The sequence below is a fragment of the Lepidochelys olivacea genome (assembly GCF_965140295.1).
Source record: "Lepidochelys olivacea isolate rLepOli2 genome assembly, chromosome: 2".
In the NCBI taxonomy this organism is placed as follows: domain Eukaryota; kingdom Metazoa; phylum Chordata; order Testudines; family Cheloniidae; genus Lepidochelys; species Lepidochelys olivacea.
The window spans coordinates 137298271-137370359 of NC_140412.1; positions in this window are offsets into that span (position 1 = coordinate 137298271).

The following is a 72089-nucleotide window of genomic DNA, read 5'->3' on the forward strand; positions in this document are numbered from 1 at the left end:
ACAAAAATGGCAGATGAAATTCAGTGTTGATAAATGCAAAGTAATGCACTTTAGAAAACATAATCCCAACTATACATATAAAACGATGGGGTCTAAATTAGCTGTTACCACTCAAGAGAGAGATCTTGGAGTCATTGTGGATAGTTCTCTGAAAACATCCACTCAATGTTCAGCGGCAGTCAAAAAAGAGAACAGAATGTTGGGAACCATTAAGAAGTGGCTAGATAATAAGACAGAAAATATCATATTGCCTCTATATAAATCTATGTTACACTCACATCTTGAATACTGCGTGCAGATGTGCACCCCATCTCAAAAAATATATATTGGAATTGGAAAAGGCACAGAAAAGGGCAATAAAAATGATTAAGGGTATGCAAGAGCTTCCATATGAGGAGCAATTAATAAGACTGGGACTTTTCAGCTGTGAAAATAGACGACTAAGGGGGGCTATGATAGAGGTCTATAAAATCATGACTGGTGTGGAGCAAGTAAATAAGGAAGTGTAATTTACTCTTTCTCATAACACGAGAACTAGGGGTCACCGCCTGAAATTAAAAGGCAGCAGGTTTAAAACAAACAAAAGGAAGTATTTCTTCACACCATGCACAGTCAACCTGTGGAACTCTTTGCCAGAGGGAATGTTATGAAGGTCAAGACTATAACAGGGTTCAAAAAAGGACTAGATAAATTCATGGAGGATAGGTCTACCAATGGCCATTAGCCAGGATTGGCAGGGATGGTGTCCTTAGTCTCTGTTTGCCAGAAGTTGGAAATGGGCAACAGAGGATGGATCACTTGATGATTACCTGTTCTGTTCATTCCCTCTGAAGCACTTGGCACTGGCCATTGTCCAAAGATAGGCTACTGGGCTAGATCAACCTTTGGTCTGACCCACTATGGCCGTTGTTATGTTCTTCCACCCACCCCACTGGTTCTCACTCCTCTCTGCTCTCTGGTTGCAAGTCTCCTTGCTCACTCAGGTCTACTCTCCGCCCTCCCCTCAACTCCAAATGCCAGTTTCTTTCACCTCCTGCCAGCTTCCAGCATCCCTTAGGCTTTTTCTCCCAACCTACTCACCCCTGTCCCCTAGTCTCTGCATTTGAATCTAGTACTTCCTCGTCCGGGCCCAGTGGGAGGGGGGAGGTGGGTAATTGAGAGCACAGGAGAGACAGGCTCTCTGCTCTCAGTTCAGGTATCTGGACCCAGCACAGACCGCAGCAGCTGAGAGCTGCAATTGTAGGGAAAGTCCTGCTCAGCCCCAGGCTGGAGCATGCCAGTGCAGACACAATTGCCAGGGGGAATGGAGCTGCTAACCTCAAAGAAGTCTCTATTGGGTCTGTGTGAACTCTGACTTTTCAAAAACTTCTCATTTGGTCAATTTAGGTAGATTTTCGGAGACAGCAAAAGCCGCACCCCTGGCACAAAGGCCACCTCCTTGGGAAATTTCAAAACCCTGCTCCAAAGCCTGGGGGCACTAGAGCTTTTCAAAGGAAATGTCATCAGAAGTGTTTAGCATTGGTAAGCACTGTCTACATAGACTAAGGCCAGAAGGGACCACTGTGGTCATCTCGTTCCCGCCTATAACAGACCCATAACATCTGGCCTAGCCTCATTCTCACTAACAGCTGAATGACTTTGACTGAATGTTTCAGGAAATATTCAGCCTCAAGGCAGACACCCAGCATGGGAAATTTCAGCCCAGCCAGTTACAGTTCGACAATGTTATAAGCAACTGAAAACAAAGGCGTATCGTGGGAAGCACTGGGCAACCTTAATAACAGGCAGGGCTGGCAGCACCCCCTATAATGTGAGGCACTCACAGCTGGGCTGGAGCGATGGGATGTCAGTCAGGGCCAGCAAAGGTGAGGATGTCAGAAATCCTCCTGATTTGAATTCACACACCAGAAATCTTCTTTGCAGCGCCCCTCAGCCCCTCCCCGACTTCAAAAACAACTTTTGACACCTAGCTCCAGGGTCTGACCCCTCCAGGTGCTTGGCTCAAAGGGCTGAGCAAGCCAATCCCCATGGGGTGCAATGGAAGTCGGGGCGCTGAACACCTGCCATGACTCGGCCTTTGGTATGTCATACAGCCAGTCGGTGGAAACCATACCACACTCTGCCAGTTCAGCCTGGCCACAAGCAGGGGTGACCCCTGTTACCTGCTAGTGGATTGGCCACTGCTTACACCTGGGTTGAAGTTGGTCTTTTATGTTAGCTCTGTTTTCTTTGTACCAGCTTGTGCCATCAGATTTTTTGCTGCCTGCCCAAGGTAAATAAGATGCGAGAGCAGAATCATGTCCAGAGTCCAAAAAACAGCAATTAATCCAGAAACAATAAATTAATTATAAAATGGTGTTAATACCTGGAGTGACCCCACCAGGAAGCCAAATAGCCTGAAGACAAACCACGGAGCAGGTACTTTAGGAATGATTCTTTAGAGTTAGTATTCTAAAGGCTGGTGCTGGTGTCAGGAAGGGCAGGGCGAGTCACCTCTCTACCCAACCTGCCGAAACACCCACTGTTACCCCTTTGGGGTTTAGAGAGCATGGCCCCTTTAAATCTTTTCCCGGGGGACGGGGAGTTGATTGTTCTATGAGGAGAAAGTCCTGTTGGGAGGGCAGGGGAGCGGGGAGGGGGGAAGAGCACGACAGGGTATTTAAGCCCTCCTGCTGGTGTCGCAACTTTTTGCTAAAAACGGTCTAATTGTCACGTATTTTCTGTCTCCCCCCAGTCGGTACTGGTGGGTCCCGCTGCTGGCTGGATCCCTGCTTGCCAGCCGCCTGCCCACCAGCGTTGAGTGGGGGGACCCAGTGGCTGACAATGGGGGTGGGTGTGCAAAGCTGGTGGCAGGGTGTTCCCCCTCTCTCTGTCCTCTCCCTGCTTTGCCCCTTCACCTTGCCCCCCAGCCCCGCTGCTCCTCCACATCTGCACCAGCGGGGAGTGTCCCGCTGCCAGCACTGTGCGGAGAACCAGCCCCTCGTCGGAGTGCTCAGCTCACCAACAGCCGGGCCAGCAGGCTACTTCTTTCCCCCACTGCCTCTGGCTGGGCTGGCCCCGCAGGAAAGCTCAAGACCCTCGGCTTGGGGTGTTGGCCAGGAGGAGCCAAGCCCTGCATGTGCCAAAGCCCCAGGCAGCCGTGGCACAGGGAAGCCTTTCTGCCCCTCAGCTAAGCTCTGGAGCGGCGGGGGGGGAGGGGGGGAAGCGATTTCCAGCCTGTTTGCATCCCGACTCTGCAGACTCCACAGCAGTCCCCGGGACAGAGGCCTAGCACCCTCTGCACCCACCCCCACCCCGGAGCACAGGGTTTGGTCCATCCCCTAGGCACCCTCCCCTGCTGAGCCACCTCACTGGCCAGGTTCACTCAAGCCCCTGCAGTCAGGTTCCCTGGGCACAATGCATCCGTAGGGCTTAACCCCTTCCTGCTTGCGCTGTAGCCAGGGGACAGGAGGGAGCTGGGTTTATCGGTGGCCAGCAGCAGCCTGGAGGTGTTAGCTGCCTTTCAACACTGTGTGGGCAGGAAGGAGCAAGGTGCTTCCAGCCACGGGCAGGGGGAGAGGAGGAAGAGATGAGCTCTGCAAAGACATGGGCCAGGTCATCCCTCCCCACCCCCACAGCCCCGCTGTGGCTGGAAGCAGCTCCCATCCCTTCCCTCCTGCACAGTGCGGAAAAGCTGTTGCTGGCCACATTCTGGTGTGAACCCTGGCAGAAATCTGGGGTGGGGGGGGCATATGAACTTGTGTGCCACCCCCCCCACACACACACAGGTTGTCTTTGGAAGATGTGGTACCAGGTACCAGGAGAGGCGGGTCCAGCCCAGGGCCCAGCCAGGCATGGAGAGTGGAGAGCGCCAGGCAGGGAGGGTCAAGCCTCTCGGTCAACCTCTCAAGCCCTGTGTCAGAGAGGTGCACGGGACTGTGTGTGTGTCACCTCTCTCCATGTGAACCCTAAAGTCTAAAAGATAAGAAGGGAAATAAAAGTGATTCTTCTCAGTGTTTCTTTTTAACAGGGGCTCAGTCAACTTGATGTTAATGTTAACATGTGTACTGCATCGTTCTGATTGATTGCAGCTGAACTTGCTTGAATACGAGTAATTTTACCAGGTGTCCCGTATTCAGCATAGGGAAATATGGTCACCCTAATTAAGGGTGAGGCTGTTAGTTTGTGACGTGGGGAGGCTGTCACTCTGTGTGGCTTTGCAGAGAGTGACAGAAGAGGGCACCAGAGAGGTTCGTTGGGGAAACTTTACTGGCGCTGAACACAACCTGGAGCACCCAAGACTCACCACTGGACTGGAACTTTTCTTAAGACTCCTGAACTCTGTGTGTAGACACATTACTCGATGTCAGCCCTTTCAGACTGTGCTACCACTGGGCCTGTGGGGCCTGGTGTTGAATGTAACCCTGTTTTTGACCGTTCCCCCTAGCTTTTCCCCTGTTGTTTTTCTCCTTTCATCCCTCTCTAAATAAATATTTCCCTTTCCTGTATTCATTGTACTCTTCTGGTTCACACTGGGGACAGGTGTCTCTGGGGGGGAAGGGGCTTTCCTGCATGTCCCTTTTCTTGGCCAGAGCTACCTGCAGAGCAGACTCTATGTTGGCCACGAGGGCGCTAAAGTTACACAACAACAAAAACAGGAGAGAAATTTCTCTCTAAAGATCAAAAAATAACAAAGAAGGAAGAACCCAGAACCACTGGAACTACAACCAAAAGGCTAGAAATCCCCTTGAAAAGGAACTAACGATGAGTTTATATAAAGCAGGAGGGGCACGGTAATTGGTGGCTGAAGGCAGGAGGGCACTGTCTGTCCCTTATTTCTCTGATGCTCCCACCTGGGAGCTGTTCTTAAACATTTACAAATATTCCTTTTCTCTCTCTTGGTGCTTCTGAGTGCACGCCAGAAGCACTTCAACTCAGAAATGGGCATCTGGCTGAAACACCTTTTGGGTAGCGGCCATTAGATCAATAAATCAGACATTGTTCTTCAATGGAGGGAAGGGATCTTCTTATTGAGCATGAGAGACTATTACTGGTATTGAAAGGCTGCACATTTGCTTCATTTACTTCAAGGAGCAACATGCCCTATATCTGGCCACTACCCTACATTTAGCTATATGCAGGACTAAGCTCTTATAATGACAAGCACGGTGTGACTGGCCCCTTTAAAAAGAAGCTGTGCCCAGTGCCACTGTGACTGAACCTGCTGCCCAACTGGGCTTAAAGAAAGGCACCTGAGGAAGTGGTGGCAGAGAGTTAGAGGCTCCTACAGATGAGTTTGATACACCAGGGGAACAAAACTTCAGCCAGGTAGGGCTGGAAATGGCCTCCTAAAAAGAACAAGGGGCCAGGAAGAAGAGAAACTTTGGCTTTCTTCCTTGATGGCTGCTAGCCTATGTAGGTTTTTATACCATGCTAATCACCACAGTGTCTGAGCACCTTCCAGTAGTGCATTAAGGACCGTAACCACACGTGTGTCGAGTTGGGGTAGTGCCTTGTTTAAAAACAGAAAATACTTGTAGCTATCCATTTATATGAGAAAAGGTTGCTTTCTTCAGTGTTGATTGGACGATTGTGGGTCTGAAGAAGGAAGGGGAGACTTGCTCTCAGACCCAGCAGGGTTGAAGACTCAGCATATAGGGACAGTTGATATAAGCAGTGCTTGTAGCACAGCCAACAATCCAGAATCTTGCTAAAGTTCTAAGTTCTGCATATTGATCACCCACACAGAGAGAAGCAACACGAAAATCATTCCGGTTGCAAAGTCAAGCACTCAAAAGTTGGGAAATGCCAGACACAAGGCGGCCACTGCAGCAGGTGACTTTAACAGTCCAGTCACGCAAGTCATGCCCCCAGGTTTCAATAATACCAATTCTATCAAATGTAGTTATCAATGAGAACGTTTAGTTCCTCCTGCTTCTTACCCAGTCTCCTAGCAATGGTGCATAAACAATTCAGTTTCTTCTCTTCACATTTCTTTCCCACCTCTAGTCAATATCTTCCCAACACCCTGAGTTAGAACCCCATTGGACAGCTTAGTACCCTCCCTTTGTACTGTTAGAGGAATGTCCTCCCAGCTGCGTCACTAGTCTCCAAACCGTGAGATTATCCCCCACTTCGGAGATGCAGCCTCCCCACTGGTACAGCCCCTCTCTCACTGGAACATGTCACTATAGCCCTGAGGCTGCAGTACAACCCTGGAGCAGCTTAGCCCCACTCCCCGGCTTGTGGTGGAGGAACCCATTCCCTGAGAGTTTCTGTGAGCCAAGCCCTGCGGGGATGGGGGAGGGGAGGTTGGCTCCTCACAGGCTCAATACACTGTGAAAGGGGCCTAAGAGAGCAATGCTCATCAATGATATTTGGCCATCACCCCACAACAGTGCTAACAGCATTCCGAGGTTGAGTGTCATGCATGCTGTGTACAGTACACCATAGCATTTCACTGAGAGCAAGGATGGGTTATCTGTAGCCAGGGAGAAATTCACAGGGTCAGACGCTTCCCTCCATTGGCAGTGTAGGGGGAGAAAGACAACGACTCTGCATCTGCAGTGGCACGGGATTGCTGGCTTTGCAGCATGCTCTGTAATGGGACTCTCCACTCACCGCTCGTCAGGCACCTCGCCCTGGCCGTTCCGGTGAATCATGTTCTGGTGAATTTCCCTCCCACCTACCAGCCATCCAAACTGCAGCTGCTGAGATGATCTTCCTCTCCTGGTGCTGTCTTCCCCACTTTCCCAAGTCTGGCTCTGGCTGCCCTTTTTCCATGTCCAGTTTGGACTTCTCCTTCTTACCTCCAAAGCTCCCTATGCAAACATCTCCCTGTGTAAAAATATCTCCTCCTCAGTCATCTGCTCCTCCCCTCCCACTCCCACCTTACAAACCCTTCTTCCTGCAGCATCCTGCTGCTACTGGGAAGGACCCAGCAACCTCCGCTCAGGCTCCCCTTTCTATTCATTCCATCAGACTCACCCGGTACCTCTCCTACACTCCTAGAGTGATCCCTTTAGCTTGAGTGAGAGGGGCTTGTGCTGATGGACCCTGGTTCAATCCACACCAATGCCTGTGGTCTCTGTATGTGGCCAGGGTTTTACTTACCTATCATTGTAGGTTGTTCAGCCCATTCCCAGCCATCTGTGGTACATCTTTTGCTTCTTGCCATCTCTGTGATGTCGGTCCTTCATCTGTACAAGGACACGGCATATCAAGGCCAATCCAGCAGCTCCCATCTGGTCTTCACCTCCATGATAGACAGCGCATCCCAGCCTGACCACAGAAAGACAGGGTGGTGTTCTTCAGGGGAACCTGCTGGAGCTCCAGTCTCCCCTGATCCACCTCACCCCACACACTAAGGGTTTTCAGAAGATACTGCTAATCTCAGCTAAACAAAGCAGCTAAAATGAGGTCAGTGTGGTTGGATTTACTGAATAGACTGGTTCTAAGAGAAGAGGAGATTCCTTCTCTGCTCTCATGAGATTCCCATAGGAAAAGTATCTGATGACAGAGTGGGGACAATACAAGCCCTCAGCCCCTGGAAAGGCAGGAAATCAGGACTCTGGGAGTTAAGGGTTGTCTCTGTCCTGCTGGAGGGAGCAGAGCTGGAGACCAGAAAGGGCACTGGTGTAATTGTATGAAAGACAGTGACCTCTACCTGTGAAGGTGGCTGAAGCTTCTTGCAAGCAATAGAGTCCAGGATCCTTACGCCCCCTTTGGCGATGCTTTTCCTAGGAATAAAATCAACACAGTACAATGAGAACAACGTCTGAGTCCCAGGGCTGGGATCCAGGGATAAGGGCTGCTCTCAGCCAGGCTGCGTACCAGGAACTGGATCTTTGTCCCAAGAGCTGCAATCACCCAGATGAGTGAGTAGTTCCTATCTCTGTGAGGGGGGTGTGGTTTTCCATCTAAGCATCACTGAGAGCCAGCTCCTGTCAGTTTGACAGGATGCGGTCATTGCTCCCCAAGCTGGGCCAGCTGCAGGCTGCATTGATGTAGGAGGCATGGACAGATCCCAAAGCCTGGAAGACAGAGAAGGGAGGAAGCCCCTGCTCATTTACCGTTCAAGGAAGGGAGAGGAGAATGAAGGGGGAAGTGAAGCTGCCCTGTGGGGAGGGCACGAGAGTAGAACCCAGTCCCGTTCCCAGATCCACCCCATGTTTGTAGGTGTGACCTTAAAGAGGTCCATCACCTTCATTCCCTGTCTGTAAAATAGAGATAATAGTTTCTTCCACAAACACACAGGAGGTAAGGGGAGGACAGTCCCATTATCTGCATGGGGCTCAGGCAGTCTGTGCACAGATTGTGCCAGAGTGAGGGGAGAGACCCAGATTTTGCTCCCTACAAGCAGGAGAGGAGATGGGATCAGAAGACCAAGGAAGGGGGATGGGGTAGGAACTGCTGCCACAGATGGGGCTTATGGATTTGGTCAGTGCCAGACCCTTGGTACCTCCTTTCAGTAAATGGTTTCCCTCCTGAGAAGACTGGCCCCTCCTGTCATCGGCAGTCTGCATACTATTTGAAGACCTTCCTAGTGTCCTCGAATGCCCCCTTAGTTCTTCTTGAATGTGATAGATTCATTGAATCAGATTGCTAGCCAGGAATTTCGGAGAGGCCATTGCTGTGTACCATGAAATCAGGGGGAAATCTATAGTTAGCCAAAAAAAAAAAAATGTGTCATTGGCAAATTTGGAGCTGATCTGTCCTTTCAGCTGAAGATACACAGTCACAGGAGGATGAAGCATGCCATCTTGGTTAGTTGTTCTATGATAGTCAGTTGCACCATGTGGCCATTTGATTCAGGGAGTTCTACAATGAAATCTCTGGCAATGGCTGCCCATGGCTGGGGCAGGGTCTCCAGAGGCATAGGGTGCCAAGAATTTTGGTGTGTGGTGCCTTGGTAAGAGCTCAGAAGTCACTAGTCAACATGTCTGAATTTCAGCCCACATCCAGCAACACCAAATGAAGCAGGAGGTTAGGCAGGAGATTTTGAAGCACCCAAAGTGCCCTGTTGGGAGGTGTCCTGTTTCAGATGTAGGACCTTCAGCGGGGGACATCCTGGCAGAACATACAGGCAGTCCTCAGTAAATGTTATTGGGTCCCACATGGAATGTTGTTTCTCATTCCCTGTGCAGCAGGTCATCCTAGGAAGCTGATTTAATAAGCATGATTGAGGTATGGCAACATTAAGGACGTTGTGGGGCTTGAGGAGGAAGGGCTGTTCCTGACTAGCTTTCTCCCTTCTTGGTTATATTCTCCATTAGGGGATAAGGTCATTCTTAGTTCCAGCTGGGCAGTTAAGTAATCTTGAAATTGAAGCAGGAAAAGAATATGGTCTAGCTGAATTGTCCCTGATTCAGTGCTTTGGCTTTACACAGATACTGGAGGCTTTTGTGTACAACCTTGTGCTGGGTATCGAGGCCCCTTCAGCTACTCACACCAATCTTCAAATAAGGATTTAATCAGAACCTACTAATTATCAAGGGACTCCTATAGTTTTTGTCTGTGGGGTGAGCCTCCAGGAGCGGTATGCACAGGGGTGCAGCAGGTGCTGGGAGCCATGCCCCAGAGAGCATGGCCCCGATGGATATATTAGATGTGTCAACTTCTATGATGAATGCTCCAGTTGGATTGGGGTGCGCCAGAACAGGTGCAGCGGTGAAAGCAATTTTGAGCTGTTTGAGGGCTTGTTGGGCCTTGGGTGACCAAACAAATTGGACAGTCTTGTGGAGGAGAGCTATCATGGGGGTTATTTCTACTGAGAACCCTGGGCCGAAGCAGCAGTAAAATTGGTAAAGACTAGGAAGCACTGCTCTTTTTGAGTACTTCAAGCTTCCTCCCAGTTGTGGATGGCTTTCACCTTATTTGCATCAATCTTAATGCCTTCTGGGGAGAGGATGTACCCCAAAAACTCCATGGAGAGCTGGCTAGAGGTACACTTTTCCAATTTTGTATAGAGACCATGCTGCCGCAACCTCTCTGGGGTCTGTTGTGGGGCACATGCTGCTCTGGGTCTCCAAAAAGAGAAGTATGTCATCTAAATAGATGACAATGTATTGATCCAGAATGTCCCCAAATACATCACTGAAGAAGTGTTGCAAGGTCAATCCAAATGGCATTACCAGACAATTAAAGTGTCTATAAAATGTATTGAAATCTCTCTTCCATTTGTCTACCGCCCAAATGAGTGTTAGATTGTAAGTCCTTGGAAGTCTACTCTGATGAATGCCCATACAGGTTTCATGTGATCCAAAAATTCTGGGATTAAGGATAGGGGATAATGGTTCCAAACTTTCACTTTGTTCAGGGGCTGGTATTCTACAGAGAGGCATAGAGTCCCTCCTTTCTTCTTTCCAAAGAGGGACAGGGCCTCTGTGGGAAATGCTTAATAGTAAATAAACCCTTTGGATCCGTTTTCATGATTTTACACAGGGAGAGCCACTAGTTCTGGTTCGGACATTGCATAAATACAGCCAAAGGCAACTTTCGGGCAAGGTTTAGGTCAATTGGGCAGTCATAGTCTTGGTGCAGAGGTAATGTGTCCTCCTTTCTTTCAAAGATGTCCACATAATCCTGGTATTTATCAGGAATGTCAGGTGTCAGAGTCAAGAATGGTGGAGTAGATCCAGGGGCAGAGGCTGGTTAAGGAAACCCCTACATTTTCAGTCACCTCCATTGAGCCATTCCGGCAGGGGCAGCACAGGGCCAGGCTCAGGTAGCAAGGCCTTGAGTCACATCTGGTATCCCCATTTACGTACAGGCCACTTACTTCTGGAAAGCCTGCTTTTCTGCAAACAGTTGCACCACCTGATGTCACATGTTGCATCTGATAATTAGGTCTAGTGGTTGGAGCTGAGGTCACAGCTAGACATAGGATTGCACCTAGGCTAAGAGTGGTGCTAGAATCAAGATCCAGGAAGACGCCGGAGATGATGATGTGATCAGAGTCTGTAGACAAACCAGAATCAGAACTGGAGCCAGAGTCCAAGTGCTGGCCAAGGGTCGAAGCCGGGTGATCAGAGTCCAAAGTTAAGCCAAGTCGATATCAAGCCAGAGTCCAGATTCAGGCAGAAGGTTGAAGCCGGGTAGTCAGAGTCCGAGGGCTTCGGGAGGATCAAGAGGAGGAGGCAAGGCTGGAGCGGGTCAGTTGTGGGGCTGGAGCAAGGCTAGAATACGGCAAGGATAATGCTGAGCCAGAGTTGGTAGCCAATGTTGAGAGCCATGGGTCATGCCGAAGTCAGCAGCAAGAGACCGGAACCGAGGGTCAAGACAGTCAATAGCTGGGAACCGGAGGGTAGGGCAGGGCGGTGCATGCAGGCAGAAACCAGGAACAACATGGGGACTGTCTCAGCAGCAGGGCAGGGGTCTGCCTTGTTGTCCAGATGACTTGAGGGTACTCCCAGGCACTGCCCACCCAGAGCCCTAGACACCTGGATTCAAGTCCCAAGCATCCTCATCTAGGGACTCTCTTCCGAGGAATAAAAGAAGGACAGCAGGATGACAAAGATGTCTCTGTCCTTGGGCTGGGATCCAGGCCAAGGGGAGCTCCCACCAAGGTGAGGTGTCATGGCCTCCTCACCATGCCTTGCTCCTGTTCATTTCATACTCAGAGACCCCCTAGCAGGAGGGAAGAATAAAGGGCAGAAAGTGAAGCTGCCCCTGGGGGGAAGGCACTAGCCTGGGACCCAGTCCAGTTCCCAGAGCTACACCCAGGATTGTGTGACCAGGCACCACAGCCCTTCCTCTGTGTCTTTGTCCCCACCTGTCAGATGGGGAGGATCCTTCACTTCCCAGGGTGCTTGGGGGGAGTTTCATTCCTGGCTGGGAAGAGTTCATATACAATGTGGGTGGACTGGGCCCCCGGTGCAGGGTGCATCGGACATTCACTAGCTCAAAGGTGACACAGGCCAGGGGAACCTCTGAGCAGTGAGCACAGGGGAGGGGTTCCACATCAGGCCACCACTCCCAGACTGCAGTGGTTATTGATGATAAACCATGGTTCTACCGATGTTCTCATTTGTAGTTGTCCTGGGCGGGGCCAGCCCCATGGTGCTGAAAGCCTGATGCTTCATAAAGGCTTCTGGGCATGGGGCAGGAGAGTCAGGGAGGGCGTGTGGTGAAAGGGAGGTGGCATTCTAGGTTTGGCTCCCTAAGGGCAGATTCCTCCTGTGGCCCCTTGGTATGGAGGAGGGACTGAGGGGCCCTGCCACAGCAGCCCGGGTCAGGAATTGTTTCAGATGTGACACTAGGCCATTCCCCCTGCTCTAATGCAGAGCTTTCAGAGCTCCACTGGGGGACATGGGCCTAACATGCAGGCCCTTCTATATCAGGCTGGGCAGGGAGAGCTTGGCATGGGAAAAGGGGCGATGGCAGAGAGGCCAAGGCCAAGAAAAAAAGGATGGGGAGAACTTCATGCCCCAGACAAAGGGGATTTGGGAGCAGAGGGAAGCCCCCCCGCACCCAGAAGGGAGAGGGTTTCACTCAGTGCTGTCACCTCTATCTCCACTCCCACTCGCCTCTCTCCCCAATGTATAGTGAGACAGAGCAGTACCTGCAGCAGGGAGTGTGAGCTGCTCGATGTGTGAGGTGGGGGCCTTTTAAGGGTGTCCCATGGGATGTCCCATGCGCATGGAGTGCCTTGGGCACCTGGCACAATCACCGGATGTAAAATAGGTGGGCCATCACTTTGTCTGTAATATCCAGTAATATCCTCCTCCTGCAAGGGAACAAGGATTAATCAGAGACTCAGACACTCCCGGCAACGAAGAGTAATAACGGCACCTGGAGCCAGCTACATTTCCACCCAGCCCCTCGCCACATCTGAGGCAGCTTGTCCTGTTGATGTGATGCCTGTTATGAAATAGCCTTGCTGGAGAGCTGGGTCTGAACTGCTTTGATCTGCTCAGGGGACAAGCTGGCGCCTAACAATGGCACCTGCCGTGACTCATTCGTCTCCTTCCTCCCAGGTCAGCAAATGGGGATGGGATGGCAGTGACCTTCTGTGGACTGGAGGTGAAAGGCCCTGGGTCCCTCCCAAAAACTAGATTAATCCTCCTCTGGTTACTTCGTCCCCTATCAGCTGTCCGCCTTCCCCCATGATGGAGAAAGCTAGGACCAGCCCAGCCTGGCTGACATGTAGCCAGGGGTCGTGGATGGCCAGCAGAGCCACCTGCAGGAAGGATCTTCTCTGCCCTTCTGAGAAGATCCCTCCGAAGACCTAAAACCAACAGCACGAGAGCCATTGGCAATTGCCCAGAATCAGGCTCCAAATCCAGCTAGTGGCTCATGCGGAGAGTCGGAGTCCTGCTGCAGCCAAGCCAGCTAATTCCCCACGAGGACCTTTGGGGTCCCATGGCCCAGGGAACCCCCTTCAGTGAGAGGTTGCAGGCACCGAGGCCTCTCATAGCTCTTTCTGGAGCAGGATTCAACGCAGGTGCCATGACATGCTGGGAATGCGTCCATGTGCATGAGCCTGGCGCGCTCTGGAACGTAGCTCACAAAGACCACACAGGACCCTCTACTGCGTCCAGCAACGATATCTCCTGCAGCTCACATGCTAGAGGTACGGGCCTTTCAGAACTGCCTCCGTTCCCCACTCCCCACACCACTGACATTTCCATGAGCCTTACGTATGGTGAAGTAATTCAGCCCAGGGTAGGAGCTCAGTGTCTCTGACCCAAGCCCCAGGGCAGGCGCAGATACTGCTTCCTGACTCATGATGGTGCTAAGCAAACTCCACACCCTTCTTGTTCTTCCACAGGGTGCAGGGATCCAACAAGGATCTGGTCACGCAATAGCTGGGTGTATCCTTCCCAACTCACTGACCCAGTGGCTCCCATCTCGGATACTCAGGTGTCAGCCGGGGAGTCACTGAGCGAAGCCGGATCCCTCGAGATACCATCCGCCATTAACTCAAGGTCCTAGAGGTTTCCTGTTATGCCACCTATCAATGGATCCATGTAACACACACAAACCATGGCCGTTAGCAAAGCTCCAACCCAGGATCCTCAGCCTCTTGCAGCTGAACACCGTCAGCTGGAAATAAGGAGTAGACTCTGGCCCTGTATCCAGGACACAGCCACTGCCGGGAGACACAGCTCCACATTTGAGCTGCTGCAATGCACCAGCTTAGAGTCCTTACCTCCCCCACCTTGGCCATATTCCTGTAACCAAGGCGCTTGGTGTTCTCGAGCCCCTCCCGGCACCACAGCTCCTTGGCATCTCTGATGTTCAGCCCTTGGGGAGAAAGACACACAGGTTTGTGAGGTTTGCCATTCTGGTTTCAGTGTCTGTCTCCTGTTCCCATTGCTGGGTGCTCACTGGCTGGGGCTTCGCAGCATCCATGCCCCCATGAAATCGCAGGGTCCCCACCAGGTGGTTTAGTACCTGGAGGGGGATTTGTCCCATTCGTCACAGAAATCAGGTGACCCTTATGGTCATTGTGTTCTGGGAGTGGGTGCCTGAAAATGACGGCATCTGATGCTGAGAACCCCCCACTCCCACTGTAGTCAAGATCTGGCCCTAGGTAACCAACTGGTGACATCCTACGAGTTTTGGGTGCGTCCCCTGTCGTCCCTGCTCCTGCCCCTGACTTCCCTATGGGCTCTTTCCCTCCATGTGTCCCTATAGCTGCATTCCTGTCCCCTCACCAGCTGGCAGCCCCATGGATGGGCTGATTTCCCTGGGGTGGGGGACAGAGCTGGGCTCGGAGATAAAACAGCCAATTTCCCTGGCACTTTCACGCTCATCTCCCTGATTCAGGGAGCAGGGAGAGGAATAATCAGCATCTACGCTGGGGTCCATCTCAGAGGAGGGGGCTTCTTTCTATAGGCTCGCATTGCCCAGCAAAATGAGTCCCAAATGAGGGACCTTGTTTCTATTGGGGTCCCTCTGCTCAGTTCCGGTTGGTCTACAAGGAGAGGCCTTAGTTCTATAGGAGTCCCAATGTCCATCTGCAGGTAGTCTCTGAGGATTCATTTCTATAAGGTGCCATTGCCCAGTTGGGTTTCTTACCCCTCTTCTGCAGCGGTAGCTGACAGAGCCAGTAAATCCCACCCTTGGTTTGCAGGCTGATGTCATCTGGTGGGTCAGTGATATACAGACCCAGCTGTGCCACAAGGTAGCCCACCTTGGGGAAGTCAGATGAGCTCTGATGGAAGGAGGAGGAGAGGGGAATCCATCAACATTCTACCTTCAGCTCTCCATCTGCCCTGGGCCAGGAGTCTCTCTCCTCCCACTCCATCTGTAGGAGGGGCTGGGGGAGAGGAGCTACAGCTAGAGATCTCATTCTCTCTGCCCCCAGGGGAGCTTGGAATAAAGGGACCAGGGAAAGGGCCCTCTATGAGGATTCGCTCCTCAGCTGCTCCAGAATGACAAGGGCCCTGAGGCCAAGCATGAATCTGCCAGCCAGTGGGCTCTGGAGCACAGTCCCTTACAGACCCAGAGGGAAAAACTTAGCCAGCAGATGAGGGACGTGACTCAAGCATGGTTGAATCTCAGTTCTGACTCTGGCTCCACACAGGAGCCATCAAAATCTCGAACCCCTGCAGCTGCAAATCCCACAGCCTGTCAGAGCCAGCCCTGCCTCTGCAGGATGCCGGTGTCACAGGTCACTTACATGAAATCCAGGGAGGCAAGCAGTGAATTGCCGCAGGGCAGTGCTACTCCGTATGGCCCTGGCTCTCTCTTGCTTCTCTCTGGAGTGCATCCAGAAATTGACATGTTGTGGGAGAAGGAGGCAGGTGAGGGTCAGGAGGCAGGTGCACATGCTCTACAAACGAGTCTCTTCCCCTCCCCATGGGGCTGAGACATTGTGCTCAGGGTGGAAGAGCTGACTGGCTGATCACAGAACTTTAAAAGGGGCTTCTTGCAACCAGGATGCTGCCCAGGTCCTGCTGGGCACAGGCTGTCATTGTCTCTCTAGCTGGGGAAAATGTTAGGCCTGGGGCTGGTCCATCCTCTCTGTACCTGATCCATGAACAGCACATCAGGATCAAGGCACATGCCCTGGCCCCTCCCCAGATGCAAAGGCCTTGGTGGGATGGAGGGAGTGGCCGTGAGGACAATCCCTTTGGGAACTGCAGCGTCCATATCAGAAGAGCTGATTCCCTGAGGATCCTCCTGTACTCAGGGTCTTCCTAGAAAGGAGCCAGTGACTTTTCTTAGAGGCCCATGTCCTGGATCTCACAGGACTTTCAGTCTCTCAGTCCCCAGCCAGGTCTGGTGCCCACTGTTAGTGCTTAACAGAACTATGCAGAGCTCTGGCTTACAGTCCCAGATCTTTCCCTTTATCCCCCGAAAGGTAGAAGAGTCCCAACATTGCACTGCACAGACTGCTCTGGCAAAGTCTGGCCTCCTGGGTCCCAGCTGGGAGGACACAATGGAAATGTGGCTCTTCCAGTCTCTCCTTTGCAGCCCTTCCACGGGGTTAAGGGGAAATTCCCCCCAGACCCTGCCATTGTGCTCACCTCCAAGAGGTGCTCCAGCTTGTCCATGGTGGGGGTTTCTGTCAGCAGGCTGCTCAGCATGACATCCATGCTGTCTGTATAGGCCTTGGGCAGAGCCTGCAAGAAGAGGGAACACCCGTCCGTTATGGGATCTGGGGCTACGCTGGTCAGGGGATGATTAGAAGGGTTCTCTGGGGAGCCCTGGCAAGACCCCAAAGACACATCCTGGCCTCTCCCATTCAAATCACCCCAGGGACACTTAGCAAGAGTTCATGGCAGGATGCCAGCTGGCTCTTCAATCCTTGCCCTTAGCAGTTCTCTGCAGAGGGCCAGGGACCTAGCAGGGTATGGAACAGCCAAACTACAATGGATGGGAGCGAGGAGCCCGGACAGAGTCCAGGCAGCAAAGCACAGAATGAGGAAGGAGGGAGAGGATCTGCCAAGGGCGGGTAACACTATCCCCTCTGGAGGGAACGGGCGCTCTCTGCCATTTTGTTAACCCCCGGGCCTGTTCCTAGCTCTGCTCACCCCTCCCCTATTTTCAGCAGCTCCACCAAACTAAGGGAGTAGGGACCACAGGACCGCTCCTACAACAGAGAAGTAGGATGGTGACCTACCCGGAAGGGAACAGTGTCCTTCCCTGGGCGCATGGTAAAAAAAACTGCACAGGACAGCTCGCAGGAGGCCTGATTCCAGCTCCAGGTCCAGTTTGCTGGCAGGAAAGAGGAGCCTCGATTCGACTTTGCAGCACCAGAGTGGCATCACCATGGACATGAAACGTGAGGGAAATAGGCACCGGCCAGCAAAAACGGAAATGGAGGTGCCAAGGAGACTAGTGACCAGGCTGAAGTCACAGAGCCAGACACTGGCAGGGCTGATACAGGGCCCGTTCCCCTGATCTCACCCTGGACCCTGCTGCCCCTATTATATGTCCCCCGCCCCGATGATCTTCTCCCTAAGGCCACTGTAACGTTACTGGAGTGAAATGAACCACCCAGCCTGGAAAGAGTGAACGTTCCCGCCTCCTCGGCCGGAGGATGTGAACAGCCACAACTGGAGGGGGAGTGGGAGGATCTGTGACTCCTGGGTTAGGGCTGCTGGACAGGAGGGTCCTGGTACCTGAGGTGGCAAACTGCAGCCATAGAGCTCGAGAGGATGGAGCTTCGCTCAGACTCCAGGGGTACGTCTTCAATCAGCTCTTGGGAGACCCAAAGAAGACAAAAGCAGCCAATCCAGCTGGGCCCCCACATTCCTTCCACCTTTCAAACTTACTCCCTCCCTCTCCAGCTGGGACCACCCAATTCTTTCCTCCCCTCAGCCGCCCCTCCGGCCCTACAATTCCCCACTGCCAGCTCTGTGTCTGTGACAGAATTTCCCCTTCCCCTGCTCCCCAATCCTCAGCCCCAAGAATCCCTGTCCTCTGCTGCCCCCTCCAGCCCCACCATCTCCCAGAACTGGCCCAGGGGAGGCCTCTCTTAGTCTCATGTCTAGCTCCCTCCCCATGGGGTCTCATTCACCGCAATGCTCTCCAAAAGGGACGCTTTGGAGCAGTGCGGCTGCAGGGTGTCCTGCCCCTGCTTTTGTGCAGGGAAGCACAGAGTGGGGATAGCGTGCAGGAAGCGGAGCTGCTTGGCCCTTTCCTGCACAGATGAGGAGTGGCATTGGGGGAGAGAGAGAGCCTGTTAGGTAGGGAGCTCCCCACTCCACCCAAACCGGCTCCAGGGCCCAGGTCCTCCTTTGGGTTGGACAGGAAAAGCCCAGAATCACAGTGTCCTCCTGCAAGGCAGGGCTTCTAACTGGTTCAATGGCTGTGGGGAGAGGAGACCCTGGCCTGCATGGGACAAACACCCTCTCTTCGGGGTCACAGATAATGGGGGTTATGGCTTCTCTGGGACAGGGCCCCCCCGGAAGGGCTGGCGGGGGCAGGATAGACTCGATTGTACCTCATCTCTGCCCTGGCGATGCTGCTGGATGACCCTGATAGCAGCTTCCTCTGGGGACACGTCCTCTTCTTCCTCCTCAACCTCCAGCCGGACACTGGGGCTCCCTGCACCAGGCAGAGGAGGACAGAGGGTGACTCCTGCTGCTGCCGAGGGGAAGGACAGGGTGCAGTGGAGAGAGAAAGCTTAATGTGCCCCCCTCCTCTGTAAGGAACCTGTTAGCCGACGGCCAAGGATGTTTGGTGAGGTGCCAGCTATGCCCGTTTATACCATCCGTGACTTTAACCGCTAGGACGCACTGTCCCTTCGCGGCGGGCAGCCCGGGCTAGGCTGACGGATGCCCCAAGGTCCTAACCACCCGTGACTTTAACTGCTAGAGCTCAGAGCTCCTTCGCAGCGGGCAGTCAATACTGACTGACAGGTGCCCCAATGCCAGCACTAAGATCCTCTCCACACCCGTGACTTTAACTGCTAGAGCTCAGAGCTCCTTCGCAGCGGGCAGCCAGGATTGACTGACAGGTGCCCCAAGAGTTTGCCCCGTGGAGGCGGCACAACTCAATGCTAGGCTCTCAGTACTCTCACCTAATGGCCAGGCTTTAGAGCCAAAACGGCTGAGGTTCTTTAATTGTGTCGGCTGCTTTACAGTAAACCAGAGAAAACAAGTCAGGCTTATGCACAAATGGTTACCAAAATTTATTAAGCTAGATTCTAATCATGTGGTTACAAAATTGCTAGTGCCTACTTATTTAAATGTAGAGATGTTACACACACAAACAAGTTACAAAACTGAAGCCACAATCCCAAAGAAAGAAAACAAAGTATAGAGCTCTATTTCAAAATATGTGTACACTAAAGATAGGAGATCAGGTGTGGGTGCTTCTTACCCTCCTTGCATCTCTCGATTCCAGCGGTGCCAAGCCAGGATCGGTCACTCAATTCCGCGGAAAGACGAATAAGGGACAAGGCTGAGGGATCCTCTTAGCTGCAGAAGCCTTGGGAGGCTGTCACTTATCTGACCAGCAGATAGATAGTGAAAAGCACTCAAAAATCATGGTGCTGTAGGTCCCCTACTTATACCTCTGTACTCCTTTATTCTCTTTCTCCTTTCTTATGCCAAATTGAGGCTGGTCTGTCTGGGTGACACCAGCTTTCGCAAGAGTAGTTTACACTTGCAAGGGAGAGAAACAATAAGTGTCGACTACTGGACATTTCTTTTATCAGGGTAAATATTTTCCCACCTAGGATGTTGGTGTGTGTGCATCACGCTATTTAGTAGGGGCTAAGAGCCATGTCTGTCACAGGGCCTCTGCCTGCTGTGAGCTTAATCGTTGTATCTGTTCCCAGAGGCACATTGTAGCAGCACACCTGTGCTTTTCACAGCTTCAAAGGCTGTGCTGGAATATATGTTAAGTGCCCTGTTCTGGCTTCCTCCTGTGTTTCCAGCAATGCTGGTCTGACGGGGATGGGGGGCGGGGTCGGGGGGGGGGGGCTGGCTGTCTGGCTACAGAACCCCAGGGCAGAAAGGGCCTCACCCTGCCCCTCCCAGAGATGCCCTCAGCCCCATCAGCTTCAGGGCCCCATGGCAGTCAGGCCACCCCCGCAAAATCATCAGGGGTCCGGGAGGCTGGAGTGCCCCCGACTCCGCCAAGAATGCCCTGCACCGGGCATGGCTGTGCCACTCCCACTAGTGTCAGCAGGGCTCACGTGGCTGAGACCTGACGCCTTTCTGAACCAATGGGCACACGGTGTTACTAGCCCCCCGGCCCCAGTCACTCTCCCTTTCCCTTGGGTCTCCCCTCACCAGTACTGTGGGAGCCTCCAGCCTCAAGGCTCTCACACTCCTCGGAGGTGCTGCTGGCCCCTTGGGAGAAGGTGGAGCTGCTGGTGCTAGAGCAGGGGTTGCCCCATCTCCTCTCCTAGGCAGGGTGGGGACTCTTTAGTGGCCAGGCAGGGGCATGGCTCCTGCTGGGCCCTGGCGCTGGACTCCTGGCTCCTCTGCTTCCTGGAGAGGAAGCCCCAGAGCTGCCTTGCCTGGCTTCCACCCTGTCCTGGCTCCCTCCTGCAGAGCTGCACCCTGGGCCACCTCCATTTTGGCCCTGAAGGTGCCTCAGGGCCTGCTCTGGGAGCTGGTGTTTTCCTCCTCCAGAACGCCAGGCACGTCCACCACTTGGCCTGGCCACAAGCTGCTTCCCTGACAGCGGGGACAGAGGGGCCGCTCTCCTCTTGGGGAAGCCGGTAGCTGCTTCCCACTGGCTCTGGAGCCTTCTTCCCAGCATCTGCTTCAGCCTCTTCATCCTGGAACCGAGTGGGGAGCAGCCGTGAGTCTGGGGTCAAAGCAGCCTCTCACTAACGGGCCTGTCTGCTCTGCCCCCACCTCTCCTCCACTGAGGCAACTCCCCCTGACTGCACGCCCCACCACGGGGCACAGGGACTGCAATCTACACCCGCTGGCAGCAGCTCACAGCACAGGCTGCTCCCAAAGCTCCCCCTCCCCACTGAGGCACTGTGACACAGCGGGAGTCTCATCCTTTCAGAGCAGTGGGGTTTTCAGACTGTTTGGACAAGCAGCTCCCTCCTCCTGCCCAGGCCACACGCCCTCCCTGGCTAGAGAAAGACCAGAACCCGGGAAGGAGTCTGAGTTTGCCCTGGGAACTCGTCCCCAGTTAAACTTCACAAAGTTTCAATCATATGAGGCATGAGTCCCCCTCAGTTCCTACAGAGTTCAGTGGGAAAGTGGGTGTTCAGCAGCTGGCAGGGTCTGACCCTCCAGAGACTCCTACAAGGGAAGGGCTGGGAGCTCTATTGCTGGGCTATTTCCACCATGCTGGAGATGGCTCTGGAGAACACCCTGAAAGAAACATGCTGCCCAGGCCCAGAGCAAACGGCTGCAGGGGGCTGTGTTAGCAAATCTAGTCTCACTAGGAGGAGATCCCCCCTCCTCCTCCCACCATTTCTGCCTCTCCCCAAGCAGAACAGGGAAGCCTCTGAGGAAATGCTACCTGCCACTCACTAGGTCTAGATGGCGCAGTGCTGGGTGGCAGATGCTCAGCGTTGGTCTGTTCCTGGCCCTCTTCCTTGCTCTCCTGCACCAAGGTGGTCTAAAAAGGGAGCTGCACAATGCCCTGCCAGCAGGGAGACCAACAGTGGCTGTGAAAACAAAATCATGTTTTATTGCCAAGGGATGGTTAAACTCAGGCTAGCAGCCAGGGTCCAGAACTCTGACATACTGCGGGCAGGACGCCTCCCATCTCAAGGTCTCCGAGCACCTCACACACATTCCTGAAGCCTGACAAGCCAAGGGCTGTAGGGGAGGGACTCCAACCCCACTGATAGAAAACTGTGGCCTGGGCAGGGCAAGCCACTGCCTCAGGGTCACACTGGGAGTCAGTGACAGAGCCAGGGATGGAGCCCAGGAGCCCTGTGTCAGGCCCCTACACTAACCACTAGAGGAACGTTCTTTTCCAGAGCTGGCAATTGCAAGCAGGACCCTGTTCCCAGTCTCGCTGGCTCTGAGAGGGAGTGTGACCGGCTGGAGAGACTGAGGCAGAGGATTGGGGGTCAGGACTCCTGGCTTTCAGTGGCCATTTTCCTATTGACTTATGGGACCTCGGGCAAGCAATTCCCCCTCTCTGTGTTTCAGTCCCCAGCAGTAAAATGAGGATCTAATACTTACTCACTATTGTAAAGTGCTGAGATTTACCCAGGAAAAGTCGTTCTGTAAGTGCTATGCAGCACTGGACCCTCATCGGTCAGATCCAAATTCCTAGAGTTTAGATCTGGGCTTTCAGTTCAATCCTGTACGGAGTGAGGAGCCCAGCCCTAGACCTTGGATTGAGGATCAGCCCTTCTTGGGGTGGGAATTGAGCAAGGAGGCTTTTGCGTCCCTCGCCAGGTGGATTAACAATAGAGGGTTTTTAAAATATGAACCGGGTTTTTCAAATTAAACTCACCATGGGTTTTTTCGTTAAAAATAAGCCTGCTTCAAATTCAATTTGAATTTGGCAATCTATGTTAAGGCCTAAATTTGTTATAATCTCTTAAAATAATTTCAAGAGAATAGAAAGAAATCCATCTTAAGTAGTACACGTTTACTGCCAAGTTTTAAGGAGAGTCAAACGACTGAAGCACAAGGAACCAGAGTTCGTGGAAGTGCTAGAACATCTTTAGACAGAAGTAGCCCTTCCTGTGAAAGTGCAGAAGGAATAGTTTCTTCCTTTCAGTTTATTCATCTAGTTCAGTTCAATGACGAGTTAATTGAATTTCAAAAGAACACTGGGAGTTGACAAAGAAGGCAAACTTGTTTCCTTCCTTCAATCTAGGAATAAACACTAGGTGTGAGGGGATGAGATCTACCCATTGAAAAATCTGGAAGAACATGGTGACCAGAATGTATCAATTCAGTTCACTAACTACAGCTAATATTTCCTTTCTTTAAGAAATCGGGTAGTTTTAAATTCAAAACATTTTTGATGAATGTTTTTTTCTTATGCTTCTCTTTCTGGCTCGGCCACAGCATTGCTGTGGAAACACCTCTTGCTCTTTACCTCAGTTTCACCACCTCTGTTTGGGATAGAGACACTTCTCTAACTCCTAGCAGTAGTGCGATTTGAGTAGGTCATGAGAGTTAGACACCTACAGGGGTTTCTTGGTTTTGAAACAACCATTCATTTTAATCACCTTGATTGTAGGAGAACTACCACATTCACGAGAATCAGAAACTGCTCATATTCCATTAAAGAACGGAAGGCAGCAAAATTCATCATATCACCAATTTGTTATGAATTATTTACTCATTCTTAAAAGAGAGTTGAATGCTTTTTTTGTTATGTAGGCCCAGTTCCCACTGCTGAACCAGTACCAATTACACTGGATAATGCTGTAAAACCTATATTTTATTGTCAAATCATGGAAGCCATTCTTCTTCTCCTCTTCTTGTTTTATAAGTTTCAGATCAACAAAATCCTCCCCTTGACAGTCACTGCCCGTGTGGCGCTGCAGGCAGAGTAGCCTGAGCAGGCTGCATTGTGACATCAGGGGTAACTCAGCCACTCATCACTCATTTCACTCCAATAACCCTGAGCATAAACCCTAAACCTGCTACCTGTGTTGGTCATCCCTCCCATTGAAACCTGCGGAATCATTTGCTGACTCCTTTTAACCAATGGGGTTGAATTATGAAAATCACCTGCACAGAATTAGCAGTGACTGGCTCAGTTAAATCTGATGTCACAGTGCACCTCTACCGGCGGCACCAATTAAATGGACACAGTGCAGAAACCAAGCTTTGCTGGTGGTTTCTTTTTCTAGTTGTCACCAGAATCAACAAGGTTCTTCCCACTGATGCCTGCCAAGAAATTTCCTGAAATCTTGGAATCAATTGGACATAGTCTTCAAAAATTATCGCATTACAGACAGACAAAGAAATGCCATCGAATTCAGCATTAGGCCTCACTGCACTCAGCCAACAATGACTTTAACTCCCTTTTAACTCAGTAATAACCCCCAGCTCACCCAATCAGCATGGAGACTCTCAGGGACTGGAGGCTGAGCATTCTCAACAGGTGGCCAAAAGATAGCACTAGTCAGGACAGGAAATCACTCTGGTGGAGATCTCCGTCAGCGCACGATTCCAGCCCCACGTCTTTGTGAGGGCCTCCTACAATGACAGCTGGAGAACAGCCCCACCTGCCTCAGCAAGAAGACCAGCAGAGAGATTGGGTCCCAGGGTCACATTTGCCCTTTTCGCCAAAGTGTCTCAGTGGGAGCTCATGGTCAGTTGATTATCCACCATGACCCCAAGTCTTTTTCAGGGTTACTATTTCCCATGATAGAGTCCCCCCGGGACAGAGTCCCCCTCTTGTACATATAACCTATATTTTTTGTTCCTAAAGGGAAACTTTACATTTGGACAGACTAAAATGTACGTTATTTGCTTGTGCTCAGGTAACTAAGCAATCGAGATGGCTCCATATGATTGACATGTCCTCTTCATTATTTACCACTCCCCCGATCTTTCTGTCATTGGCAGATTTTACAGTGATGATTGTATATTTGTTTCCAAGTCACTGATCAAAATTTTAGGTAGCGTACATCCAAGAACCAAACCCTGCAGGACCCTACTAGAAAGACATCCGCTTGATAATGATTCCTTATTTAAAATTACATTTTGAGACCTATTAGGTAGCCCGTTACTCAGGGGCGGAGTCCGAGTTGGGACATTTTTCTGTCAACTTTACTTGTGTTTTCCAAGCCTAGAGCTCGGCTGGTAACGTATGGATCAGGCTGAACAGTTTCCAACCTTCACTGAGAATCTTACCTTCTACACAGGGGATGTCTGCTTTCTGCAATATCAACACAGAAAGGAGAACATGGCCAAAGAAGCTCCTCTTTCACACTTAGATGTGTGTCCACAAATCCTCTCTTGGTCCTCAAGGAGAGACCGCAAGGAGGAGTCTTGCTGCAGCAGGCTACAGGGGTCTCCGAAGTTTCCCCTGCCCTGAACCCCTGTACTGCATGTCTGATATTAAGGGAGCTCTGTGAGGTCACAGCCTCCTCACTGCCTTTGCCCAATAGCCTGAGTTCCTGCCAAAGGCCCTTGTGAAGTCACTGCCACACCTACCTCTCCCTTGCAGGGCTGATGTCTGCCCCTGGACAGCCTGGTAGGATGTTTGAGCTGCTCCCCAGATCACCCCACTTCCTCACTATTGATTTTGGGGAGCAAATAGGCTTCCCAGTAAAACAGCAGAGTCTGTTCCTCACCCCACACTGAGTTTTTCATAGATTGTGAGGCCATTAGGTGTCCTAATGAGGCCTCTATTTCACACGCCATGAAATTCCACACTCTTACCCCCATATCAAAACCAATACTGTGTTTTACTAGAATACACATTCCAGAAAGACACCCATCTGTGATGTGAGGCCGTCAAGAAAAACAGAGTCCACCGCTTCCCTTGATAATTTGTTCCACTGGTTAATCTCCCTCACTCCTAGATTAGGACTGGGCATTTGCTGTATTCAAATGTGTTGTTTGAATGGGCTGACTTATCTTCATCATTATTGACCGCGACAGCAATCTTTGTGCCACCTGCAGATGTTACCAGCTGTGATGTGATATTGACTTCCAGATGGCTGGTGTAAATGCTGAAGACAGTTAGTGGCTGAGAGCCTGTTCTCCCCCCAGGCACCACACACCCACTCCCTTCTGTAGTACAGGAAAAGGGCATCCAGCCCTTCTTTCATATGGTTTCAAAAACATGCTTGGCAGCAGTTTCAACTATGGCGTTATGAACCACGCATGGGGGTCCCCTATAAACAAACACACTTCACATCTAGAGTGTCAACAGGCTGCAGTTCTATGCATCTGAGTTTCCCACCTTCTAAACTGGTATGAGAAACCCAACTTGATTATCTCCATTTAAAATTTGGGAGACTCTATGGCACAGGGAAGTGAAGTGACTTGCTTGTGGTCACACAGTGATTCAATGGAAAAGCCTGGACGAGAACAATGTATTTGTTCTGGTTCACAGACTGGGCCCTGATCTCGTGTATTCCTTGCCTCTTTGTTCTAAATTCAAGTCACAGACTGAGTCCCCCTGGTGGACACTCATTAGACTGCCTCAATCAGACCCAACCTCTGGATCCAACTTACAACCAAGCCATGTGGGTCAGGCAATGTCCAGCCACTGCTTCAAGCTGTGGGGCTCCTAAGGCCCTGTCCCAGATACACACTTCTTCTCTGGCTCCATTCCTGGTGATGTGGGACTTTGCAGTCCAGATGTTCTCGGCCCCAAGGGAAAGGTTTCACAGCCTGTTTTTTAAAGTGATGTGCTCTCTAAGATGAGAAAGCCAATCCTACGCCTGGAGCGCCAGGACAGAGACCAAAACCCAATGTCTCTCAGAAGTGTTGAGAATTCAGAGAGGGGACTGAGGTCAGGTATTTATTTTTTGCACAGATGTGTGACTCTCTTGTGCTGTCTAAGAGTAAAGTGTGTGTGTGTTTAAGAAGTTACTTTGCAGAGCCTGGGATTCCTCCCTTTAACTGCTCTGTGGTCCCCAAGGGGCTAAACCGGAAAGGGAAGTGAGCAGAGGTGAAGGGGGAATCTGGAAAAATGTGGAAAGTGGATGGAGAGGTGTGGGACATCTCAGCACTGGTTCAGGGCCCATCTCCTAGACAGACAGTCCCAGTTGTCCCCCTCCCATCTCCTCATCTGATCTGTCTCTCCCCCCAGTCCTGGCCTCCTGTGCCAATCTCACTCCCTAGGCTCCTCATCCAATCACAATAGTCATGAATCTCCAGCCCCAGGTCCTGCTTTCAATCTCTTTGCCAAGCCAGTCCCAGTTCTCCTGAACCCCAGCTCTTCATCAGATCCATCTCCCATTCCCTCTCACTTCCTTCCACCCACCCCACTGCTTCTCACTCCCCGTCTCCTCTCTGGCTGCAAGTCTCCTTGCTCACTCAGACATATTCTCTGCCCTCCCCTCACCTCCAAATGCCAGTTTCTTTCACCTCCTGCCAGCTTCCAGCATCCCTTAGGCTCTTTCTCCCAATCTACTCACCCCTGTCCCCTAGTCTCTGCATTTGAATCTAGCGCTTCCTCCTCTGGGCCCAGCAGGGAGGGGGGCATTGAGAGCACAGAAGAGACAGGCTCTCTGCTCTCAGTTCAGGTACCTGGACTGAGCACAGACCGCAGCAGCTGAGAGCTGCAATTACAGGGAAAGTCCTGCTCAGCCCCAGGCTGGAGCATGCCAGTGCAGACACAATTGTCAGGGCGAACGGAGCTGCTAACATCAAAGAAGTCTCTATTTTGACTTCTTTGAGGTTAGCAGCTCCATTCTTCCTGACTTTTCAAAGACTTCTCGTTTGGCCAATTTAGGTAGATTTTCAGAGACAGCAAAAGGTGCATCCCTGGTACAAAGGCCACCTCCTTGGGAAATTTCAAGTCCCTGTTCCAAAACCTGGGGGCGCTAGAGCTTTTAAAAGACAACGGCACCTGAAATGTTTAGCACTGGCTAAGCACTGTCTTCATAAACTCATAGACTTTAAGGCCAGAAAGGACCATCGTGATCTTCCAGTCACCCTCCTGTAACAGACCCATAAGATGTGGCCTAGCCTCGTTCTCAACAACAACTGAATTATTTTGACTGAATGTTTCAGGAAATATTCAGCATCAGGGCAGACACCCAGCATGGGAAATTTCAGCCCAGCCAGTTTCAGTTTGACAATGTTATAAGCAACTGAAAACAAAGGCTTATTGTGGGAAGCACTGGGCAACCTTAATAACAGGCAGTGTTGGCAGCGCCCCCTATAATGTGAGGCACTCACAGTTGGCTGGAGCGATGGGATGTCAGTCAGGGCCAGCAAAGGTCAGGATGTCAGAAATCGTCCTGATTTGAATTCACACGCCAGAAATCATCTTTGCAGTGTCCCGCAGCCCCTCCCCTACTTCAAAAACAACTTTTGACAGCTAGCTCGGGGGTCTGACCCCACCAGGCGCTTTCTTTGATCCAGTTATGAAGGAGCATCTACGTACAATAACTGATCTTGAAACACAGATTACTTTTCGTTACTTAGGAAAAAATAGGCAGAATGAACTGATTCAAATCCTAGCAAATGCCGTTAAAAAGAAAATTACAGAAGCTGCCCATTCTGCAAAATACTTTTCAATAATACTGGACTGTACTCCAGATGTGAGTCATGTTGAACAAATGACAATGATCATTCGTTTTGTGGGTATGGAAAAGTCTGCAGATGAAGATAATATTGAAGTGCTCATAAAGGAACATTTCTTGGGGTTCGTATCACTGAAGGAGATGACTGGAGCATTTATGACAAACTATTCTACAAGAGCTTGAAACAATGTCATTATCTGTTGAAAATTTACGTGGTCAAGGCTATGATAATGGGAGTAATATGAAGGATAAAGACAATGGTGTGCAAAGGAGAATGATGGAAATCAATCCTAGGGCATTTTTCGTTCCTTGCAGCGCGCATTCTCTGAATTTGTTTGTCAATGATGCTGTTAGATGCTGTTTGGAGTCAAGCAGTTTCTTTGACCTGGTGCAACGTGTTTATGTGTTTTTCTCAGGCTCAAAACGCCGTTGGGAGATTCTGACTCGCCATGTGAATTCTCTAACTGTGAAACCACTTAGTCAGACAAGATGGGAGAGTTGCATCGATGCTTTGAAGCCTCTTCACTATGAACTTGGAAACATTTATGATGCCTTAATTGAAATTTCTGATGATACTACCTTTACTGGGTCATCTGGCAATATGGCACGTTCAGATGCAGAAGCTCTTGCAAATGGCCTTTCCAAAGTCAAAATTTGTGACTTCACTCATTTTGTGGTATAATATCCCTTTCGAGATTAACCTCACTCGTAAGCAGCTTCAGGAAAAGAACTTGAACATACATTCTGCTCTTCAAAAACTGCAGCAAACTCAAAATATTCTGGAGGAATTCAGAAGTGATGAAGGGCACGAAAGAACACTGGTAGATTCTCTCAAGCTTGCTGAAGAAATAGACTTTCCGACAGACTTTGAACCAGAGCCAGTTCGCATTCGGCAAAAGAAACAGCAGTTTTCATATGAATGACAAGACACACCTATTCAGAACCCAAAACAAAGGTTCAAAATGCATTTCTCTTTGCAGTCCTTGATACTGCTATTCACTCGGTTGATGAAAGATGTCAACAGATGCAGCAGCTAGAGTCAATATTTGGCTTTCTAGATGATATCCACAGCTTGCAAAAGAAAACAGCAAAACAGGTAAGAGAATTTGGTATAAAACTGGAGTCTGCATTGACTCCTGAAAATTCTAAAGACATTGATGCTACAGATTTGTGTAGTGAGCCTGAGACTTTTTCAAGACGACTTAAGAAACATTCCACTCCTGAAGAAGTACTGAAGTTTGTTTGTGAAAACAAACTCTCAGCCAGTTTTCCAAACATTTGTATAGCTCTACGCATTCTTTCAACTTTGCCAGTTTCCGTAGCTAGTGGGAAACGTAGCTTGTCAAAGTTAAAATTGATAAAAACATATCGGCGTTCAACAATGGTGCAAGAGAGACTTGTTGGACTTGCCACAATGTCAATAGAGCATGAACTAGCTGGAAAACTCGATCTAAGAGAACGAGTGACTGAATTTTCAAAACATAAAGCAAAAAAAGTCATGTTTTAAGAGCACAGAGTGTTTTTTATTCAGAGTGTTTTGTAAATACAGGTTGAAGTTCATTGAAGAGTTTTCTTATTTCTTTCTATATTGGATGTGGTGGTAATGGCAGTTAAAGCAGGATAGTGTAATGGATGATTTTGGATTTGTAATAATAAAAATTATAATTAACATTTTAAATGCATTTTTATTTGAAATCGACTGAAATATCACCTCACTGTCATGTACAGATCTATTCTGAAAAGTCGTGTCTCTATTTTATTTGATCTCAGAAACATTGGTTGGACAGACGGATGGATGGACAAACCGAATAATTAAGCATCTGTTTAAAAAAAAAAAAAACGCTTAAAAAACATTAAAAGGAAAAAAGGGGCAAAATGTTTCCCAGTTTACCAAAAACCTCAGCCTCGACCTTCCCTTGCGGTTTGAGCCTGGGGCACTGTCATAAATATAAAGGGAAAGGTAAACCCCTTTAAAATCCCTCCTGGCCAGAGGAATAATCCTCTCACCTGTAAAGGGTTAAGAAGCTAAAGGTAACCTTGCTGGCACCTGACCAAAATGACCAACGAGGAGACAAGATACTTTCAAAAGCTGGGAGGAGGGAGAAAAACAAAGGGTCTGGGTCTGTCTGGGTGATGCTTTTGCCGGAGACAGAACAGGAATGGAGTCTTAGAACTTAGTAAGTAATCTAGCTAGGTATGTGTTAGATTATGATTTCTTTAAGTGGCTAAGAAAATACGTGTGCTGAATAGAATAAATATTCCTATCTGTGTGTCTTTTTTGTAACTTAAGGTTTTGCCTAGAGGGATTCTCTATGTTTGAATCTAATTATCCTGTAAGGTATCTACCATCCTGATTTTACAGAGGTGATTCCTTTACTTCGATTAAAAGTCTTCTAGTAAGAAAACGGAAAGCTTTTCTCATTGTTCTAAGATCCAAGGGTTTGGGTCTGTGGTCACCTATGCAAATTGGTGAGGATTTTTACTAAACCTTCCCCAGGAAGTGGGGTGCAAGGGTTGGGAGGATTTGGGGGGGAAAGACGTGTCCAAACTACGTTTTTTCAGGAAGCCAGATAAAGTTTGGTGGTGGCAGTGGAAGTCCAAGGGTAAAATAGTTTGTACCTTGGGGAAGTTTTAACCTAAGCTGGTAAAAGTAAGCTTAGGAGGTTTTCATGCAGGTCCCCACATCTGTACCCTAGAGTTCAGAGTGGGAAGGAACCTTGACATGGTGGCAGAGTGGTGGGATTAACTTGAAATCATTTTGAGATCAATTTGAGATTTTTTTGAACCAGAAAAACAGATTTTAAAAGGAAATTTTTAAAATCCTTTGTGCTGCTAGAAAGCAGGTCTCCAACTGGCAATAGTTGGATGTGTTTTTTTTTTTTTTTGCTTTGGGGCCAGAGCAGAGACAAAAGGGAATTGTCTTTAGGAGCTGCAGTTTCTCTTCCTAAAGGAAGAGTAGTTAACCTCCTGCAGGGAAATTCACAAGTTTTCACAGACCTAAGAGCAACTAGAGGGGATTTCTACCCATTTTCCTGAAGACAAAAGTGTTAGTTTTGGGGTTTTTTTTGGATTTTTCTGTAGGCTGACAATCACTATCAGAGAATAGGTATCCTATTCCAGCACAGGAAAATTTTACAAGCCAAGTTTTGTTTGTTTTATTTCTAAACGTCGGGTGTAAAGTTAGTTAAAAACAGAGAGGTTAGGATGACAGACTCCATGGCTCAACAAAAGCTGGAATTAGCCAGATTTCAGGCTGATGAAAAACAAAAGGAACATGAAAGACAGATAGAACTCATGCGGATCGAGAAGGATGTACAGGAGGCTGCCCACAGGAGGGAAATGGAGGAAAGGAAGCATGTGGAGGAGGAGAAGGAAAAAGAGAGGAATCATGAACTGGAGATGGAGAAGGTAAAGGCTCAGCAGAATATAGAAACAAACCCTAGCAATCCTTCTCCAGGTACCACTTCCCATCCCAGAAAGATCCCCACCTACAAGGCAGGCGTTGATACTGAGGTCTTCTTAGAAAACTTCGAAAGGGCCTGCCTTGGGTGCAGCATCTCTACTGACCAATACATGGTAGAGCTGAGGCTAAAGCTCAGTGGACCCTTAGCTGAGGTGGCGGCTGAAATGCCTAAAGAACACATGAACAAGTATGAACTGTTTAAATTCAAGGCGAGAGTCAGAATGGGGATAACACCCGAGCATTCTCGTCGGAGGTTCAGAGCCCTAAGGTGGAAACCAGACATGTCATTTACCCGACATGCCTACCACATTGTGAAACATTGGGATGCCTGCCTATCAGGAGCAAGTGTTGAATCTCCAGTAAATTTGCCCTTCCTAATGCAAATGGAACAATTCTTAGAGGGTGTTCCTGAGGAAATAGAAAGATACACCCTAGATGGGAAGCCCAAAACTGTAATCGAGGCAGGAGAGATTGGAGCCAGATGGGTAGAGGTGGCAGAGAAGAAGTAAACTGGTTGCAGTTGGAACAGAGACCAGAAGGGACAACCCCAGACCAGACCCTATTACTGGGGGCTGCCCAAGGCCCCACCTACCTCCCAAAGAACCCTCCAGACACCTTATCGTCCCACCACCCCGTTCTCCAGCAACCCGCCTCGCTCCAGTGACCCGTCAGCTGGACGATGTTTTAAATGTAACGAGCTGGAGCATGTAAAGGCCAACTGCCCCAAGAACCCCAACAGATTACAGTTCATTGCACCGGAATCACAGCAGAGATCCGCAGGCCCAGATACCCTTGGAGCGGAGGGAAACTGTGAGTGTGGGCAGGAAGAAGGTCACCGCATGGAGGGACATTGGAGCACAAGTGTCAGCCATCCATGCTTCCTTAGTGGACCCCAATTTAATCAACCCAGAGATCCAAGTGACAATTCAACCCTTCAAGTCCAACTCGTTCAATTTGCCTACAGCCAAGATGCCTGTCCAGTACCAGGGCTGGTCAGGAACGTGGACTTTTGCAGTCTATGATGATTATCCCATCCCCATGCTGTTGGGGGAAGACTTGGCCAATCATATGAAGCGGGCCAAGAGGGTGGGAATGGTCACCCACAGCCAGGCTAAACAAGCTGTGACGCCTAGCTCTGTTCCAGAAACTTCTATCAGGACCCAGTCAGAGGTGATGGACCCGGACCCCAGGCCAATGTCTGCAACAGCAGTAGTGGATCCAGTCCCAGAGACCCAGATGGAACCAGTCCCAGAACCAGAACCAGCGGAACAACCAGCACCAGATCCATTGCCAGCACTGAATCCAGTACTTGCAACCTCAACACCAGAGGGCCCCACCGAACCTGAACCGGCAGCAGCCCATAACCCTACACAAGAGGCTCAGCCAGAGCATGAACCCCAACATAGTGTCCCAGCGGAGAGCGGTTCAGAGTCAACGGAAACAGTCCCATCCCCTACATCGCTTCCAGAGGGACCAAGCATAGGTCCACAATCCAATGAGAAACTGATGTCTCCAGCATCAAGGAAACAGTTCCAGACCGAACAGGAAGCAGATGAAAGCCTCGAGAGAGCTTGGACTGCGGCACGGAGCAACCCACCACCTCTCAGCTCTTCTAATTGATCCAGGTTTGTTGTAGAAAAGGGACTTTTATACAAGGAAACTCTTTCTGGTGGACACCAGGAAGACTGGCATCCTCAGAGACAGTTGGTAGTTCCAACTAAATACCGGGCCAAGCTCTTGAGCTTAGCCCACGATCATCCTAGTGGCCTTGCTGGGGTGAACAGGACCAAAGACCATTTGGGGGGGGTCATTCCACTGGGAGGGAATGGGCAAGGATGTTTCTACCTATGTCCAGTCTTGTGAAGTATGCCAAAGAGTGGGAAAACCCCAAGACCAGGTCAAAGCCCCTCTCCAGCCACTCCCCATCATTGAAGTTCCATTTCAACGAGTAGCTGTGGATATTCTGGGTCCTTTTCCGAAAAAGACACCCAGAGGAAAGCAGTACATACTGACTTTCATGGATTTTGCCACCCGATGGCCGGAAGCAGTAGCTCTAAGCAACACCAGAGCTAAAAGTGTGTGCTAAGCACTAGCAGACACTTTTGCCAGGGTAGGTTGGCCCTCCGACGTCCACACAGATGCAGGGATTAATTTCCTGGCAGGAACTATGGAAAACCTCTGGGAAGCTCATGGGGTAACTCACTCGGTTGCCACTCCTTACCACCAACAAACAAATGGCATGGTGGAGAAGTTTAATGGAACTTTGGGGGCCATGATACATAAATTCGTAAATGAGCACTCCAATGATTGGGACCTAGTGTTGCAGCAGTTGCTCTTTGCCTACAGAGCTGTACCACATCCCAGTTTAGGGTTTTCCCCATTTGAACTTGTATATGGCTGTGAGGTTAAGGGGCCATTACAGTTGGTGAAGCAGCAGTGGGAGGGATTTACACCTTCTCCAGGAACTAACGTTCTGGACTTTGTAACCAACCTACAAACACGCTCTTTAGCCCTTCCTAAAGAAAACTTACAGGATGCTCAAAAAGAGCAAAAAGCCTGGTATGATAAACATGCCAGAGAGCGTTCCTTCAAAGTAGGGGGCCAGGTCATGGTCTTAAATGCGCTCCAGGCCCATAAAATGGAAGCATCGTGGGAAGGGCCATTCACGGTCCAGGAGCACTGGGGAGCTGTTAATTATCTCATAGCATTCCCCACCTCCAACCGAAAGCCTAAGGTGTACCATATTAATTCTCTAAAGCCCTTTTATTCCAGAGAATTGCAGGTTTGTCAGTTTACAGCCCAGGGAGGGGACAACGCTGAGTGGCCTGAAGGTGTCTACTACGAAGGGAAAAGTGCTGGTGGTGTGGAAGAGGTGAACCTCCCATGACCCTTGGGCATATGCAGTGACAGCAGATCAAGGAACTGTGCACTAGCTATGCGCCGACGTTCTCAGCCACCCCAGGACTGACTGAACGGGCATACCACTCCACTGACACAAGTAATGCTCACCCAATTAAAGTCTAACCTTACCGGGTGTCTCCTAAAGCTAAAACTGCTATAGAACGGGAGATCCAGGATATGTTACAGATGGGTGTAATCCGCCCCTCTGGCCATGCATGAGCATCTCCAGTGGTTCTAGTTCCCAAACCAGATGGGGAGATACGTTTTTGCACGGACTACCGTAAGCTAAATGCTGTAACTCGCCCAGACAACTATCCAATGCCACGCACAGATGAACTATTAGAGAAACTGGGATGGGCCCAGTTCATCTCTACCTTGGACTTAACCAAGGGGTACTGGCAGGTACCGCTAGATGAATCCGCCAAGGAAACGTCAGCCTTCACCACACATGTCAGGTTGTATGAATTTAATGTACTCCCTTTCGGGCTTCGAAATGCACCCGCCACCTTCCAAAGACTTGTAGATGGTCTCCTCGCGGGATTAGGAGAATATGCAGCCGCCTACCTTGACGATGTGGCCATATTTTCGGATTCCTGGGCAGAACACCTGGAACATCTACAAAAAGTCCTTGAGCGCATAAGGGAGGCAGGTCTAGCTGTTAAGGCTAAGAAGTGTCAAATAGGCCTAAACAGAGTGACTTACCTTGGACACCAAGTGGGTCAAGGAACGATCAGCCCCCCCACAGGCCAAAGTGGATGCTATCCAAAAATGGCCTGTCCCAAAGTCAAAGAAAGAGGTCCAATCCTTCTTAGGCTTGGCTGGATATTACAGGCGATTTGTACCGCAATACAGCCAGATCGCTGCCCCACTGACAGACCTAACCAAAAAGAAACAGCCAAATGCAGTTCAGGGGACTGAAGAGTGTCAGAAGGCCTTTAACCAGCTTAAAGTGACACTCATGTCTGACCCTGTACTAAAGGCCCCAGACTTTGACAAACCGTTCCTAGTAACCACAGATGCGTCCGAGCATGGTGTGGGAGCAGTTTTAATGCAGAAAGGACCGGATCAAGAATTCCACCCTGTAGTGTTTCTCAGCAAAAAAACTGTCTGAGAGGGAAAGCAACTGGTCAGTCAGTGAAAAAGAATGTTACGACATTGTCTACGCTCTGGAAAAGCTACGCCCATATGTTTGGGGACGGCGTTTCCACCTGCAAACCGACCATGCTGCGCTACAGTGGCTTCATACTGCCATGGGAAATAACAAAAAACTTATTCGGTGGAGTTTAGCTCTCCAAGATTTTGATTTCGACATCCAACACATCTCAGAAGCTTCTAACAAAGTGACTGATGCACTCTCCCGTGAAAGTTTCCCAGGATCAACTGGTTAAAATCGTCCTTGTAATGTGGAAAATATTGTTAGACTTTATGTACTTGGTAGTATATTTAGAGGTGCATGTGTCTTATTAATGCTTTTTTTCCTAGAGCTCCAGGAAGAAATCCCAGCCAGCGTTTCACCCTAGCTGAGACTTGGGGGGCATGTCATAAATATAAAGGGAAGGGTAAACCCCTTTAAAATCCCTCCTGGCCAGAGGAAAAATCCTCTCACCTGTAAAGGGTTAAGAAGCTAAAGGTAACCTTGCTGGTACCTGACCAAAATGACCAATGAGGAGACAAGATACTTTCAAAAGCTGGGAGGAGGGAGAAAAACAAAGGGTCTGTGTCTGTCTGTGTGATGCTTTTGCCGGAGACAGAACAGGAATGGAGTCTTAGAATTTAGTAAGTAATCTAGCTAGGTATGTGTTAGATTATGATTTCTTTAAGTGGCTGAGAAAATACGTGTGCTGAATAGAATAAATATTCCTATCTGTGTGTCTTTTTTGTAACTTAAGGTTTTGCCTAGAGGGATTCTCTATGTTTGAATCTAATTACCCTGTAAGGTATCTACCATCCTGATTTTACAGAGGTGATTTCTTTACTTCTATTAAAAGTCTTCTTGTAAGAAAACTGAATGCTTTTTCATTGTTCTCAGATCCAAGGGTTTGGGTCTGTGGTCACCTATGCAAATTGGTGAGGATTTTTACTAAACCTTCCCCAGAAAGTGGGGTGCAAGGGTTGGGAGGATTTGGGGGGGAAAGACGTGTCCAAACTACGTTTTTTCAGGAAGCCAGATAAAGTTTGGTGGTGGCAGTGGAAGTCCAAGGGTAAAATAGTTTGTACCTTGGGGAAGTTTTAACCTAAGCTGGTAAAAGTAAGCTTAGGAGGTTTTCATGCAGGTCCCCACATCTGTACCCTAGAGTTCAGAGTGGGGAAGGAACCTTGACAGGCACTGATTGCATCTTCGCCTAGGGCACCAGTTGCTGGCAGCTAGTCTAGGGCCGCCCCTGAGAGCAGGGGGTATTGGTTCCAAACTGTCACTTTGTTCAGTGGCTGGTAGTCTACACAGAGGCGTAGAGTCCCACCTTTCTTCTTCCCAAAAACGGCCAGGGCACCTGTGGGAAACCTGTGGGAAATGCTTAGTAGCAAATAAACCCTTTCTACCAGTTTTCATGGTTTTACACAGGGAGAGCTACTAGGTCTTTGGACATTGTGTAAATATGGCCAAAGGGAACTTTCAGGCTAGGTTGTAGGAAACCCCTACATTTTCAGTCATCTCCATTCAACCACTCTGGTAGGGGCACCATAGGGCCAGGCACAGGTAACAAGACTATGGTTCACACCTGGTGTGATATGTCCCCTTTTGTATACAGGCCACTTACTTCCGGAATTAAATTTCTGCAAAAAGTTGCACCACCTGATCTCACATGCTGCATCCGATATTTAGGTCTAGTGCTTGGAGCGTAGGTCACAGCTAGGCGTAGGATTACGCCTAGGCTAAGGGTGATGCTAGATTCAAGCTCCAGGGACATGCCTGGGTCAACACCGAGATCAGACTCCATAGACAAACCAGAATGAGAACTGGAGCCAGAGTCCAGGTGCAGGCCAGAGGTGAAAGCCGGGTGGTCAGAGTCCAAAGATAAGCCAAGTTGATATCAGGCCAGAGTCCAGATACAGGCGGAAGGTCAAAGCCGGGTAGTCAGAATCCAAGGACTTGGGGAGGATCAGGAGGAGGAGACAAGGCTGGAGTGGGTCAGTGGTGGGACTGGAGCGAGGAAAGAATAGGGCAAGCACAATGCTAAGCCAGAGTTGTTAGACAACATCTAGAGCCAAGGGTCACGCCAAGGTCATCAGCAAGAGACCGGAGCTGAGGGTCAAGCTTGAGTCAATAGCTGGGAACCGGAGGGAAGGGCAGAGCGATGCACGCAGGCAGGAACCAGGAACAAGTGGGCACTGTGTCAGCATCAGGGCAGGGGGTCTGCCTTGTTGCCCAGATGACTTACAAGTACTCCCAGGCACTGCCCACCTGGAGCCCTAGAGACCTGGGTTCAAATCCCACACATCCCCTTGTCTCTCTTCCTAGGAATAAAAGGAGGACAGCAGGATGACAAAGATGTCTCTGTCCTGGCTCTTTAATCCTTGCCCTTAGCAATTCTTCCTACAGGGCCTGGTACCCAACAGGGTATGGAAGAGCCAAACTGCAATGAATGGGAGTCAGGCGCCCAGACAGAGTCCAGGCAGCAGAGCACAGAATGAGGAGGAAAGGAGAGGATCTGCCAAGGACGGGAAACACTACCCCCTCTGGAGGGAAGGGGCCCTCCCTGCCATTTTCTTAACCCCCGGGCCTCTTCCCAGCTCTGCTCACCCCTCCCCTATTCTCAGCAGTTCCACCAAACTAAGGGAGTAGGTCGAAACCACAGGCCACTCCTGCTCCTGCAACAGAGAAGTAGGATGGTGACCTACCCGGAAGTGGGCGGTGTCCTTCCCTGGGCACATGGTAAAAACGCAGCACAGGACAGCTCGCAGGAGGCCCGAGTCCAGGTCCTGCTCCAGTTTGCTGGCAGGAAAGAGGAGCCTCGATTCGACTTTGCAGCACCAGAGTGGTGGTGGCATCACCATGGACATGAAACATGAGGGAAATAGGCACCGGCCAGCAAAATCGGAAATGGAGGTGCCAAGGAACGCAGTGACCTGGCTGAAGTCACAGAGCCAGACACTGGCAGGGCTGCAATAGGGCCCATTCCCCTGATCTCACCACTGGACCCTGCTGCCCCTGTTATCTCTGCCCCCGCCCCCCGGTGATCCTCTCCCTAAGGCCACTGTAATGTCACTGGAGTAAAATCAACCACACAGCCAGGAAAGAGTGAACGTTCCCACCTCCTCGGCCGGAGGATGAGAACAGCCACAAATAACCTAGGAGGGGGAGGATCCGTGAGTCCCAGGTCTCAGCCTGAACAGCACCAGGGTTAGGGAAACTAGGAGGGAGGGTCCTCGTACCTGGAGGTGGCAAACCGTGGCCATAGAGCTGGAGAGGATGGAGCTTGACTCAGAGCCCAGCGGAAGGTACTCAGTCAGCTCCTGGGAGACCCAAAGGAGACAAAACAGCAGGTGGATTCTGGCCCTGATTAACCATAGGCACTTCCCAGAGAGGAGGCCAAAGTGCGCTGCAGACACAGCCAGCATATCCCCCCGCACACACACATCCAGCTTCCCAGTATTAAGCCCCAGGAATCCCTATCCTCTGCTGCCCCCTCCAGCCCCACCATCTCCCCACACTGGTGCAGGGGAGGCCTCTCTTCGTCCCACGTCTAGCTCCCTCCCCCAAGGGGCTGGGCACGGATCTCGCTCACAATGCTCTCCACAAGGGACGCTTTGGAGCAGTGCGGCCGCAGGGTGTCCTGCCCCTGCTTTTGTGCAGGGAAGCACAGAGTGGGGATAGCGTTTAGGAAGCAGAGCTGCTTGGCCCTGTCCTGCACCCCCTAGGAGTGGGGTTGCGGGAGAGAGAGAGCCTGTTAGGTAGGGACCTTCCGACCCCACCCAAACTGGCTCCAGGGCCCAGGTCCTCCATGGGTTGGATAGGAAAAGCCCAAAACCACGGGGTCCTCCTGCACAGGCAGGGTTTGTAACTGGGACAGTGTCTGTGGGGAGAGGAGACCCTGCCCTGCATGGGACAAACACCCCCTCTTGAGGGTCCCAGATAACATGGGAGAAATGCTAGGCAGAAAAGGAGAGAGGGTGACTTCTGCTGCTGCGGAGGGGAAGGACGGGGTGCAGTGGAGAGAGAAGGCTTAATGTGCCCCCCTCCTCTGTAAAGAACCCCAGGGCAGAAAGGGCCTCACCCGGCCCCTCCCAGAGATGCCCTCAGCTCCATCAGTTTCAGGGCACCATGGCAGTCAGGCCACCCCCGCAACATCATCAGGGGTCCAGGAGGCTGGAGCTCCCCTAACTCCACCTAGAATGCCCTGCACCAGGCATGGCTGTGCCACACCCACTGGTGTCAGTGGGGCTCACGTAGCTGAGGACTGACAACTTAGTGAACCAATGGCACAGGGTGTTACTAGCCCCCCCGCCCCAGTCACTCTCCCTTTCCCTTGGGTCTCCCCTCACCAGTACTGTGGGAGCCTCCAGCCTCAGGGCTCTCACTCCTCGGAGGTGCTGCTGGCGCCTTGGGTGTAGGTGGAGCTGCTGGTGCTAGAGCAGGTGTCAAGGTTCCTCCCCCACTCTGAACTCTAGGGTACAGATGTGGGGACCTGCATGAAAACCTCCTAAGCTTACTTTCACCAGCTTAGGTTAAAACTTCCCCAAGGTACAAATTAATTTTATCCTTTGTCCCTGGATCTCCACTGCCACCACCAAACTCGAACTGGGTTTACTGGGAAACGTAGTTTGGACACTTCTTTCCCCCCCAAATCCTCCCAACCCTTGCACCCCACTTTCTGGGAAAGGTTTGGTAAAAATCCTCACCAATTTGCATAGGTGACCACAGACCCAAACCCTTGGATCTGAGAACAATGAAAAAGCATTCAGTTTTCTTACAAGAAGACTTTTAATAGAAGTAAAGAAATCACCACTGTAAAATCAGGATGGTAGATACCTTACAGGGTAATTAGATTCAGAACATAGAGAATCCCTCTAGGCAAAACCTTAAGTTACAAAAAAGACACACAGACAGGAATAGTCATTCTATTCAGCACAGTTCTTTTCTCAGCCATTTAAAGAAATCATAATATAACACATACCTAGCTAGCTTACTTACTAAAGTTCTAAGACTCCATTCCTGGTCTATCCCTGGCAAAAGCAGCATACAGACAGACACAGACCTTTTGTTTTTCTCCCTCCTCCCAGCTCTTGAAAGTATCTTGTCTCCTCGTTGGTCATTTTGGTCAGGTGCCAGCGAGGTTACCTTTAGCTTCTTAACCCTTTACACATGAGAGGATTTTTCCTCTGGCCAGGAGGGATTTTAAAGGGGTTGACCCTTCCCTTTATATTTATGACAGCAGGGGTCGCCCATCTCCTCCCCTAGGCAGGCTGGGGCCTCTTCAGTGGCAGGCAGGGGGGTGGCTTGTCCTGGGCTCTGGCGCTGGCTCCTGGATCTTCTGCTTCCTGGAGAGGAAGCCACAGAGTCGCCTTGCCCAGCTTCTGTCCCACCCTGGCTCCCTCCTGCACAGATGCACCCTGGGCCACCTCCATTTTGCCCCAGAAGATGCCTCAGGGCCTCCTCTGGGAGCTGGTGTCTCCCTCCTCCAGAATGCCAGGCACATCCACCGCTTGGCCTGGCCACAAGCTACTTCCCCTCCAGTGGGGACAGAGGGGCTGCTCTCCTCCTGGGAAAGCTGGCAGCTGCTTCCCACTGGCTCTGGAGCGAGCTGCACAGCCTTCTTCTGCAGCATTTGCCTGAGCCTCTCCATCATCGGCCTGAGCCTCTCCATTCTGGAACTGAGTGGGGAGAAGCCATGAGTCTGGGGTCAAGGCAGGCTCTCACTAACGGTCCTGTCTGCTCTGTCCCCCTGTTCCTCCCCCCTCACTGCACGCCCCACCACGGGGCACAGGGACTACAATCTACACATGCTGGCAGCAGCTCACAGCACAGGCTGCTCCCAAAGCTCCCTCTCCCTACTGAGGCACTGTGACACAGGGGGAGTCTCATCCGTTCAGAGCAGTGGGGTTTTCAGTCTGTTTGGACAAGCAGCTCCCTCCTCCTGCCCAGGCCACACGCCCTCCCTGGCTAGAGAAAGACCAGAACCTGGGAAGGAGTCTGAGTTTGCCCTGGGAACTCGTCCCCAGCTAAACTTCATAAGGTTCCAGTCATATGAGGCATGAGTCCCCCTCAGTTCCCACTGAGTTCAGTGCAGTAGTGGGTGTTCAGCAGCTGCCGGGGTCTGACCCCCCAGAGACTCCTACAAGGGAAGAGCCGGGAGCTCTATTGCTGGGCTGGAGATGGCTCTGGAGAACACCCTGCAAGAAACACGCTGCCCAGGCCCAGAGCGAAGGGCTGCAGGGGGCTGTGTTAGCAAATCTAGTCTCACTAGGAGGAGATTCCCCCCTCTTCCTCCCACCATTTCTGCCTCTCCCCAAGCAGAACAGGGAAGCCTCTGAGGAAATGCTACCTGCCACTCACTAGGTCTAGATGGCGCAGTGCTGGGTGGCAGATGCTCAGAGTTGATGTGTTCCTGGCCCTCTTCCTCGTTTTCCCGCACCAAGGTGGGCTGAAAAGGGAGCTGCACAATGCCCTGCCAGCAGGGAGACCAACAGTGGCTGTGAAAACAAAATCATGTTTTATTGCGAAGGGATGGATAAACTCAGGCTAGCAGCCGGGATCCAGAACTCTGACATACTGTGGGCAGGACGCATCCCATCTCAAGCTCTCCTAGCACCTCACACACATTCCTGAAGCCTGACAAGCCAAGGGCTGTAGGGGAGGGACTCCAACCCCACTGATAGAAAACTGTGGCCTGGGCAAGGGAAGCCACTGCCTCAGGGTCACACTGGGAGTCAGTGACAGAGCCAGGGGTGGAGCCCAGGAGCCCTGTGTCCAGGCCCCTACACTAACCACTAGAGGAACGTTCTTTTCCAGAGCTGGCAATTGCAAGCAGGACCCTGTTCCCAGTCTTGCTGGCTCTGAGAGGGAGTGTGACTGGCTGGAGTGACCGAGGCAGGGGATTGGGAGTCAGGACTCCTGGTTTTCATTGGCCATTTTCCTATTGACTTATGGGACTTCGGGCAAGGCATTCCGCCTCTCTGTGTTTCAGTCCCCAGCAGTAAAACAAGGATCTAATACTTACTCACTATTGTAAAGTGCTGAGATTTACCCAGGAAAAGTCGTTCTGTAAGTGCTATGCAGCACTGGACCCTCATCGGTCAGATCCAAATTCCTAGAGTTTAGATCTGGGCTTTCAGTTCAACCCCGTACAGAGTGAGGAGCCCAGCCCTAGACCTTGGATTGAGGATCAGCCCTTCTTGGGGTGGGAATTGGGCTAGGAGGCTTTTCTGTTCCTCGCCAGGTGGATTAACAATAGAGGGTTTTTAAAATATGAACCGGGGTTTTTCAAATTAAACTCACCACGGGTTTTTTCGTTAAAAATAAGCCTGCTTCAAATTCAATTTGAATTTGACAATCTATGTTAAGGCCTAAATTTGTTATCATCTCTTAAAATAATTTCAAGAGAATAGAAAGAAATCCATCTTAAGTAGTACATGTTTACTGCCAAGTTTTAAGGAGAGTCAAACGACTGAAGCACCCGGAACCAGAGTTCGTGGAAGTGCGAGAACAGCTTTAGACAGCAGTAGCCCTTCCTGTGAAAGTGCAGAAGGAATAGTTTCTTCCTTTCAGTTTATTCATCTAGTTCAGTTCAATGACTAGTTAATGGAATTTAAAAAGAACACTGGGAGTTGACAAAGAAGGCAAACTTGTTTTCTTCCCTCAATCTAGGAATAAACACTAGGTGTGAGGGGATGAGATCTACCCATTGAAAAATCTGGAAGAACATGGTGACCAGAATGTATCAATTCAGTTCACTAACTACAGCTAATATTTCCTTTCTTTAAGAAATCGGGTCGTTTTAAATGCAAAACATTTTTGATGAATGTTTTTTTCTTATGCTTCTCTTTCTGGCTCGGCCAGAGCATTGCTCTTTACCTCAGTTTCACCACCTCTGTTTGGGATAGAGACACTTCTCTAACTCCTAGCAGTAGTGCGATTTGAGTAGGTCATGAGTGTTTGACACCTTTGAGCTCCAAAGGACAATGGGTGATTTATCAAGAATCCCTGATGATTTCCTGCTTCTCCCCCATCCAGAGCCAATATCACATCTTTGGGTTTTGAAATTCTCAGTACCCCTCAGTCTCCTGCTGCCTTCAGTTGTTCCTCAGATTTAGAGGCTTGGATGCTAGCAGGACTGGAATTTGTTACTGGGTTCCTGTCTGTGTCTAGTCAATGAGGGTCTCAGTCTGGTCTCCTAAATTCAGAATCCCAGAAGTAGACATTTGGGTGGATTGATTTAAATCATTGATTTTAATCATGTTTTGCATTTGTACTTTTTACAGTACAGCTCTCGTCCCCTAAAGCCCCTACTCTACTTGCGCTATATTGATGACATCTTCATCATCTGGACCCATGGAAAAGAAGCCCTTGAGGAATTCCACCATGATTTCAACAATTTCCATCCCACCATCAACCTCAGCCTGGTCCAGTCCACACAAGAGATCCACTTCCTGGACACTACAGTGCTAATAAACAATGGTCACATAAACACCACTCTATACCAGAAACCTACTGACCGCTATTCCTACCTACATGCCTCCAGCTTTCACCCTGACCACACCACACGATCCATCGTCTACAGCCAAGCTCTGCGATACAACCGCATTTGCTCCAACCCCTCAGAGAGAGACAAACACCTACAAGATCTCTATCAAGTTTTCTTACAACTACAATACCCACCTGCAGAAGTGAAGAAACAGATTGATAGAGCCAGAAGAGTTCCCAGAAGTCACCTACTACAGGACAGGCCTAACAAAGAAAATAACAGAACGCCGCTAGCCGTCACCTTCAGCCCCCAACTGAAACCCCTCCAACGCATTATTAAGGATCTACAACCTATCCTGAAGGATGACCCAACACTCTCACAAATCTTGGGAGACAGGCCAGTCCTTGCCTACAGACAGCCCTGCAACCTGAAGCAAATACTCACCAACAACCACATACCACACAACAGAACCACTAGCCCAGGAACCTATCCTTGCAACAAAGCCTGTTGCCAACTGTGCCCACATATCTATTCAGGGGACACCATCACAGGGCCTAATAACATCAGCCACACTATCAGAGGCTCGTTCACCTGCACATCCACCAATGTGATATATGCCATCATGTGCCAGCAATGCCCCTCTGCCATTTACATTGGTCAAACTGGACAGTCTCTACGTAAAAGAATAAATGGACACGAATCAGATGTCAAGAATTATAACATTCATAAACCACTCGGAGAACACTTCAATCTCTCTGGTCACGCAATCACGAACATGAAAGTCGCTATCTTAAAACAAAAAAACTTCAAATCCAGACTCCAGCGAGGAACTGCTGAATTGGAATTCATTTGCAAATTGGATACTATTAATTTAGGCTTAAATAGAGACTAGGAGTGGCTAAGTCATTATGCAAGGTAACCTATTTCCCCTTGATTTTCCTACCTCCCCCCCCAGACGTTCTGGTTAAACTTGGATTTAAACTTGGAAAGTGGTCATTTTGGATGAGCTATTGCCAGCAGGAGAGTGAGTTTATGTGTGTGTGTGTGTGTTCCCGGGGGGCGGGGTGGGTGAGAAAGCCTGGATCTGTGCTGAAAATGACCCACCTTGATTACCATACACATTGTAGGGAGAGTGGTCACTTTGGATGAGCTATTACCAGCAGGAGATTGAGTTTGTGTGTGTGGTTTTTGGAGGCGGGTGAGGGGGTGAGAGAACCTGGATTTGTGCAGGAAATGGCCCACCTTGATTATCATACACATTGTGAAGAGAGTGGTCACTTTGGATGGGCTATTACCAGCAGGAGAGTGAGTTTGGGGGGGCGGGGGCGGAGGGTGAGAAAACCTGGATTTGTGCTAGAAATGGCCCAACTTGATGATCACTTTAGATAAGCTATTACCAGCAGGACAGTGGGGTGGGAGGGGGTATTGTTCCATGGTCTTGGCATTTATTTCCAAGACTATGATGGATTTTTTACTCATGATTTGTCCACGCACTATTTCGATGAAAATTCAAATGCACATAAAAATGCACAAAAACAGCATTTTCAATTGGTTTATTAATTGAACAAAACTACCTTAAATGTGCTGGATACATAAGAACAAAAAAATTTACCGAAACATATTTTTCATTTAAAACTAACTGATTTAAGGAAGTATCTGCAGTTAGTGAAATGAACTGATTGTATCTGGTCATCGTGTCTCTCAGATTTTAGAACTAATAGGTCTGACCCCCCAATGTCTAGTATTTATTTATAGACTGGAAGAGGAAAACAAGCTTTCCTTCTTTTTCCACTCCCAGTCAGTTTCTGAAATTTGAATGTAATTGTTATTGAACTGAACTAGCTGAATCAACTTAAATTAAAAAAATATTCTTTCTGTGCCTGAAGAAGAAGCTACTGCTGTCAAAAGCTGGTTTACCATTTCAATAAACTCTGGTTCCAGCCAAAGACTGCCATGAGTTCAGTGGTTTGATTACCATTAAAACTTGGCAGCAACCATTGACTTGTCAATATTTATTACTTAATTTAAATGACTTTACTAAGCTATTGCAAGTTTAGGCATTAACATGGGTTGTCATAATTTCAAATTTAATCTCCAATAGATTTGTTTTTCCAAAAATAAACCTGTTTTTAATTTAAATAAAAATAATCCAATTTAACTTTTAAAAAATCCCTTTTTGGGTTTCTTGGTTTTGAAACAAGCATTGATTTTTATTCATCTTGATTTTAGGAGAACTACTACATTCATGAGAATCATAAACTGCTCATATGCCATTGAAGGAGAGAAGGCAGCACAAGTCATCATATCAATAATTTGTTATGAATTATTGACTCAGTCTTAAAAGAGACTAACTAGAGGGTTGGACACTTGTTTGTTTATGTAGGGCCAGTTTCTACCTCTGAACCAGTAGCAATTGCACTGGATAATGCTGTAAAACCTACATTTTATTGTCAAATCGTCTAAGCCATTCCTCTTCTGCTCTTCTTGGTTTATAAGTTTCAGATCAACAAAATCTTCCCCTTGACAGTCAGTCACTGCCCATGGGGCTCTGCAGGCAGAGTAGCCTGAGCAGTAACATTGTGACATCCAAGGTAATTCAGCCACCCATCACTCACTCACTCCAATAACCCTGACCTTAAATCCTAACCCTACGGCCTCTGCCTTGGTCATCTCTCCTATTGAAACCTGCAGGATCATTTGCTGATTCCTTTTAACCAATGGGGTTTAATGATGCAAATCATCTGCACAGGATTAGCATTGACTGGCTAAGTTAACTCTGATGTCACAATGTGCCTCTACCTGCAGCACCAACTAAATGGGCACAGTGTGGAGATCAAGCTTTCCTGGTGGCAGTGGTTTCCAGTTGTCACTAAAATCAACAAAAAGAAAATCAAGTGACTTCAAGTGAGCTCTAGCTCACGAAAGCTCATGCTCAGATAAATTGGTTAGTCTCTAAGGTGTCACAAGTCCTCCTTTTCTTTTTGCGGATAGAGACTAACACGGCTGCTACTCTGAAATAAAATCAACAAGGTTCTTTCCACCAATGCCTAGAAATTCCCTGAAATTTTGGAATCAATACGACGTAGTCTTCAAAAATTACTGCATTACAGACTGACAAAGAAATGCCATTGAATTGTGCTTTAGACCTCACTGCTCTCAGCCAACAATGACTTGAATCTCCTCCCTTTTAACTCAGTAATAACCCCCAGCTCACCCACTCAGCATGGAGACTTTCAGGGACTGGAGGCTGAGCATTCTCAACAGGTGGCCAAAAGACAGCACTAGTCATGACAGGAGATCACTCTGGTGGAGATCTCTGTCAGTGCACTATTCCACCCCACCTCTTTGTGAGGGCCTCCTACAATGACAGCTGGAGAACAGCCCCACCTGCCTCAGGAAGAAGAGCAGCAGAGAGAAATGGAACAAGAGAAGAGAAAAGAAAAGACATGAGGAAGGGCGGAAAAGAGAAGCAAAAAATGGACAAATTCCGAACGCCTCAGTGAGTCATAGATTTCAAGGTCAGAAAGATCCACTCTGACCATCTAGTCTGTATAGCATGGGCCATAGAACTTCCCTCAAAATAATTCCTGTTTGAATTAGAGAGCACATCTAAGAAAAACAGCGAATCTTGATTTTAAAAATGCTAGTTGTGGAGGATCCATCACAATCCTGGATTAATGACTTCAAACGCTGACTGTTAAAAATGTTTGCCTTATTTCCAGTCTGAATTTGTCTCGCTTCAACTCACAGCCATTGGATCTTGTTATACCTTTGTCTGCTCAAATGAAGAGCCCATTAGCAAATAGTTGTTCCCTTATGCTCATCTTTTAACCCTCTCTTTGTTAAGCTAAATAGATTGAGCTCCTTGAACCTATCTTTATAAGGCATGTTTTCTAATCCTTTAATCATTCTTGTGGCTCTTCTCTGAACTCTCTCAAATTAATCAGCATCTGTCTCAAATTGTGGACACCAGAACTGGACACAATATTCCAGTAGTGGTCGCACCAGTGCCCAGTACAGAGATACAGAACCTCTCTACTTCTACCGGAGATTTCGCTATCGATGGGTCCCAGGGTCGCATTTGCCCTTTTGGCCAAAGTGTCTCAGTGGGAGCTCATGGTCAGTTGATCATCCACCATGACCCCAAGTCTTTTTCAGGGTCACTATTTCCCATGATAGAGTCCCCCTCTTGTACATATAGCCTATATTTTTTGTTCCTAAAGGGAAACTTTACATTTGGACATATTAAAATATATTTTATTTGCTTGTGCTCCGGTAAGTAAGAAATCAAGATGGCTCCATATGAGTGACATGTCCTCTTCATTATTTACCACTCCCCCAATCTTTCTCTCATCGGCAGATTTTACAGTGATGATTGTATATTTGCTTCCAAGTCACTGATCAAAATTTTAGGTAGCGTACATCCAAGAACCAATCCCTGCAGGACCCTACTAGGAAGACACCCACTCGATAATGATTCCTTATTTAAAATTACATTTTGAGACCTATTAGGTAGCCCGTTACTAAGGGGCGGAGTCCGAGTTGGGACATTTTTCTGACAACTTTACTTGTGTTTTCCGAACCTAGAACTCGGCTGGCAACATATGGATCAGGCTGAATTGGTTCCAACCATCACAGAGAATCTTACCTTCTACACAGGAGATGTCTGCTTTTTGCAAAATCAACACCAAAAGAAGAAACTCTTCCAAAGAAGCTCCTCCTTAGCACTCAGGTGCGTGAACACAAATCCTCTCTTAGTCCTCTGGGAGAGACTGCGAGAAGGAGGCTTGCTGCAGCAAGGCTACAGGGGTCTCCCAGGTTCCCCCTGCCCTGCATCCCTGTCCTGCCTGGCTGATGTCAAGGGAGCTCTGTGAGGTCACAGCCTCCTCACCACCTCTGCCCAATAGGCTGAGTTCCTGCCAAAGGCCCTTGTGAAGTCACTGCCACACCCACCTCTCCCTTGCAGGGCTGATGTCTGCCCCTGGACATCCCAGTAGGATGTTTGAGCTGCTCCCCACATCACCCCACATGCTGATTATTGATTCTGGGCAGCAAATAGGCTACCCAGAGTCTGTTCCTCACCCCACACTGAGTTTTTCATTGATTCATAGATTTTCCTTTAGGCCATTAGATCTCCTAATGAGGCCTCTATTTCACAAACCATGAAATTTCACACCCTTACCCCCATATTAAGCCCAATAGCTTGTGTTTCACTGAAACACACCTTCCAAAAAGGCAGCCAAGTGTGATGTGAGGCCATCAGGAAACAGAGACTCCACCTCTTCCCTAGGCAATTTCTTCCACTCATTAATCTCCCTCACTCCTAGATTAGGACTAGGCATTTGCTGTATTCAGATGTGTTGTTTGAATGGGCTGACTTGTCCTCATCATTATTTACCACGACACCAATCTTTGTGCCACCTGCAGACGTAACCGGCTGTGATGCGATATTGACTTCCAGATGGTTGGTGTAAATGCTGAAGACAGTTAGTGGCTGAGAGGCTGTTCACCCCCCGCCGTCCCCCAGGCACCACACACCCACTCCCCCCTGTAGTACAGGAAAAGGGCATCCAGCCCTACTCTCATATGGTTTCAAAACACGCTTAGCAGCAGTTTCAACCATGGGGTTATGAACCACGCATGGGGGTCCCCTGTTAACAAACACACTTCACATCTAGCGTGTCAACAGGCTGCAGTTCTATGCATCTGAGTTTCCCACCTTCTAAACTGGTATGAGAAACCCACCTTGATGATCTTCATTTAAAATTGGGGAGACTGTATGGCACAGGGAAATGAAGTGACTTGCTTGTGGTCACACAGTGATTGAATGGAAAAGCCTGGATGAGAACAATGTATTTGTTCTGGTTCCCAGACCAGGCCCTGGTCCCTTGTGTTCCTTGCCTCTCTGGTGTAAAATTCAGGAAGCATCTTACTGGATGCTTTTCCTTCTTCTCCATTTCGCTTAGCTCCACATCCCCAGCAAGGAAGGATTTTTTGTTACCCAGCTGGCTCTAACATTGTCACAGACTGAGTCCCCCTGGTGGACATTTATCAGACTGCACCAATCGGACCCAACCTCTGGATCCAGCTCTGTGGATCTTTTCGGGGGGTGGGGGTGGGGGAGGGTTTGCTGATTGTTCCATCGGGAGGAAGTCCTGTTGGGAGGGCAGGGGAGCAGAGAGATGGGGGAGAAAGCGATAGGGTGTGTGTCTGGAGGTCCAGACAGAAGGGAGGCAGCAAGCAGGCCCTCACAGATTGAAGTAGCGGAGAACCTGCCTGAAGCCTGGGAGGGACAGAGCTGGGGATCAGGGACACTCCAGGACAGGAGCCAGGAGGAGCACTGCGCTAGGGTGGATTTGCATGAGAAGGACAAATCGGAGCTGGATCAAGTATCAGTGCTGCCCAGGGCTGTATGGGGCCGTGAGTACTGGGGCTTGTGACTTTACATTGGGAATCAGGAGGGAGGCTGTTAGCTAGTTAAGTGGGGAGGTTGTCGCATGTCGCTCTGTGTGGCTTTTCAGAGAGCAGCAGAAGACGACACTGGAAGGGTTTGTTGGGGAAACTTTACTGGCGCCAAAGACGACCAGGAGCACCCAAGACTCCCCACTGGACAGGAACTTTGCCCAGGACTCCTGAACTCTGTGTGCAGACACATTGCTCGGTGTCAGCCCTTTCAGAGTGTGGTACCACTGGGCCTGTAGGGCCTTGTGTTGAATGTAACCCTGTTTTACTGCTTCCCCTATCTTTGCCCCTGTTGTTTTTCTCCTCTGTAAATATCAGTTTCCCTTTCCTGTAGGCATTGTACTCTTCCAATGTGTGTGTGTGCTCACTCTATTGGAAGAGAAGGTTAAAGGACTAGGGAGGCAAGTATCAACCCTGCGCTGCATCAGAGAACATGAAGGTTTTCTGGATAGAAGTCTGTTTGGTGCTTGAAGCACCATATGCTGAAGAATCCAAGAGTGCAGTGCAGAACGGGGGAGAATATTGGCAGCATGTGACCTCCAGAAGAAGAAAGAGGAGAACCTATGTACCCCCAATGCAGATAAAGGTGCAAAACCGTTTTCAGGCTCTCTGCACAGCAAATGCAAAAAAGCAAACGCTATATGGGTTGCATAAAGAGAGGCATACCATGCAAGTCATAGGAGATGATGGTACTGCTCTATTCAGTGCTGGTTAGGGCTCAGCTGGAGTACTGTGTCCAATTTTGGTCACTGCTGTATGAAAAGGATGTAAAGAAACTGGAAAGGATCCAGAGGCGAGTGACAAAAATGATCAAAGGTGTGGAATGTAAGTCATATGAGCAAAGGCTGGATGAATTGGGTGTGTTTAGATTGGAAAAGAGGGAAATGATAGCAATCTTGAAATACTTGAAAGGCTTTCATAAGGAAGATAGAGAAAAATTGTTCTCTTGCCACAGAGGGCAGGACAAGAGGCAATGGGTTCAAACTATAGCATAGCAGATTTAGATTAAATCTCCAGAAATACTTCGTAACTAAGATTTTATCAATGATGATTGTATATTTGCTTCCAAATCACTGATCAAAATGTTAAATAGCATTAGCGCCAAGAACCAATCCCTGCAGGATCCTACCAGAAAGATACTTGCCTGAGAACGATGCCTCCTTTACAATTACATTTTGAGACCTATTAGGTAGCCCGTTACTAAGGGGAAGTATCCTAGGCGGGACATTTTTCTGCCCATTTACCTTTTGTTTTCCGAGCCTAGAGCTCGGCTGGCAATGCATGGAGAAGACTGAAGAAGTTCCAACTCTCACTGAGAATCTTACCTTCTACACAGGAGATGTCTGCTTTCTCCAAAATCAACACAGGAAGGTGAAAACTCCCAAAGAAGCTCCTTCTTAGCACTCAGGTGCGTGAACACAAATCCTCTCTTGGTCCTCAAGGAGAGACCGTGAGAAGGAGGATTGCTTCAGCAAGGCTACAGGGGTCTCCGACGTTCCCCCTGACCTGCACCCCTGTACTGCATGTCTGATGTCAAGGGAGCTCTGTGAGGTCACAGCCTCCTCACCACCTCTGCCCAATAGGCTGAATTCCTGCCACAGGCCCTTGTGAAGTCACTGCCACACCCACCTCTCCTTTGCAGGGCTGATGTCTGCCCCTGGACAGCCAGGTTGGACATTTGAGCTGCTCCCCCAATCACCCCACTTGCTCACTCTTGATTCTGGGGAACTAGCAGCCTTTCCAGTAAAACAGCAGAGTCCGTTCCTCATCCCGCACTGAGTTTTTCATAGATTTGTAGGCCATTAGATCTCCTAATCCAGCCTCTATTTCACAAGTCATGAAATTTCAGACACTTACCCCATATTAAGCTCAATTCCTTGTGTTTCACTGAAACCCACCTTCCAGAAAGACAACCAGTTGTGATGTGAGGCCATCAGGAAACAGAGACTCCACCTCTTCCCTTGGTAATTTGTTCCATTGGTTTGTCTCCGTCACTGTCAAAAATTCTTGCCTCACTTCTAATTTGAATTTCTCTGGCTTCAGCTGACAGCCGTTGCTTCTTGTTGTGCCTTTCTTGGCTAGATTGAAGAGCATTTTGGTACTCATTATTTTCTCTCCATGAAAGGAGTTCTATACCGAAATAAAGTCATCTCTCAAGCTACTTCTATAGCTAGGCCCCTACCAATTATAAAGGACAGTGAAATTAGCCCTGCCCTGTGAAATCCCATCTTCCCGTGCCGGCTTGGAGCATCCCGCTAATCTGCTGGATTGGGGACAGGACAAGATTTTCCCCTGCACAATTGCTCTCGGTGGGGCTATCAGACTCACCTGTAGACGCAGCGCATTAGTGAGGTTGGTACACCCTCAGATCTGTGCTGCAGCAGCCCCGGAGTTGGGCTCAGGGCTTTGGCCCTGGCAGCTTCTGCCCAGGCTTGGGGATTCTGCCCCCACCCCCACCTGCCCCTGTTCCGGCCAGGGCTCTGGGTGCCCAGGCTCAGGGCTTCTGGCCCCTGAGGCTGCAGCCAGGGTTTGGGGCACCCAGACTCATGTCTTGAGCTACCGAAAACTCCAGCCACGTGCCTGGGCTTGGGGCTTCTGCCTCCTCCCTACACACACACACACACTCCTGCCAGGGATCTGGGCACCTGGGCTCAGGGCTTCTGCCCGGCAGCTGCAGTGGCCGCTCGAGGCTTCAGCCCCCGCGGCTGGAACCAGAACTTGAGGCACTCAGGCTCAGGGCTGCTGCTCCGTAGCTGCAGCAGGGACTGGGGTGCCGGGCTTGAGGCTTCCACCCTCCAATTCTCTCCTGTCAGGGCTCTGGCTGCCCAGGCTTGGGGCTTACTCCCCCTGTGGCTCCTGCTGGGGCTCAGGTGCCTATTTTTCTGGGGCCCCCGAAATTGGCCGGGGCCCCTGCATTAATCTGCCAGGGAACCAGTAGCTAGGAGCCCCAGCTGAGGTGCTCCCACCAGCTGGGACCCACCTCCACATCCGGGAGCCTCCTCTCGCTTCAGGAAGGTTAGTGGCTGCTGCCTTCAGAGTCCAGCACTGAAGGCAGCACAGAAGTGAGGGGGTGTCAAGGTTCCTCCCCCACTCTGAACTCTAGGGTACAGATGTGGGGACCTGCATGAAAAACCTCCTAAGCTTATCTTTACCAGCTTAGGTCAAAACTTCCCCAAGGTACAAAATATTCCACCCGTTGTCCTTGGACTGGCCGCTACCACCACCAAACTAATTCTGCTTACTGGGGAAGAGCTGTTTGGACGCGTCCTTCCCGCAAAAATACTTCCCAAAACCTTGCACCCCACTTCCTAGACAAGGTTTGGTAAAAAGCCTCACCAATTTGCCTAGGTGACTACAGACCCAGACCCTTGGATCTTAAGAACAATGAACAATCCTCCCAACACTTGCACCCCCCCTTTCCTGGGAAATGTTGGATAAAAAGCCTCACCAATTTGCATAGGTGACCACAGACCCAAACCCTTGGATCTGAGAACAATGAAAAAGCATTCAGTTTCTTACAAGAAGACTTTTAATAAAAATAGAAGTAAATAGAAATGAAAAAATCCCCCCTGTAAAATCAGGATGGTAGATATCTCACAGGGTAATTAGATTCAAAAACATAGAGAACCCCTCTAGGCAAAACCTTAAGTTACAAAAAAGATACACAGACAGAAATAGTTATTCTATTCAGCACAATTCTTTTCTCAGCCATTTAAAGAAATCATAATCTAACACGTACCTAGCTAGATTACTTACTAAAAGTTCTAAGACTCCATTCCTGGTCTATCCCCGACAAAGACCAGCATATAGACAGACACACAGACCCTTTGTTTCTCTCCCTCCTCCCAGCTTTTGAAAGTATCTTGTCTCCTCATTGGTCATTTTGGTCAGGTGCCAGCGAGGTTACCTTTAGCTTCTTAACCCTTTACAGGTGAGAGGAGCTTTCTCCTGGCCAGGAAGGATTTCAAAGGGGTTTACCCTTCCCTTTATTTTTATGACAGGGGGGAAATGCTGTGACACCTCCCCCAAACAACTTTTGACCTCCTCGCATTATCCCATTTTGGGTCAGGACTCCCATGGTTTCAGCACTGTGAAATTTCAGATGTAAACATCTGAAATGGTGAAATTGACTAATTTAAAAACCCTCTGCCCATTAAATTGACCAAAATGGTCCGTGAATTTGGTAGGGCCCTAGTTATTATGGATGCCACAGCAGCTTTGCACTCCCAGTTCACCTGAAAGAGCATTGATAATTCATGCTACATGAGAAATTTCCTAGAAAAAACTACCAGGATTGGGAAAAAATGAAGGAAATCAACCAAAGCCTAAGCTAGTATGGAGAGCATTCATCCAAGCAGCGTTTCAACCTCTCCCCTCCCACCTGTCTGCCTGCCGTGAAATGGGGGGATACAGAGAGGCATGGATTTCTGTTTGTGAACTTTCTAAAGACTAGGAGTACTTGTGGCACCTTAGAGACGAACACATTTATTTAGTCTCTAAGGTGCCACGAGTCATCCTTTTCTTTTTGCCAATACAGACCAACACGGCTGCTACTCTGTAACCTTTCTAAAGACTGTAGGCTTTAGCCCAAACCATACAGCCCAGACTCTGAATTCTTGAAAAAACATCCATTTTGGATTGTGCACAGCAGAGGCTGCTTGAAGGGGAGGGGAAGGTGGAGGAGGGAGGGTGAGGGGACAGGCTGGGCAAATGGCACGGCGTCTGCACTATATCACAGACACACACACAACGATGCATGGAATATTATCCAGGACAGTAAATTATTTGGCCTGAGTCCTGAGTTTTGAAAGTACAATTTATCCAGGAAAAAAATCGGGGTGGAGGGTAGAAGAGTTGCAGTTACCAGCCTGGACTTCCAGTCTCTGGCCAGGCGCATCCCCCTCTTTAGGGGTTTCACTGGTGTCTTCTCCAAACTGCTCCTTCTGATATAATTCGACGACCACGTCCTGGCCTTCAGGGTCATTTGCAGGATCTTCATTGTTCCCAGCTGCAGCACCCCCCTCATTATCCTGTCTGATAATGAGCCCGCTATGGTTCAGCAAAATGGCATGTGTCATAATAGGCCCTTTGTTGAGAGCCCTCGATGTAGGGATAATACTCCCTTTTTCTTTTTTTTAATAAGTTCTTTCCCTTGTTTCCTATGAGTTGCCCTGTGTAACCGTTGGTTGTCCTATGATATCTATTCTGCCTAGTAACAGAGCGAGAGAGAGACCCCACCCTTTTTGGTGCCACGTGCCACGCAGGAAGTGGGCTGTGTGCAGAAAGTCAGTTGGCTGTCAATGGACTGGCAGTTGGCTGACAGTTTGTTGCTCGTGGCTCAGGGACAGCTTGGGCGGAGCAATCAAGGTGCTGCTGTCTATTCCACCACTTCAGAGACAGAGGAGGTCCTTGAATTGTCCTTACCCCTGCACACTGCCCGTTATAGTGGCAGCATACCGCACTCACTCTGCCCAGCGGGGGTAATTTGCTCGAACTCTTGAAGATGAGAGGAAGAGGAGGAGAGAGACGTATCTTGTGAAGGGATCTTACCTTCCCCCCCACTCTTCTCTTTCTCTCCTCTTTTATTCCTGCCACTATCATTTGCTTGTTAGGGACTTGGCAACTGCCAAACTTATTATCTTTATAATTAAGGTGTTATTAAGGCCTCTGCAAGTGCCGCAAATGTGGCCACCCCATTGCACTTGCAGCTATCAGTGTGGACAGACTGCAGCGCTTTCCCTACTGCGCTTTATGAAGGTGGGTTTAACTCACAGCGCTCTACATCTGCAAGTATACCCATGCTCTAAGAGTAAAGTGTGTATGTTTAAGAAGTTATTTTGCAAATCCTGTGGTTCCTCCCTTTAACTGCTCTGTGGTCCCTCAGGGGCTAAACTGGAAAGAGAAGTAAACAGAGATGAAGGGGGAATCTGGGAAAATGTGGAAAGTGCCTGGAGAGGCTTGGGATGTCCCAGAACTGGCTTTAGTTGCAGTCTCAAAGACAGACAGTCCCAGTTGTCCCTCTCCCATCTCCTCATCTGGTCTGTCTCTCTCCAGCATCCTGGGCTCCTGTACCAATCCAACTCCCCAGGCTCCTCATCCATTCGCAATCTGCAGTCCCAGCTCCTGCTTTCAATCTCTTTGCCCAGCCAGTCCCAGTTCTCCAGAATCCCAGCTCTTCATCAGATCCATCTGCCATTCCCCCTCACCTCCTTTCTGGTCATGGTATATGGAGGTACCAATGACATAGGGAAGGATAGGAGAGGGGTCTTGGAGGCCAAATTTAGGTTGCTGGGGAAGAGATTGAAGTCCAGGACCTCCATGATAGCTTTCTCTGAAATGCTATCAATTCCACACGCAGGGCCAGCTAGACAGGCAGAACTGCAGGTTCTCAATGCATGGGTGAGACAATGATGTAGGGAGGAGAAGTTTCGATTTATTAGGAACTGAGGAATCTTTTGGGAAAGGGGGAGCCTAAACAGGAAGGATGGGCTCCGCCTAAACCAAAGTGGAACCACATTGCTGGCACTTAAAATTAAAAATGTCGTAGAGTAGTTTTTAAACTAAGGGCTGGGGAAAGCTGACATATGTGGAGGAGCATGTGGTTCGAACAGAGACATCTCTTAGGGGAGGATCTATTAATGGAGATTCTTTCTGTTCTAGTAAGGAGGAGAGGATGGACGATAAAATAGTGCTAGGATTGGATGAGAAACAATCAAATGAAAAAGAGTCCCATTCATTTACATCACAAAATGGCAGACAGCTGAAAAGTAACAATTTTAAGTGCTTGTATACAAATGGTAGAAGTCTAAATAATAAGACTGCTGAACGAGAGTGCCTCATCTTAAATGAGGATATTGATACAGTAGACATCACAGAAACTTGGTGAAATGAGGATAATCAATGGGACACAGTAATACCAGGCTACAAAATATATCGGAAGGACAGAACAGGCCGTGCTGGTGGGGGAGTGGCACTATATGTGAAAGAAAAAATAGAATCAAATGAAGTAAAAAGCTTAAATGAACCAAACTGTACCATACAATCTCTATGGATAGTTATTCTATGCTTGAACAATAAGAATATAGCGGTGGGGATATACTACAGACCACCTAACCGGGATGGTGATAGTGACCGTGAAATGCTCAGGGAGATTAGAAAGGCTACAAAAATAAAAAACTCAATGATAATGGGGCATTTCAACTATACTGACGGGATACATGTCACCGCAGGACTGGATGCAGAGAGAGTTTCTTGACACCTTAAATGACTGCTTCTTGGAGCAGCTAGTCTTGGAACCCACAAAAAGAGAGGCAATTCTTGATTTAGTCCTAAGTGGAGCACAGGAGCTGGTCCAAGAGGTGAATATAGCTGAACCGCTTGGTAATAGTGACCATAATATAATTAGATTTAACATCCTCGTTGCAGGGAAAACACCACAGCAGCCCAACAGAATAGCACTTAGTTTTGGAAAGGGGAACTTCACAAAAATGAGGAAGTTAGTTGAACAGAAATTAAAAGGTACAGTGCCAAAAGTGAAATCCCTGCAAGTTGCATGGAAACTTTTTAAAACCCCATAATAGAGGCTCAACTAAAACGTATACCCCAAATTAAAAAACATAGTAAGAGAACCAAAAACATGCCACCGTGGCTAAACAACAAAGTAAAAAAAGCAGCGAGAGGCAAAAAGGCACCCTTTAAAAAGTGGAAGTTAAATCCTATGGAGGAAAATAGAAAGGAGTATAAACTCTGGCAAATGAAGTGTAACACTATAATGAGGAAGGCCAAGAAAGAATTTGAAGAACAGCTAGCCAAAGACTCAAAAAGTAACAGCAATTGTTTTTTAAAGTACATCAGAAGCAGGAAGTCTGCTAAACCACTAATGGGGCCATGGACAATCGAGATGCAAAAGGAGCACTCAAGGACCATAAGGCCATTGCAGAGAAATGAAATTAATTCTTTGTGAGGGTCTTCATGGCTAAGGATGTGCGGGAGATTCCCAAACCTGAGCCATTCTTTATGGTGACATATCTGAGGAACTCTCCCAGATTGAGATGTCATTAGAGGAGGTTTTGGAACAAATTGATAAATTATACTGTAATAAGTCACCAGGACCAGATGTTATTCACCCAAGAGTTCTGAAGGAACTCAAATGTGAAATTACAGAACTGCTAACTGTGGGAGATTAAATCAGCTGCTGTACCAGATGACTGGAGGATAGCTAATGTGATGCCAATTTTTAAAAAAGCTCCAGAGGTGATCCTGGCAATTACAGGTTGGGAAGCCAAACTTGAGTACCAGGCAAACTGGTTGAAACTATAGTAAAGAACAGAATTATCAGATACATAAATGAACATGATCTGTTGGGGAAGAATCAACATGTTTTTTGTAAAGGGAAATCATGCCTCACCAATTTACTAGGATTCTCTGAGAGGGTCAACAAGCATGTGGACCATGATCCAGTGGATATAGCATACTTAGATTTTCAGAAAGTCTTTGACAAGGACCCTCACCAAAGGCTCTTAAGCAAAGTTAGCTGTTATGGGATAAGAGGGAAGGTCCTTTCATGGATCGGTAATTGGTAAAAAGATAGGAAACAAAGGATAGGAATAAATGGTCAGTTTTCAGAACGGAGAGAGGTAAATAGCGGTGTCCCCCAGGGGTCTGTTCTGGGACCAGTCCTATGCAACATATTCATAAATGATCTGGAAAAAAAGGGTAAACAGTGAGGTGGCAAAATTCGCAGATAATACAAAACTACTCAAGAAAGTTAAGTCCAAAGCAGACTGTGAAGAGCAACAAAGCGATCTCACAAAACTGGGTGACTGGGCTACAAAAATGGCAGATGAAATTCAGTGTTGATAAATGCAAAGTAATTTGCATAATTTTAGAAAACATAATCCCAACTGTACATATAAAATAATGGGGTCTGAATTAGCTGTTACCACTCAAGAGAGAGATCTTGGAGTCATTGTGGATAGTTCTCTGAGAACATCCACTCAATGTTCAGCAGCAGTCAGAAAAGAGAACAGAATGTTGGGAACCATTAAGAAGTGGCTAGATAATAAGACAGAAAATAACATATTGCCTCTATATAAATCTATGTTACACTCACATCTTGAATACTGCGTGCAGATGTGGTTACCCCATCTCAAAAAATAGATATTGGAATTGGAAAAGGCACAGAAAAGGGCAATAAAAATGATTAAGGGTATGCAAGAGCTTCCATATGAGGAGTAATTAATAAGACTGGGACTTTTTAGCTGTGAAAATAGACGACTAAGGGGAGCTATGATAGAGGTCTATAAAATCATGACTGGTGTGGAGCAAGTAAATAAGGAAGTGTAATTTCCTCTCTCTCATAACACGAGAACTAGGGGTCACCGCCTGAAATTAAAAGGCAGCAGGTTTAAAACAAACAAAAGGAAGTATTTCTTCACACCATGCACAGTCAACCTGTGGAACTCTTTGACAGAGGATGTTAAGAAGGTCAAGACTATAACAGGGTTCAAAAAAGGACTAGATAAATTCATGGAGGATAGGTTTACCAATGGCTATTAGCCAGGATTGGCAGGGATGGTGTCCCTAGTCTCTGTTTGCCAGAAACTGGAATTGGGCAGCAGAGGATGGATCACTTGAAGATTACCTGCTCTGTTCATTCCCTCTGAAGCACTTGGCACTGGCCATTGTCCAAAGATAGGCTACTGGGCTAGATCAACCTTTGGTCTGACCCACTATGGTCGTTCTTATGTTCTTCCACCCATCCCACTGGTTCTCACTCCTCTCTGCTCTCTGGCTGCAAGTCCCCTTGCTCACTCAGGTCTACTCTCCGCCCTCTCCTTTACTCCAAATGCCAGTTTCTTTCACCCCCTGCCAGCTTCCAACATCCCTTAGGCTTTTTCTCCCAACCTACTCACCCCTGTCCCCTAGTCTCTGCATTTGAATCTAGTACTTCCTCGTCCGGGCCCAGTGGGAGGGGGGAGGTGGGTAATTGAGAGCACAGGAGAGACAGGTTCTCTGCTCTCAGTTCAGGTATCTGGACCCAGCACAGACCGCAGCAGCTGAGAGCTGCAATTGTAGGGAAAGTCCTGCTCAGCCCCAGGCTGGAGCATGCCAGTGCAGACACAATTGCCAGGGGGAATGGAGCTGCTAACCTCAAAGAAGCCTCTATTGGGTCTGTGTGAACTCTGACTTTTCAAAGACTTCTCATTTGGTCAATTTAGGTAGATTTTCAGAGACAGCAAAAGCCGCATCCCTGGCACAAAGGCCACCTCCTTGGGAAATTTCAAGTCCCTGTTCCAAAGCCTGGGGGCACTAGAGCTTTTCAAAGGAAATGTCATCAGAAGTGTTTAGCATTGGTAAGCACTGTCTACATAGACTAAGGCCAGAAGGGACCACTGTGGTCATCTCGTCCCCGCCTATAACAGACCCATATCATCTGGCCTAGCCTCATTCTCACTAAAGCTGAATGACTTTGACTGAATGTTTCAGGAAATATTCAGCCTCAAGGCAGACACCCAACATGGGAAATTTCAGCCCAGCCAGTTACAGTTTGACAATGTTATAAGCAACTGAAAACAAAGGCGTATCGTGGGAAGCACTGGGCAACCTTAATAACAGGCAGTGCTGGCAACGCCCCCTATAATGTGAGGCACTCACAGCTGGCTGGAGCGATGGGATGTCAGTCAGGGACAGCAAAGGTCAGGATGTCAGAAATCCTCCTGATTTGAATTCACACGCCAGAAATCTTCTTTGCAGCGCTCCACAGCCCCTCCCCGACTTCAAAAACAACTTTTGACACCTAGCTCCAGGGTCTGACCCCTCCAGGTGCTTGGCTCAAAGGGCTGAGCAAGCCAATCCCCATGGGGTGCAATGGAAGTCAGGGCGCTGAACACCTGCCATGACTCGGCCTTTGGTATGTCATACAGCCAGTCGGTGGAAACCCTACCACACTCTGCCAGTTCAGCCCGGCCACAAGCAGGGGTGACCTCTGTTACCTGCTAGTGGATTGGCCACTGCTTACACCTGGGTTGAAGTTGGTCTTTCATGTTAGCTCTGTTTTCTTTGCACCAGCTTGTGCCATCAGATTTTTTGCTGCCTGCCCAAGGTAAATAAGATGCGAGAGCAGAATCATGTCCAGAGTCCAAAAAACAGCAATTAATCCAGAAACAATAAATTAATTATAAAATGGTGTTAAGACCTGGAGTGACCCCACCAGGAAGCCAAATAGCCTGAAGACAAACCACGGAGCAGGTACTTTAGGAATGATTCTTTAGAGTTGGTATTCTAAAGGCTGGTGCCGATGTCAGGAAGGGCAGGGCGGGTCACTTCTCTCCCCAACCTGCCTTTACACCCACTGTAACCCCTTTGGGGTTTAGAGAGCATGGCCCCTTTAAATCTTTTCCCAGGGGACGGGGAGTTGATTGTTCTATGAGGAGAAAGTCCTGTTGGGAGGGCAGGGGAGCGGGGAGGGGAGGAAGAGCAGGACAGGGTATTTAAGCCCTCCTGCTGGTGTCGCAACTTTTTGTTAAAAATGGGCAAATTGGCACGTATTTCTGTCTCCCCCCAGTCGGTACTGGTGGGTCCCGCTGCTGGCTGGATCCCTGCTTGCCAGCCGCCTGCCCACCAGCGTTGAGTGGGGGGACCCAGTGGCTGACAATGGGGGTGGGTGTGCAAAGCTGGTGGCAGGGTGTTCCCCCTCTCGCTGTCCTCTCCCTGCTTTGCCCCTTCACCTTGCCCCCCAGCCCCGCTGCTCCTCCATATCTGCACCAGCGGGGAGTGTCCCGCTCCCAGCACTGTGCAGAGAACCAGCCCCTGGTCGGAGTGCTCAGCTCACCAACAGCCGGGCCAGCAGGCTACTTCTTTCCCCCACTGCCTCTGGCTGGGCTGGCCCCGCAGGAAAGCTCAAGACCCTCGGCTTGGGGTGTTGGCCAGGAGGAGCCAAGCCCTGCATGTGCCAAAGCCCCAGGCAGCCGTGGCACAGGGAAGCCTTTCTGCCCCTCAGCTAAGCTCTGGAGCGGCGGCGGGGGGAGGGGGAAGCGATTTCCAGCCTGTTTGCATCCCGACCCTGCAGACTCCACAGCAGTCCCCCAGACAGAGGCCTAGCACCCTCTGCACCCACCCCCACTCCGGAGCACAGGGTTTGGTCCATCCCCTAGGCACCCTCCCCTGCTGAGCCACCTCACTGGCCAGGTTCACTCAAGCCCCTGCAGTCAGGTTCCCTGGGCACAATGCATCCGTAGGGCTTAACCCCTTCCTGCTTGCGCTGTAGCCAGGGGACAGGAGGCAGCTGGGTTTATCAGTGGCCAGCAGCAGCCTGGAGGTGTTAGCTGCCTTTGGACACTGTGTGGGCAGGAAGGAGCAAGGTGCTTCCAGCCACGGGCAGGGGGAGAGGAGGAAGAGATGAGCTCTGCAAAGACATGGGACAGGTCATCCCTCCCCACCCCCACAGCCCCGCTGTGGCTGGAAGCAGCTCCCATCCCTTCCCTCCTGCACAGTGCGGAAAGGCTGTTGCTGGCCACATTCTGGTGTGAACCCTGGCAGAAATCTGGGGTGGGGGGGCATGTGAACTTGATTGCCACTCCCCACACACACACACAGGTTGTCTTTGGAAGATGTGGTACCAGGTACCAGGAGAGGCGGGTCCAGCCCAGGGCCCAGCCAGGCATGGAGAGTGGAGAGTGCCAGGCAGGGAGGGTCAAGCCTCTCGGTCAACCTGTCAAGCCCTGTGTCAGAGAGGTGCACGGGACTGTGTGTGTGTCACCTCTCTCCATGTGAACCCTAAAGCCTAAAAGATAAGAAGGGAAATAAAAGGAATCCAACTACTCAGTGTTTCTTTTTAACAGGGGCTCAGTCAACTTGATGTTAATGTTAACATTTGTACTGCATCGTTCTGATTGATTGCAGCTGAACTTGCTTGAATACGAGTAATTTTACCAGGTGTCCCGTATTCAGCATAGGGAAATATGGTCACCCTAAATAAGAGGGAGGCTGTTAGCTTGTTACGTGGGGAGGCTGTCACTCTGTGTGGCTTTGCAGAGAGTGACAGAAGAGGGCACCAGAGAGGTTCGTTGAGGAAACTTTACTGGCGCTGAACACAACCTGGAGCACCCAAGACGCACCACTGGACTGGAACTTTGCTCAAGACTCCTGAACTCTGTGTGTAGACACATTACTCGGTGTCAGCCTTTCAGACTGTGCTACCACTGGGCCTGTGGGGCCTGGTGTTGAATGTAACCCTGTTTTTGACCGTTCTCCCTAGCTTTTCCCCTGTTGTTTTTCTCCTTTCATCCCTCTCTAAATAAATATTTCCCTTTCCTGTATTCATTGTACTCTTCTGGTTCACACTGGGGACAGGTGTCTCTGGGGGGGAAGGGGCTTTCCCTGATGCATTCCTGCACGTGCCTTTTCTTGGCCAGAGCTACCTGCAGAGCAGACTCTATGTTGGCCACGAGGGCGCTAAAGTTACACAACCACAAAAACAGGAGAGAAATTTCTCTCTAAAGATCAAAAAATACCAAAGAAGGAAGAACCCAGAACCACTGGAACTAGAAGCAAAAGGCTAGAAATCCCCTTGAAAAGGAACTAACAATGAGTTTATATAAAGCAGGAGGGGCACGGTAATTGGTGGTTGAAGGCAGGAGGGCACTGTCTGTCCATTATTTCTCTGATGCTCCCACCTGGAAGCTGTTCTTAAACATTTACAAATATTCCTTTTCTCTCTCTTGGTGCTTCTGAGTGCACGCCAGAAGCACTTCAACTCAGAAATGGGCATCTGGCTGAAACACCTTTTGGGTGGCGGCCATTAGATCAATAAATCAGACATTGTTCTTCAATGGAGGGAAGGGATCTTCTTATTGAGCATGAGAGACTATTACTGGTATTGAAAAGGCTGCACATTTGCTTCATTTACTTCAAGGAGCAACATGCCCTATATCTGGCCACTACCCTACATTTAGCTATATGCAGGACTAAGCTCTTATAATGACAAGCACGGTGTGACTGGCCCCTTTAAAAAGAAGCTGTGCCCAGTGCCACTGTGACTGAACCTGCTGCCCAACTGGGCTTAAAGAAAGGCACCTGAGGAAGTGGTGGCAGAGAGTTAGAGGCTCCTACAGATGAGTTTGATACACCAGGGGAACAAAACTTCAGCCAGGTAGGGCTGGAAATGGCCTCCTAAAAAGAACAAGGGGCCAGGAAGAAGAGAAACTTTGGCTTTCTTCCTTGATGGCCGCTAGCCTATGTAGGTTTTTATACCATGCTAATCACCACAGTGTCTGAGCACCTTCCAGTAGTGCATTAAGGACCATAACCACACGTGTGTCGAGTTGGGGTAGTGCCTTGTTTAAAAATAGAAAATACTTCCAGCTATCCATTTATATGAGAAAAGGTTGCTTTCTTCAGTGTTGATTGGACGATTGCGGGTCTGAAGAAGGAAGGGGAGACTTGCTCTCAGACCCAGCAGGGTTGAAGACTCAGCATATAGGGACAGTTGATATAAGCAGTGCTTGTAGCACAGCCAACAATCCAGAATCTTGCTAAAGTTCTAAGTTCTGCATATTGATCACCCACACAGAGAGAAGCAACACGAAAATCATTCCGGTTGCAAAGTCAAGCACTCAAAAGTTGGGAAATGCCAGACACAAGGCGGCCACTGCAGCAGGTGACTTTAACAGTCCAGTCACGCAAGTCATGCCCCCAGGTTTCAATAATACCAATTCTATCAAATGTAGTTATCAATGAGAACGTTTAGTTCCTCCTGCTTCTTACCCAGTCTCCTAGCAATGGTGCATAAACAATTCAGTTTCTTCTCTTCACATTTCTTTCCCACCTCTAGTCAATATCTTCCCAACACCCTGAGTTAGAACCCCATTGGACAGCTTAGTACCCTCCCTTTGTACTGTTAGAGGAATGTCCTCCCAGCTGCGTCACTAGTCTCCAAACCGTGAGATTATCCCCCACTTCGGAGATGCAGCCTCCCCACTGGTACAGCCCCTCTCTCACTGGAACATGTCACTATAGCCCTGAGGCTGCAGTACAACCCTGGAGCAGCTTAGCCCCACTCCCCGGCTTGTGGTGGAGGAACCCATTCCCTGAGAGTTTCTGTGAGCCAAGCCCTGCTGGGATGGGGGAGGGGAGGTTGGCTCCTCACAGGCTCAATACACTGTGAAAGGGGCCTAAGAGAGCAATGCTCATCAATGATATTTGGCCATCACCCCACAACAGTGCTAACAGCATTCTGAGGTTGAGTGTCATGCATGCTGTGTACAGTACACCATAGCATTTCACTGAGAGCAAGGATGGGTTATCTGTAGCCAGGGAGAAATTCACAGGGTCAGACGCTTCCCTCCATTGGCAGCGTAGGGGGAGAAAGACAACGACTCTGCATCTGCAGTGGCACGGGATTGCTGGCTTTGCAGCATGCTCTGTAAGGGGACTCTCCACTCACCGCTCGTCAGGCACCTCGCCCTGGCCGTTCCGGTGAATCATGTTCTGGTGAATTTCCCTCCCACCTGCCAGCCATCCAACCTGCAGCTGCTGAGATGATCTTCCTCTCCTGGTGCTGTCTTCCCCACTTTCCCAAGTCTGGCTCTGGCTGCCCTTTTTCCATGTCCAGTTTGGACTTCTCCTTCTTACCTCCAAAGCTCCCTATGCAAACATCTCCCTGTGTAAAAATATCTCCACCTCAGTCATCTGCTCCTCCCCTCCCACTCCCACCTTACAAACCCTTCTTCCTGCAGCATCCTGCTGCTACTGGGAAGGACCCAGCAACCTCCGCTCAGGCTCCCCTTTCTATTCATTCCACCAGACTCACCCGGTACCTCTCCTACACTCCTAGAGTGACCCCTTTAGCTTGAGTGAGAGGGGCTTGTGCTGATGGACCCTGGTTCAATCCACACCAATGCCTGTGGTGTCTGTATGTTGCCAGGGTTTTACTTACCTATCATTGTAGGTTGTTCAGCCCATTCCCAGCCATCTGTGGTACATCTTTTGCTTCTTGCCATCTCTGTGATGTCGGTCCTTCATCTGTACAAGGACACGGCATATCAAGGCCAATCCAGCAGCTCCCATCCGGTCTTCACCTCCATGATAGACAGCGCATCCCAGCCTGACCACAGAAAGACAGGGTGGTGTTCTTCAGGGGAACCTGCTGGAGCTCCAGTCTCCCCTGATCCACCTCACCCCACACACTAAGGGTTTTCAGAAGATACTGCTAATCTCAGCTAAACAAAGCAGCTAAAATGAGGTCAGTGTGGGTGGATTTACTGAATAGACTGGTTCTAAGAGAAGAGGAGATTCCTTCTCTGCTCTCATGATTCCTTCTCTGCTCCCATAGGAAAAGTATCTGATGACAGGGTGGGGACAATACAAGCCCTCAGCCCCTGGAAAGCTAGGAAATCAGGACTCTGGGAGTTAAGGGTTGTCTCTGTCCTGCTTGAGGGAGCAGAGCTGGAGACCAGAAAGTGCACTAGTGTAATTGTATGAAAGACAGTGACCTCTACCTGTGAAGGTGGCTGAAGCTTCTTGCAAGCAATAGAGTCCAGGATCCTTACGCCCCCTTTGGCGATGCTTTTCCTAGGAATAAAATCAACACAGTACAATGAGAACAACGTCTGAGTCCCAGGGCTGGGATCCAGGGATAAGGGCTGCTCTCAGCCAGGCTGCGTACCAGGAACTGGATCTTTGTCCCAAGAGCTGCAATCACCCAGATGAGTGAGTAGTTCCTACCTCTGTGAGGGGGGTGTGGTTTTCCATCTAAGCATCACTGAGAGCCAGCTCCTGTCAGTTTGACAGGATGCGGTCATTGCTCCCCAAGCTGGGCCAGCTGCTGGCTGCATTGATGTAGGAGGCATGGACAGATCCCAAAGCCTGGAAGACAGAGAAGGGAGGAAGCCCCTGCTCATTTACCGTTCAAGGAAGGGAGAGGAGAATGAAGGGGGGAAGTGAAGCTGCCCTGTGGGGAGGGCACTAGAGTAGAACCCAGTCCCGTTCCCAGATTCACCCCATGTTTGTAGGTGTGACCTTAGAGAGATCCATCACCTTCATTCCCTGTCTGTAAAATAGAGATAATAGTTTCTTCCACAAACACACAGGAGGTAAGGGGAGGACAGTCCCATTATCTGCATGGGGCTCAGGCAGTCTGTGCACAGATTGTGCCAGAGTGAGGGGAGAGACCCAGATTTTGCTCCCTACAAGCAGGAGAGGAGATGGGATCAGAAGACCAAGGAAGGGGGATGGGGTAGGAACTGCTGCCACAGATGGGGCTTGTGGATTTGGTCAGTGCCAGACCCTTGGTACCTCCTTTCAGTAAATGGTTTCCCTACTGAGAAGACTGGCCCCTCCTGTCATCGACAGTCCGCATACTATTTGAAGACCTTCCTAGTGTCCTCGAATGCCCCCTTAGTTCTTCTTGAATGTGATAGATTCATTGAATCAGATTGCTAGCCAGGAATTTCGGAGAGGCCATTGCTGTGTACCATGAAATCAGGGGGATATCTATAGTTAGCCAAAAAAAAAAAAAAAGGTGTCATTGGCAAATTTGGAGCTGATCTGTCCTTTCAGCTGAAGATATACAGTCACAGGGGGATGAAGCATGCCATCTTGGTTAGTTGTTCTATGATAGTCAGTTGCACCATGTGGCCATTTGATTCAGAGAGTTCTACAATGAAATCCCTGGCAATGGCTGCCCATGGCTGGGGCAGGGTCTCCAGAGGCATAGGGTGCCAAGAATTTTGGTGTGTGGTGCCTTGGTAAGAGCTCAGAAGTCACTAGTCAACATGTCTGAATTTCAGCCCACATCCAGCAACACCAAATGAAGCAGGAGGTTAGGCAGGAGATTTTGAAGCACCCAAAGTGCCCTGTTGGGAGGTGTCCTGTTTCAGATGTAGGACCTTCAGCGGGGGACATCCTGGCAGAACATACAGGCAGTCCTCAGTAAATGTTATTGGGTCCCACATGGAATGTTGTTTCTCATTCCCTAATTATCAAGGGACTCCTATAGTTTTTGTCTGTGGGGTGAGCCTCCAGGAGCGGTATGCACAGGGGTGCAGCAGGTGCTGGGAGCCATGCCCCAGAGAGCATGGCCCCGATTGATATATTAGATGTGTCAACTTCTATGATGAATGCTCCAGTTGGATTGGGGTGTGCCAGAACAGGTGCAGCGGTGAAGGCAATTTTGAGCTGTTTGAGGGCTTGTTGGGCCTTGGGTGACCAAACAAATTGGACAGTCTTGTGGAGGAGAGCTATCATGGGGGTTATTTCTTCTGAGAACCCTGGGCCGAAGCAGCAGTAAAATTGGTAAAGACTAGGAAGCACTGCTCTTTTTGAGTACTTCAAGCTTCCTCCCAGTTGTGGATGGCTTTCACCTTATTTGCATCAATCTTAATTGCTTCTGGGGAGAGGATGTACCCCAAAAACTCCATGGAGAGCTGGCTAGAGGTACACTTTTCCAATTTTGTATAGAGACCATGCTGCCGCAACCTCTCTGGGGTCTGTTGTGGGGCACATGCTTCTCTGGGTTCTCCAAAAAGAGAAGTATGTCATCTAAACAGATGACAATGTATTGATCCAGAATGTCCCCAAATACATCACTGAAGAAGTGTTGCAAGGTCAATCCAAATGGCATTACCAGACAATTAAAGTGTCTATAAAATGTATTGAAATCTCTCTTCCATTTGTCCACCGCCCAAATGAGTGTTAGATTGTAAGTCCTTGGAAGTCTACTCTGATGAATGCCCGTACAGATTTCATGTGATCCAAAAATTCTGGGATTAAGGATAGGGGATAATGGTTCCAAACTTTCACTTTGTTCAGGGGCTGGTATTCTACAGAGAGGCATAGAGTCCCTCCTTTCTTCTTTCCAAAGAGGGCCAGGGCCTCTGTGGGAAATGCTTAATAGTAAATAAACCCTTTGGATCCGTTTTCATGATTTTACACAGGGAGAGCCACTAGTTCTGGTTCGGACATTGCATAAATACAGCCAAAGGCAACTTTCGGGCAAGGTTTAGGTCAATAGGGCAGTCATAGTCTTGGTGCAGAGGTAATGTGTCCTCCTTTCTTTCAAAGATGTCCACATAATCCTGGTATTTATCAGGAATGTCGGGTGTCAGAGTCAAGAATGGTGGAGTAGGTCAAGGGGCAGAGGCTGGTTAAGGAAACCCCTACATTTTCAGTCACCTCCATTGAGCCATTCCGGCAGGGGCAGCACAGGGCCAGGCTCAGGTAGCAAGGCCTTGAGTCACATCTGGTATCCCCATTTACGTACAGGCCACTTACTTCTGGAAAGCCTGCTTTTCTGCAAACAGTCGCACCACCTGATGTCACATGTTGCATCTGATAATTAGGTCTAGTGGTTGGAGCTGAGGTCACAGCTAGACATAGGATTGCACCTAGGCTAAGAGTGGTGCTAGAATCAAGATCCAGGAAGACGCTGGAGATGATGATGTGATCAGAGTCTGTAGACAAACCAGAATCAGAACTGGAGCCAGAGTCCAAGTGCTGGCCAAGGGTCGAAGCCGGGTGATCAGAGTCCAAAGTTAAGCCAAGTCGATATCAAGCCAGAGTCCAGATACAGGCGGAAGGTTGAAACCGGGTAGTCAGAGTCCGAGGGCTTGGGGAGGATCAAGAGGAGGAGGCAAGGCTGGAGCGGGTCAGTTGTGGGGCTGGAGCAAGGCTAGAATACGGCAAGGATAATGCTGAGCCAGAGTTGGTAGCCAATGTCGAGAGCCATGGGTCATGCCGAAGTCAGCAGCAAGAGACCGGAGCCGAGGGTCAAGACAGTCAATAGCCGGGAACCGGAGGGTAGGGCAGGGCGGTGTATGCAGGAAGAAACCAGGAACAACATGGGGACTGTCTCAGCAGCAGGGCAAGCTCTGCCTTGTTGTCCAGATGACTTGAGGGTACTCCCAGGCACTGCCCACCCAGAGCCTTAGACACCTGGATTCAAGTCCCAAGCATCCTCATCTAGGGACTCTCTTCCGAGGAATAAAAGAAGGACAGCAGGATGACAAAGATGTCTCTGTCCTTGGGCTGGGATCCAGGCCAAGGGGAGCTCCCACCAAGGCGAGGCGTCATGGCCTCCTCACCATGCCTTGCTTCTGTTCATTTCATACTCAGAGACCCCCTAGCAGGAGGGAAGAATAAAGGGCAGAAAGTGAAGCTGCCCCTGGGGGGAAGGCACTAGCCTGGGACCCAGTCCAGTTCCCAGAGCTACACCCAGGATTGTGTGACCAGGCACCACAGCCCTTCCTCTGTGTCTTTGTCCCCACCTGTCAGATGGGGAGGATCCTTCACTTCCCAGGGTGCTTGGGGGGAGTTTCATTCCTGGCTGGGAAGAGTTCAGATACAATGTGGGTGGACTGGGCCCCCGGTGCAGGGTGCATCGGACATTCACTAGCTCAAAGGTGACACGGGCCAGGGGAACCTCTGAGCAGTGAGCACAGGGGAGGGGTTCCACATCAGGCCACCACTCCCAGACTGCAGTGGTTACTGATGATAAACCATGGTTCTACCAATGTTCTCATTTGTAGTTGTCCTGGGCGGGGCCAGCCCCATGGTGCTGAAAGCCTGATGCTGTATAAAGGCTTCTGGGCATGGGGCAGGAGAGTCGGGGAGGGCGTGTGGTGAGAGGGAGGTGGCGTTCTAGGTTTGGCTCCCTGAGGGCAGATTCCTCCTGTGGCCCCTTGGTATGGAGGAGGGACTGAGGGGCCCTGCCACAGCAGCCCCGGGTCAGGAATTGTTTCAGATGTGACACTAGGCCATTCCCCCTGCTCTAATGCAGAGCTTTCAGAGCTCCACTGGGGGACATGGGCCTAACATGCAGGCCCTTCTGCATCAGGCTGGGCAGGGAGAGCTTGGCATGGGAAAAGGGGCGATGGCAGAGAGGCCAAGGCCAAGAAAAAAAGGATGGGGAGAACCTCATGCCCCAGACAAAGGGGATTTGGGAGCAGAGGGAAGGCCCCCCCACCCAGAAGGGAGAGGGTTTCACTCAGTGCTGTCACCTCTATCTCCACTCCCACTAGTCCCTCTCCCCAATGTATAGTGAGACAGAGCAGTACCTGCAGCAGGGAGTGTGAGCTGCTCGATGTGTGAGGTGGGGGCCTTTTAAGGGTGTCCCATGCGCATGGAGTGCCTTGGGCACCTGGCACAATCACCGGATGTAAAATAGGCGGGCCATCACTTTGTCTGTAATATCCAGTAATATCCTCCTCCTGCAAGGGAACAAGGATTAATCAGAGACTCAGACACTCCCGGCAACGAAGAGTAATAACGGCACCTGGAGCCAGCTAAATTTCCACCCAGCCCTTCACCACATCTGAGGCAGCTTGTCCTGTTGATGTGATGCCTGTTATGAAATAGCCTTGCTGGAGAGCTGGGTCTGAACTGCTTTGATCTGCTCAGGGGACAAGCTGGCGCCTAACAATGGCACCTGCCGTGACTCATTCGTCTCCTTCCTCCCAGGTCAGCAAATGGGGATGGGATGGCAGTGACCTTCTGTGGACTGGAGGTGAAAGGCCCTGGGTCCCTCCCAAAAGCTAGATTAATGCTTCTCTGGTTACCTCGTCCCCTATCAGCTGGCCGCCTTCCCCCATGATGGAGAAAG